Source organism: Coturnix japonica, chromosome 2, assembly GCF_054131305.1.
Source record: "Coturnix japonica strain WE chromosome 2, WE-NBRP24, whole genome shotgun sequence".
Taxonomy (NCBI): domain Eukaryota; kingdom Metazoa; phylum Chordata; class Aves; order Galliformes; family Phasianidae; genus Coturnix; species Coturnix japonica.
Window position 1 is genome coordinate 40,003,138 of NC_140664.1, and position 72,089 is coordinate 40,075,226.

Here is a 72,089-nt window from a genome sequence, read left to right on the forward strand (position 1 = left end):
TGCTGGATTTTATCATTGTTGCTGTTGTCTCTACTTTATAACAACACTGAATTTAAAATGAAAATAGATTTCATTACTTATTCATGGAATTTGATTCACTCTGATTATTACATTATCTCCGATGTTGACAGTTCTTGGTGAATAGTGTGGAAACCTAGAGGGCATTTTTTTGACCATGAAATGCCATAAATAATAAACTGGTGTTGTATTGTCTTCAGTTAGGGCTTTTTCATCCTCAAAACAAACAAGCAAAAAATCATTAAAGTAAAAAGAAAGAAATTAATCTTTCAGTATCTTTCAGTTTTACATCTACCATGTGAACTCCATGTCTTGCTATGCCACCCGCAGTGTACAAAAACTAAATCTTACCAGAAGCATTTGGATAAAAACTAAAAATTATAATTTGATATCAAGAGTTAACCTTCATTAAAACCTGTATATTTATTAATATTTTTTAATGGCACATATAATGGGAGCTTTTGTACTGAACTCAGGGAATTAATATACAATGTACAATGCAATAAGATATACAATGAAAATAATAGTAATGAAATGTCAGAAAAAAAACCAACAGGTTTGTATTGAACTTTATTATTAAAGAAAAAAGGTGGAGTTGGTTTCTGTCAGAATCCAGTAAAACTAAATTGGAAATCTGTATTTTTCTGATTGATACAAATAGGGAAATAACACGTGTAAGATCCTGAAAATAACTCTTGTACTCTGGTCGAGAAATAAATTGTTCAGCAAAACAGACATATATGTAAGTGAAAGAGCTGCATCAGTAATTGGTTTAAATGATGAACCCAGGGAATTTCAAATTGTATCTCATATCCGCTGGGTAGATTTGAACTATTAACTTATATCTGTTGCAGAAGAAAACTATTTACATAGTTGAAACAAAATCTGCTATTTCTATTTATTCATTCATTTATTTATTTATTTATTTATTTATTTATTTATTTATTTATTTATTTATTATTAATGGCATATAATTAACAAACAGTAAATTACACATTCAGGATCAGCATAGTACAGTAGACAAACCACAGTGGTAGTCAGTTAGTGAGCATTGATAAACACTTCTAAACATTTCTAAACTTCAACCAGTCCCAAGAGATAATGCTTACACTCACATGCTCATGCTAATCTTGTAACCAAACATATCTCAGCGTACATCCTACACAAACCTGGTTGAGCACAGTGTGTCCCCCAAGTTCTGGACCCAAGGAACTTAGTACCAGGCCTCTGACATCCTGCCCTTGTTGCTTATCCATCAGCTGAGTGCAGGTCTTCTGTTCAGTCTTGGCACAAGGTAATGAATTGACAATGGTGCCAAATATGTCTCTGCGTTCTGGCTTCTTCTGCTGATGTAGACTTGTCAACACAGGTACTTTTGACCAAAATCTTCTTTCTGTGTTTTGCTTATTTGATCCAGACATAAAATTTGTGTTTATATTTATGTCTTGAAAGTGTGAATTTTACCACAGTTTGGCTACAAAAGCACTCCTGCAATGTCCTTTTTTATTTTTTTTATTTTCAAGGAATTATATTTTAAAAATGATATAATACAAACCAACTAACTGCAATAATGGCTGTTATCAGTGATCATAAATATTATGCAATAACGTCAATAAGAAGTTAAAAAACACAGGTTCTTTATGTTTGATTTTACCAATTAAATATACTAAAACTGTTATGAATTGTCACAACTCCCAAATTTTTCATTTGGACTACATGCTCAGGCACATCTGATACACAAATAACTCCTGGAGGGAAAATTGTATATACTGCTGTACTTCTGTATGGAAACATGTTCATGTTGGCTTTACATGGGAAGCTTTTTAGTGAAGGGCACATATTAAAACATTTCACACTGTGGTTTGACCCTGTCTCCTCTCAGGGTGACTGGCTACACATGAAGTTGCATTTATTTACGTCCAGCTTCTGAAATGAGTCAAGGATTTAACATGCCTGGTAGCCTTCATCTAGCTGAAAGGTAAATTTTATGGACACCTGTAAAAAGACTCTACCTACAGCTGCTCAAAAATGTTTCAGCAGAACACTGTTCAACTTCAAATATAACGTTTTGTGGAAATTGAGTTGTTTTACAGGAACTTCTTAGCAAGAAACTGTCAAAATAAATCATCTTATCTTGTTGCATTTTGATAATGCCAAAACATTTCAGTTCAAAAGTATCACCCTCATACATTTCAACTGACACTTAGATTGTATGCTAATATTAATTTTAAAATTGTATATTTGTACTTTAATATATGTGTACTCATGTTCCTACTTTTGAATATAACTAGATCTGAACTGTTTATATTATAGCCTTTCAAAACTAAAAGTTGAGGTGTTGTCAAGTAGAACTCCTGTTCTGGTGACAAAAATAAAAGTGTTCTTTCCAATTTGGAGAGGCAGAATTTTCTTAGGATTGTAATTTAATATTTTTGACCAGTGGTATCAGAGAAACCTCAAAGCAAGATAAATCTAAAAAACTATGTCAAGGCAATTATATATACAAAATAGATCTAAAAGATGTAACAACTTGAGTCAGTTTGCCTCAGTTTAAAATAACCTTCCATACTTACCAGTCAATGGGGAAAAACTCAGTGTTTATCGTATCTTTGTAGATCCAGAAAATTGGTGAATCCATATCATGTTTGTTGATCTTTATCATCATCTTAGCTAATTAGGTTCATATGTTAATATGCATCAAATCGTTCTTTTTCTCGCTCAAGAGGCAGAATTAGAACATAAATGTTTTTCTGAACAAAATGTCTGCGGTCACTACCACAACATTGCAAGTTCACACACTTCAGTCATCCAGGGAAAGTCACATTTGCCTGACAGGGATCCGGAAAAATATAAAGGGTAACAAAATCTGTGTGACATATTCAGGCTTTGGTTCCACTCCATCTGCCAAAAAAAAGTGAAAATAAGTGCTGGCTCTATGTGATAAATATCTGCCAACAGGTTTCATAAACAATAGGTCAGTGAAAAGCCACCACATCTGAAGGAATTCACCCACTATCTGCTCAGAGCTGTTTGTACCCTGATATACCCTTTACTTCTTGATATATTCCACAGCAGTTAAGATTGGTTTTGTTTTTGTTTTTACTAAAGATTTTACAGCTAATTAAATGATTTGGGAACAGGTTGACTGAGTGCTTGGTTAGTTACTGGACAATTAGCGTCTCAAAATAGACTTCTGCACTCAAAGGCAGTGAAAGTGCTGAAGAAAATTCACACCGATCTGTGTGAAATTTTCTTCTCAGAAGTAGTTTGACAGCAAACACTACATCCTCCTGATAAGTTAAACTTTAAGCCTATATTTTTGGAGACTGTAACATAATACTTCCCCTCCATTTCCATTCCTTTGAAATTATTGACTAATTCCTCAGACACTGTGATAATATTCAGTCATTTGCAATTCTGAAGCACTACATTCTAATCAGAGATACGTATCACAATATTCATTTTAAAGCTTGGTCATTCATCTTTGCTTATAACACATATTAATCTCCAAATAGCCATGAGGTTAACTCATGGAACAGGTTAACCCCAGTAGCAACTCATGTTTAATTTCTGTAGCTACTAATAAAATCATTGTTATGAAATCTATTACATTAACAGATTCATTTGACATCGTTTCATTCATTATGATGAAAAAGCAAACAGCAGCACAGCAAAATTTTCATCAGCTAATGCCTGGCAGTGAATGTACTGGACAGCCATTGGTATCTTATTGTCTAATCACAGCAAAGGCCGAAGAGTGACATGCCTGTAAAGAGATTAAAGTAGATTGTAGTGCACTGCCTACATTCTCTGATCCAGTATGGTGATGATAACAACTTTGCAGGTCATCTCAGTTAACAACATACAAAAGAAGAAAACCAGCTTTGATTAAATAGGTAAAAAGGTATTGGCTTGTTCACACCCAAAAGAGATAAAGTGGACAGTATGTCTGGAAAAAATACTTGAAAGTAATCTAACATTGATGAGGAGCTATTGGCAGGATCAAAACTGATTATGCAATAAGAAGTGGTTGTACTTGATGTAATAAAGTAGGCAAAATTCTAAGTGTGCAGAAAGAGTTATTATTAGTCATGTAGCCCTTGAGTACAGAGTAATTTGATCACATAGTCCGCAACTCCAAAGCAAGAAGAATCTTTCTGCCCAATGAATGTCATCTCCTAAAGCTATGCATCTGCCAACTTCGGGGTACAGATTTTCAAACATGGATTGCATCATCATGAACTATTAGGCTCTCTCATAGAGGCTGCAGAGAAAAAAAACGGGATAACTGAGACTTTGCTGAAACCATCTCAGGCACTTGAGAACATTAGTTTGGAAACTGTCCAGACACACATGAAAGATCCATAGAAACTTCATTTCAACATGATAGATGATTTCTACAGAGTTACTGAAGTTTCTTAGGAAATCAGTTTGTCCCTTTCTTTCAGATATTCAGATATTACCTTAAGAATTTCTCTTTAGTTACTACCACAAGGTAACTGTGGCATGGTGACTAAGACAGAAAGGGCAAGCAGGAGCAAGGGTTAAGAGTACAGCTGAAAAAAAAACACTGCTAATGTGCACAGATTTAATCATTGAAGCTATGGACTCTTGGTTCAGCTTCCTATTGTGGAAATATCCAAATTGATCTGTCAATAAGGCATCATTATCTCAAGAAGGGGGTGCAGGTCCAGTCTTGAAATAAAGCACTGTGGTGTCACATGCTGATTATTCAAAAGATACCAATTTGTCTAAGTGGTTCTGCAATGTTTAATTACTGAAAAGTATTGTAGCATTTTCAGAAGAGAACAGGATACAAATCTGGCTTGCAGTTTGAATACTATTTAGAATTTGCTTCTTTTTCCTCTTGCACACTAATTGCAGCTGTGCCTTGATTATTGCTAGTTTGAGAACCTACTAAAAAAAATATTTTAAGAAATCTTATTTTGTTAAACAGGAGAAGGAGAAATTAAACACTGGCCCTCACCAATAAGATTTATGTTCAAAACTGACGTAACCTCCAAACAACCCAACTTATCCCGGGACCTTGACCGTCTGGGGGAGAGAGACATAGACATGGATGCCATTAAGTCTTCTCTCAATTTATTGCTGTGTCACACTCCTTATATATCATCCTAAATCCCGTGCAGACGCGTACACCCACTACACAAAACCCGATGCACACGAAAAGACCTATATACACACCTACCTAAACCCCCTGCCCACTAACTCTTAACCTACAGGCAGTAACTCAGCTATTCTAGAACACTCTATCTATTCACAACTACTGTATGCACTCATAAATCCTTACAAAGACAACTTAGTACCTCAACAAGAACTTTTAGGTAAAGGTCAATATTATTTTCATCACATGCTGTATTTCATTTTTTACTTTTTCATATTGTACATTTCTTGGAAACTAAAAAAAAAAAAACAAAAACAAAAAAAAACCAACAAAAAACAACAAAAAGAAAAAACCAAACAACCTATCACAAAACATTTAGATCAGGACTCTTAATATAATATATCTCAAAAATTAAAAATACTTTAAAAGACTTGAAAAGTCGGAGTTTTCTGATTTTTTTGTGGGTCATTTTAGTTGAATCCATTCGTTCATGACCTCGATTATTGAGCATAATTCCTTGTAAGACTTGTGATAGCCCACTAAGAGGCCTCAGGCTGAGCCAGCGGAGAGTCTGGTTGTGCATTGGGAAAACTGGGAAAAGAGCAGTCAGTTAGTGGAATGGACTGCCCAGAGAGTCAGTGACTCTGGAGGCGTTCAAGAAACCATAAGATGTTGTACTGAGGGGCATGGTTATTGACAACTATTGGTGATAGGTGGGCAGTTGGACTGGATGATCTTGGAGGTCTTTTCCAACTCTGGTGATTCTACAATTCATTCTAAAGGAACTGAGCAGAAAGTACTTTTTTAAGAAAACTAAACATTTGATGTATTGTAGCAGCAATGCTTGTCTATGACAAAAGTAGTAGATTAAGGAGTATTTTTTAGAAACAAGACATTGAAGGCAAATAAAGGGACAGAGAGTGAGACATAAATAGATTATTGGCTTTGACAGGCTGTCTCAAACCGGACATGTCACTCATGTAGCTAATGGGACCTTGTGAGACTGTCTGCAGCACTAATTCAGTCTTCTAAATGCTGTGGGACCTATCCTGATTCCACACTGGCATATGTGACTTCATGGATTTACTTCTCAAGCAAGTAATAATCAGAAAAAATGAATAAGACTCATCCATGTTGCACCTGCTTAAAATCAATTTCTGTCATATTAAATTACTTCCTTGTTTACTTTAGTAATTTAATAATCTAAAGAAACATGCAAGATTTAACTGTGCATTTATGTGTTCATCTCCAGTCTTCAAAAACTTGAAACTGGAAATCTGTGCAAACCTCAACACGCTTCCTCCAAATAATTGCTTGTACTGGATCTAAAGAGTCCACGTGTCACATAGAGTAATTTGCATGTATGGGTGTTGTTACTGACTTTGCTTATTCTCTACATACAAGTTGAAGTGCTGTCTAATGCCTGTAGCATAACACATTTCTTCATAAATGACCTAATTTCCTTTAAGTTTTTGTTTTAAATAGGGAAAATTAATTTACTTAAGCTTACTTGTCAACTAATAAAGATGATTTTCATGACATTGAAGGAAGACATTGTTTTCAACAATATGTACAATTTTATTTAATGAACAAAAATCAGAAATGGATTTGCTGGAGGTTCAGTCATATTTAATTTGCAGTGTACATTAAGACAACAAGCAACACTGTTAAAACTGTCTCAGGAACTTTCTTCCCTACTGAATAAAAAATATCAGACAACATCAAACATTCCTCTCTTTAATAAAAAACTGACAGTCTAGCAATGCCTCTGTACTGTTACTGATATAGGTCTGTACACCGGTAAAGAGGAATCTCAAATTTCATGGGTTAATAATTGAAATCTTTATATATCTCAGAGGTACATATAAACTAGGAATACTCCATCCCTACAGCGCACTAGAAAAGATCTTAATAAGAAAATAGTAGTACCGTCTCATGTAGAAAAGGACAGAGCAGGATGGGTTATCTTTTCTCCCAGTGATAGAACGCACACACAAAACACAAAAATACCATTGGCCAGCAGAATGATTGGACTAATTTTCAGAATTAGGAAAATTTTTAAGAAAGCTTGAGTTAGCAGAGAAAGATTCAACTGGAGGCACAGTTGAAAATAAATATATATATTTCAATCAAAGGATAGAGACGAGGAGAGGAGAGGAGAGGAGAGGAGAGGAGAGGAGAGGAGAGGAGAGGAGAGGAGAGGAGAGGAGAGGAGAGGAGAGGAGAGGAGAGGAGAGGAGAGGAGAGGAGAGGAGAGGAGAGGAGAGGAGAGGAGAGGAGAGGAGAGGGGAGGAGAGGGGAGGAGAGGGGAGGAGAGGGGAGGAGAGGGGAGGAGAGGGGAGGAGAGGGGAGGAGAGGGGAGGAGAGGGGAGGAGAGGGGAGGAGAGGGGAGGAGAGGGGAGGAGAGGGGAGGAGAGGGGAGGAGAGGGGAGGAGAGGGGAGGAGAGGAGAGGAGAGGAGAGGAGAGGAGAGGAGAGGAGAGGAGAGGAGAGGAGAGGAGAGGAGAGGAGAGGAGAGGAGAGGAGAGGAGAGGAGAGGAGAGGAGAGGAGAGGAGAGGAGAGGAGAGGAGAGGAGAGGAGAGGAGAGGAGAGGAGAGGAGAGGAGAGGAGAGGAGAGGAGAGGAGAGGAGAGGAGAGGAGAGGAGAGGAGAGGAGAAGAGAGGAGAGAGTGGTATAACTGTTATTAATGGCCATTCATGCTCATTGAAAGCAATATAATTTGTTATTCCTTTTGTGATTAGCAGCTAGCTAAGCAGTTAAACATCTACAGACAGGAATTCAAGATTTCAATTCATACTAAGCAAACATAAAAATAAGAGTTAATAACTAGCTTAATTACTATGTCTTCTTTGATATTCTTAAAGAAACTCTTAAACATACTATTCATATATAGAAGATAACATTGCAATATTAATTCTGGAACTTTAACTGAACTGGCAATCATACTTGCTAAATCTGTGTAGCAGTATTTTAAATTGAGTTTTAAACTGGCAAAGAATAATAATCATCAAGTAAACTACAATTAAACATCTCCAAGACAGGCTTGTCATTGTTCTTTGTTATGAAATGAAGGGAAAATTGTAAATATATTCTTAAAAGCCTAATCTTTTCCCCATCAGAAGACTCAGAAACAAAACATTTCCTCCCACTCACCCCCCTCCTTTTGCCTCTCACAAAAATGTCCTATTCATAATCCTTTTTATATCTCATGAAAGTTAAAAAAGATCCAAAAAAAAAAAAAAAAAAAAAAAAAAAAAGTTAATAGCTGAGAAGTTTGTTGGAAACAATTCAGGTTGTGTTTTTTTAAGTAGACAGTTATTATTTTCTAACTGAATAAGTTCATTTGCATCTTGTGGAAAAAATAAAAATAACAAACAAACAAACAAAAAACACAACACGAATTCCTATTCCCAGTGCCAGCAAGCTTTCACAGCGGTGCTCTTTTGGCCTGAGAGTTTCTCCCTCTTTTAAGACATATTTTTCATGCTTCCTGAACCATCCCTCCCTTTCCTCATTTTAACAGAATGAGCAAATTACAACACTGAGACAACACAATTTATCATACTGAGCATTGGGCGTATGTAACTGTTTCTAGGGTATGTTGTCAAATAAAGCACAATAAGGAGAGTCTTATCCAAAGAACATTTTTATGGTTATACATTCTTTTACCTTTTGTACCTACTCTATGTGATCAGCAAATGAACAGCATCTCAGAGGACTATTCAGTGCCCATAGTTTTTCTCTTTATTTCTTACCTGAAGACTGTTGGTAGTAGGACATGAACTATGAGCAAGGTGCAGGGATTTCTGCTTATATAGTACACTGTGCTAGTGATGTTGCTACTTTCCAGTAAGGCAAGAGCACTGAGGCTTCACAAAATTCTGTTCCTTTTTTTCTCCTCACACACTGTCTCATCAATGACAATTACACCTTTATTATTATTATTATTTATTTTTAAATCTATTCACAAAAGGGCAATATTCATAGATTTAGTCAATGCAGACAAAACATCAAAATGAACTGGTCTGAAGTACCTATTAAAGAACGAAGTCGCTTACTGAAAACAGCGAGATCCCCTAAGCAAATGTGAAAGATGACTCTTTCAAAAGATTAAGAGGCTAGGGACTTCTGCAGGATCACAAAGCCAATAAGATCGAAAAATCTTCTAACAGGGAGTTTTGTGCTAACACATAGAATGAAATTGCTGAAGTGTAAAATATAACCTCTGCACCAGTAACTGCTCTTCACATCTAGCATCCAGTGAGTTCACAGGCTTTATCCTGCTCACATTATTTGCCTCAATCATTTCATTTTTCCTTTGGGTTCACTTTGCCTATTATATGATTTTTCTTAAGCTTTTGTCTTTAAGTCTAGTGTCACTACATGAAGTCAGAGAGCAGCGATTTTCAAACTCAACAGTAATCCTTTCTCTCTTGAGGATTCAAAATTTCTACTAATGGAAGTAGAATAATTTCTGAGGGAATATTTTGAATAACTGTTTAAAAAGAGCAAAGAATGAGCTGATATTCATTATCTTCTAGATTTTTCATCTGAAAATAAAGTATACAAATCACTTAAGGAAGACAGAATGTGTGAAAATTGCTATATAGGAAGAAACTTAAACTCAGAAAATTATTTCTAAATATGACTGATTTTTTACAGAGAATAGGTCTGGGTACCTGTTGCAGAAGAGAAGAACTGTATACCCCAGCGAGCTTTGTATTCAGAGTGGAGATAAAGATGACCCCTGGCATGGTCACAAGACCAGGCTCTCCTCCCTGCTGCTCAACCAGACCGCACATCTCACCTCATCATTAGAGTAAAGCCTTTGGCTTTTGAACACTTTCTCTCATTATATTTGATTTATTAGCCCCATTTCTAATTATATTGTATTATATTGTATTATAGTGTGCATTTCGATATCTTATTTAATAAATTAGTTTGTTTCTCCACAGATTGTTGCCACTGTTTTGTTTTTGTTTGTTTGTTTGTTTGTTTTTTGTGGCCCATCTCTCTATCCTTTAAAATGTAAAATGTAAAAATGTAAATTTTTATGATTTGGGGGAGAAATATACATTTACTTGAATTAGTTAATTACTTGAACTGAGTTGATATAATAAGGTTTCCTCTGACTACTTCTTTAGTGAGAATGTACTGACACACACAGCATGATCCTCGAGAGAAATGTGTTTATTGTAAAATAGCTCACTTCATTTGCTATATAAAATAATTCACAATTACAAAAAAGAAAAAAACAAAAAAAACCCAAAAAAACCTTGAAATGCAGAGCTGTGTGAACATTGTGTATTTTAAATCTGTACCTTTAGTCATTTTAATAGTTTTTTTTTGTTTGTTTGTTTTGTTTTGTTTTTAAAATTATTTCTCTGTGGTAGTTTTAATTGTCTTTGAAATAGTCTATATTATTAAAAGATTATTCACCTGTTATAGTCCAGACTGTTCTGAAAACTTAGAGGTTTGATGGTGTTCTTTTTTCTATATATTACTTCTGATTACATGCACAAATTCTCGCTTTAAATAAAGAGCACCTTCAGTCATTAATTGAAAAAACAGGAATTCAGTGTGACGTGTCTCCCAGGTCCACAATCAAAAGTCATCAGCAGCAATGCTCCAATTTCCAGAAGGAAAAAATGCTCAGCTGTTGGTAAGTTACACTGAATAATCAATTGAATTACATGTGAAGCTAATGTTAATTCCAACTACAGTCATTATGAGTGGCACTATTACAAGGAACACTGAATAGATTGAAAATAGTAGAAATTTAAATTAAAGAAAAAATTGCTACATTTTGCTACATTTTTCTCTGCTTTCTGGACTTTTTTTTTTTTTTTTTTTTTTTTTAAAGATAAATTAGCTGTCAAGTAAAATAAATAAATAAATAAATAAATAAATAAATAAATGTAGCTTTATGGGTCATTTCATAATAGAAACCGGTTCTCTGCATCCGATACATACAGCAACTGAAGTTTCAGTGTATAAATCAGAGAATGAAAACAAGGACAACAGCAGCTGGGCTACTCTGATATATACGCTAAATTCAACCAACATAAAAAAAGTGCTGTATTTTCCTATGCTTTAAAACGTATTCTGACTTGTCACTGCTTCCTCTACCACTGCTGGAATTATGTCTTGGAATGAACTCAAGAAGTTTTAAAGTAGGACACCTCTCACCAAGCAGGTGATGATAATTACTCTTCACTAACACAGTGCTGACACTCTGTGGCTCTGTGATTTGGAGCATCATGGCACTTTTGCAGCAGACCAGAGTTCTACTTGTTATCGGCACTTTCCATTATAAGGGAAATACTGCATATGAAGACAGTAAGGAGAAGTAATCTAAACTATATTCACAGTGAAAGTCTATAAATATGTAAGTAGAATTACATGCAGGAGTTGTTCTGTAGCAGAGGCTGAACTTGGTAACCAAGGAGATAATATCCAGGCCTTTGCCTTATGCTTCCATGTTACAACTTAATCTTCAGTTTGTATCAGGTGATTTATATCATTTTATGCAATACATATGGTATTACTATGCATCAGAGTTAGAAACTTGACTGTCCTTGAAACACTGCACAATTTACTTAAGTAAGACATCAGCTTTGCAAGATATTGAAGGAACTGCTGGTTTGGAAAAGGTTTTGCAAACGCAGCCTGCCTATCTGTGTCAGCTTGGACTGCCTGCAGGAAAGGAGGATACTCTTTGGGCCAAGGAAAACAAGTGAGTTTAATAAAAATGAGTCTTTCCAAATGTATGCATCCTTAGAAACTTAATCTTAAGATGCACAATGGAGATAGAACTGGAAGCTGCTTATACAGGAATGGTGAAATTTGTTAGCCAGTGGTGTAAACCACGTACTCTGTGATTACAAGATAGATGACATTATTAATGCTCTAGCTTATAACTACATCAGTGAATATCATTTTCTGTTTTGAGCTAAGAGTCTGCCATAACTGAAATGAATATTGCTATTTGCAGCAATATCCATGAGAATTCTGTGTCTGCTGATGGCAACAGAGCTGTAGTCTTCACAAGGTATACCCTTAATTTGCATGACATTTCAGACCACAGATTCTACTTCCATAGCCTACACATAGCTGTATGAGTAAGTCTGCTGTCCAGAACCTAACTAGTGTTGAATAGAACACTATGAAATGCTTTCTAAGATCTACCCTGATCTACCATTGTAATTACTGTGCCAGGTTGCTGCTGATAATCCACATTGCTAAAACAATTACAGCAGCCTCTCCTGACAAGTTTGAGCCTGATGTTTCTTTCTCATTATACTGATCAGACAGATCCATTGCACTGTGTCATGATTTACAGCTCTTGGGTTTTAAGGGAAGACTTGCAAAAGATATTCAGTAATTGGACCCTTCTCACACATGGTGCTTAAGATAAGTCTCTGATTGTGCTTAAGGAGTTCAGCAAACAAAAGGCTTAACTATTTGAATATAATGTTTAGCTAAGTCATTGGTAGCACAGTTAATAGCAGAGAATGCAAACAGCAGATGTGCAAATCCACACGCTCCTGATTTCTTCCAAATGTACACCAAAGCATGGATCATTCCATGATCCAAAATGCAAATATCGTGTCTGTGGAAATTATTGTAATTTGACTCACTGCAGCGCTGACAAACATACTGCTTTGTTCATGTATTTAAAAGCATGACTGTAACAAGCTATCAGCAAGTACCAGCTTCCTTCATGCTCAAATAGAGCATCTGCCAGTCCTTGTCAGACACTCTAATGTGTATCACTAACCAACACTGGTTCTTTGCAATTTGTACCTCAGCTAGTTTGTATAAATGCAAGATTTTCATAATATTTCATCTGTTTACATCTCCACAGAATGTAAATAAAATATGTTTCTTGACCACTTTTAGCATTGTATCATATATTCACCAATACTTTTCAGATTAATTCAATTGAAAAAGTTGTTAGAAGTCAGATGCAGTTATGCTCTCCAAGCAGCTCTGCTTTTTTCACTCCAAGAACTTCAGAGATCTTGCCTTAAGGCATGCTATCTTTGCCAAATTTTTGCCTTTGAAAGACAAAAGGTTGTTGTGTTGTCACTCCTTTTTGTTTTATTCTAACTAATTGGCAGACACAGATACATATGATAGTGTTACAGGAATACACAAAGATGATATATCTCTTTTACTTCTGTAAAAGCATGCAAGTGAAACTTTACTGTAAGGTTTATCTTTCACTTGTATCATTCAGTGTGGAATTAGAGCACTGAGATTTTGATATGTAAACTATGGGCCATTGAGCCTCACCTCTATACCTGGGAAAGTCATGGAATATATCATACTGGAAGACAAATTAAGGTTTATGAGTGACAAGAAGTTGATCCAAGGCAGCATGGCTTCACAAAGGGCAAGTCATGTCTGACCATTATATTGGCCTTCTATGATGGAGTGACAGCATTCATGGACAAATGGAAGGCAACTAATGTAATCTTCCTGAATTTCTGCAGGGTTTTTGATATGGTCCCATTCTACATCCTTATTCCTATATTGGAAAGATATGAATTTGAAGGTTGGATTATTCAGTGGATAAGGAATTGGTAGGAAAGTCAAAGTCAGAGGGTAGTGGTCAATGGCTTTAAAGGCCAGTGATGAGTGGAGTCCCCCAGTGATCCGTCTTGTGTCTGAAACTCCTTAACATCTTTATCAGTCACACAGATGTTGGGATCGAGTACCCCCTCAGCAAGTTTCTTGATGACATCATGCTGAAAGGTGTGTTTGATGTAGCAGAAAGAAGAGATGCCCTCCAGAAGGACCTTGATAAACTTGAAATTTGGACCTCTGTGGACTTAATGAGGTTCAACAAAGCAAAGTGAAAGGTTTTGCACTTTAATCAAGGTAATCCCAGTAATGTATACAAACTGGGAGAAGAACTGAAGAGTAGCCGCAGTGTGCACTTGCAGCCTGGAAGGCCAATAGTATCCCAGGTTCTATCAGAGGAGGGCTGGCCAGGTGGGAAAGGGAGGTTATTTGCCTCTCTTCTGCCCTCATGAGGCCCCATGTGGAATGCTGTGTCCAAGTCTTGGGCCCTCAGCACGGGAAAGATGTGAAGCTTTTGGAGAGGGTCCAAAGGAGAGCCACAAAGATGATCAAAGGGCTGGAGCACTTCTGTGGAGTCAGACTGAATGAAAGAACTTGTTTAGACTGGAAAAGAGGCTGTGGGGAGACTTCATTGTGGACTTCCAGTATTTAAAGGCAGTTTATAAACATGAGGGAAGTCAACCTTTTACAAGGATAGGAACAGAGCAATGGTTTAAAACTAAAGTAGGGGAGATTTAGATTAGATGTCAGGGGGAAGTTTTGTACTGAGGGAGGTGATGTTCTGAAACAAGTTGCCCAGAGAGGCTGTGGATGCCCTGGGAAGTGTTCAAAGTCAGCTTGGATTGGGCCCTGGGCAATCTGATCTAATACCTGATCTAGCAGTTGGCAACCCTGCCTGTGGCAGGAGGTCGAAACTCAGTAATCCTCAAGGTCCCTCTGTGATTCGATGAGTCTATGATATGAAAATGTGAAGTTTGTGCTGCATGTCTTTAGATTTTGTAAAGAACAGTGTAAATTGTTTCTTTTTTTTCTTTGTTTGTTTGTTTGTTTTGGCTTGGCTTGGCTTGTTGGTTTTTTGTTGTAATATAATTCCTTCTATGCTACCATGCCGACTCCTCTTTTTTGCAATTATGCTTTATTTGTAGATTCAGTGGATGTTTCTACCATTATTTTGGATACCACTATGCTCTGATTTCAATGCATTTATACTGGATTTTTATTTTTTTTTTTTTCCACAAGCAGTGATGCTCTTCACATTTGGTGTAGACCACTGTTATTGAAACAGCTTGTCTCTTACTTTCCCTCCTTACTTTCCTTACTTTCAACACTTCTCTTTCCAGTTCACAAAGATCCCTTCTGAATTTTACTAAGCTCACTGTGAATTTTAAATGGTCATCATCTCAAATAAAACTTCTAGCTCTTCTGGATGGTGTAAGGACTATAAAATATTTTTCACTATCTTGGATCAATTCTAATGGGTTATTTTCCTCAGAAATGATCAAAGTGTTCTGCTCTGCATATGCGCTACTCTGATTTGCATTTTGTTGTGATTTTGTTTTAGATGACATTTCCTGCATCTGTAAGCACTGTGATTAAGTTTTTGTTGTGCACTTTTCTTGTTTTGCAGAGTACTAAAATGTCATAAAAGTTATTTTGAATTCCATCAGCCCTTCTAGTATGTCATTCTTCTGGAATTCCTCTTGTAATGTTGAGTACTGTATGCCGAAAACTCTTTTGAAGTGCCATCCAAGTGGGGAGAATGGTTACCTTTCTTCCTCCTGACTTATCTTCATACTTTGGGACTGATTGTCTTCTGCATTGTAACAGAGTTGTCAAGTTTTCATATTATTTTGCTTCAAGGATCTGTCCTATCTAGTACTTAACTACCTCACAAAGCCATAAACCTAACCTGATTAAATTGTTTTTCCATTTTCCTGGGAACAAACATCCAGGAACATTTAGTGCTAGAATTCTTTGTCCTACTTGACCTAGCTTTTTGTGGCTGTTCATGTACTGCACACAACACTGGCACTGAAGTTGCGTAAAGTGTGATTCTTCATTGTTACAGTAGGTACTCCTAACAACATATTGCCTTGTGAAATAATTATTTATTTTCATTTTCAGTACTTTTACTTTCATTCAGCAATGCATTGTTGTCTACTTTTTTCTTTAAAAAAATTTTTTTTTCTTTTTCTTTTTTTCTCTGAATTCTGTTTCAGAAATGCAATAATCTTCATTTTGAAAATTCTGGGTATTTCTTTAAGATCTTTTAAAGACAGCAACACACAACATATTGCAAATCCCTAAGTCAAACTGCATTGCAAAATGAAAAAATCTCTGCACTTGTTTTTATCACAGGATCTTCTAAGTGAACATCATACCTGTGATATTAACAAGTGATTTGATATGACAAAAATAAGACAAAAAAGAGAAAAAAGATATATGTACGTAGAAGATCAGACCTATGCAAAGCAAATGTATTCTAGGAAATTAGAACACATTGTTGCAGAGATAGGCAATTGTCCAGGTGATTCTCAAAATGAGCCAATGTCCATATGGAGAATGGGGTGAGAAGGGGATAAAAAGTATAAATAAAAGGAAAAAAATGGGAACAAAAGGAAAAAAAAAAAAAAAAGAAAAAAAAAAGTCAAGTTGGAAAATGAAGGAATACAATGGAATTAAAGAAAAAAGCTGTTCAACCAAAAGAAAAATAAAATAGAATCTGTATTATCTGATTTAATTTATAAGCTGAACTAGGCTATTTTAGAAGCTTAGATGTCACTGTAGCAATTTCCTACCATTATATTTCCAGTCTATTAAAACGTGTCCTTATTTTGCAATGCCTTATAAAAAAAAAGTGCTGCCTGCAGGGTTGTACTGTTTTTGGTGTTTTGTTACCAGATTTTACATACATGGTAAACTGTCTGAGAGTATTAAGTTTGGCACTGAGCTTAACTCACAGACTGTCCAGCTGATATTCCTATCACAAGGAATGGTGAATTTGATATAGTATATTTTTTCACTAAGCCAAATCAAAAGAAATTGGGCATTCTTAGTCCAATTCTGGGAGCCTTTATGCAGTAGAGGTTATAACTTTCATTATGACAAGTAATTATTTTTAAAGACCAGCAGAAAGTAACTTGTACGTCACAGTTTGGGAAACAAATTTGGAGTTACAGCTTGTCAGTGAAGTCTTAAAGCAATTCTTCCATTTTCACCATTACTTTTAGAAAAACAGAAATATTTTTTCAGGCAGATACAATGACAGATGACAGCACAACATGCTTAAGATTTTAGGCAGGGTTATCAAATTAAAATCTCAGTTTCACAACATTTGTTCTATCTTGCATTTATTTCTTCAGGCAGTTGAGGTCACTGAAGGGAAGTTTGCTTCTTTACCCAAACAAATTATAAGCTGTCCTCTGTCTTGAATGCCATGCTGGATCATGATCTTGGTGTATTCATAATTCCTCCAATTTTACCATTGTAATTTATTTTTAATCCAGCAGTGTCTGAAATAAAGACCAACACTTCATAAGTGAAAAAAAGTTCTAAGTGCTTAAGACTGGTATATTTATTGACTCCATTTGTTTTCTACCATCCTGCAAGAAATACCATTTTTGTTCAGAAGCCTGAAACAAGAAAAACAGTATTAAGAAATAAATACACTCCACCCTCACATTTCTCCATGGGCTTGAGAAGTTGCATTATAACCTCACTTTAATAACTGAATTTGAAAATATTGCTATTATATACCCTGTTTGCTTTTTCTCCTTAGGACACTGACACATGCAATTTCCCCTTCGTGATTATAGTCATTGTGTTGGGGTGAGAACGAGAGCACAAGCAAAAGATGCCCAGTAAAATATCATCCTTTCTCTATCATTGTCACTGTCAAGAAAATCTGTGATGAGTGGCTTGTCTTTGTCTTGCAGAATAAGTAACAACTTGACTCTCTTTAAGGGCATATTTTCACTTACTTTTCCTGGTTGTTACTTGAGAGAGATTTCCAGCTCTTCTCAGTGAGGAGGAACCAGAAGAAAGAGAAAACCACTAGAATTATTAATGTGGAACTGAAACTTATTGAGAAAACAAACACAAGGTATTGCAGCTTTATTGCACCAGAGTTGGGAAGAAAATGAAGCTCTGAGATGGATGATTTGTGGAAATGCCAGGTAGTAACATTCTCTACATTTATGACCTTATCTAAACATTACTCCTGGCAATCACTTCTGTGAGTGATTCAAACTACAACTCAGACTCATCAATTTTTAAATCAATGCATCAGTGGGAACAAATCAGCATCATTTTTGCAATCTGCATGCTCCTTACTAATTTATCCTGATTGTTGCAGAGGATTACAACTATTTTTTGTGTCAAGATTATAGCTGTAAATTGGCTTCTTTGAATACTGTCAAGTATGACGTCTTTTATTCTGAGGCCAATTGACTGTCTTAGTATGATACAGTATCATGTCCAACTACTCAGTCAGCAGACAGATCTTCATGACCTCAGCAAGGATAAAAATGTATTAAACAACATCTAGTCATTTCTGTTATTAATTTTTAATTTTCCAGGTCAACATAAAAATGCAGGTGTATATTCGCAGTGAGGGAAGTACTGACCAAACTATGATACGGCCTTGTACAGTGTTTTCTTGGACATTTCTGTTAAGCATGATCCACCCTACTGCTGTTTGTCATAAAGAATTTTAAGATGACAGATTTTTTTTTCTTTTTTTCTCGGGTATATTTTTACTAATTTTGTTGTTTTGTTTTCGTTCTAGTTTTCTGTGCCTCTGGCATCAATTTAGTGTTGAACAGTAAAATGATAAGCAAACAGAAGTGTAACACAAGAAAAATGAGAGAATGAAAATGTGGAAGAGCCTAGAGGGGAAAAATTGGAATGATAAGAGTGCAATTGAAAGAACAAAGGTCAATAAAAGATCATAAATAAAAACAGTGGAAACAGAAACATTGAGGTCTGTGAAGAGTATAATTTAGGAAGCAGTAAACAAATTTGGTTCACCTGTATTGATTTTTGCAGTATGGTGAGTTGCCTTTACTGGATTCTGGGGGAACAGCTTATATAGGAGAATATCACAAGGATGTCATCACAGACAAAAGTTCTCCTTGATTTAGACTTCAGTTGTCATGGCCTCATTGGCACTGTCATCTTTTTCTTATAATAAAGTAATTTGTCTACTTGCACTCAGTTTTAGTAGTTATTTGCTTGTGTACACGTCACACCCTTTGCTGATAAATTTCATTCATTTTCAATAAATTTTATATAATACACAACTTGAAAGAAAAAAAAAAGAATACTACTGAGTATGTTTTGGTTTAGAGTGAATACATTCAGACTCAAAAGACCGTTCAGCCTTGAGAAAAGAAAACTCTGAGGGGATCTTATTAATGTTTATAATTATTGTAAGTGTGGGAGTCAAAGGGACATTGCCAACCAATTCTCACAGGCCTGTGGGGACATGACAAGGGAAAATGGCCATAAATGAGCATAGGAGGTTCTGAACAAATATGTGAAGTATCTTCTTCATGGTGAGGGTGATGGAGCACTGGAACAGGCTGCCCAGGGAGCTTGTGGATTCTCCTTCTCTGGAGATATTCAAGACCTGCCTGGATGCCTGCTTGTGCAGCCTGCAGGAGGTTTGGATTCGATGAGTGCCTACAGTTCTGTGATTCTGTGATCAATATGCACTCCAGCCTGTCTCTTACAGCCTAGAATTTTGTATTCCAAAGTTTCTGAGTTCTATGGGTTCCAGTTTATGTAAATGATTAATTCTTACCTCGGAGTTCCATTTATCAGGATGACTCTCTTTGGAGATACAGTTGCAGAGGACTTTATGAGTCAGCAGGATCAGTGGGAAGAAAAAAAAAAAAAAAAAAGAATTGATGAATGAGGTACAAAGGTGGAGATGCAGCAGAATTCTGACCAGCTAATGAGGTGGATGGTATGCACAAGAATGAGCTTCCATTCACTTAGGATATTCAAATACAGTTATTAGTGATGGTAAACTGCCTGTTCCTTCTACAATGAGCAATTTATGCATCTAATTAAGAAGTATGAAAGTTCTTGGCCTATTAAGAGAAGAACATGTTATCTGAATCTGTTTTTCAGTAAAGATTATACTAAGAGAATAACATTTCAGCAGAATTTACTGCAAGGAAAAACAGGCTAAATGCACTGAATATTTCTTTTCCAGCAAGTGAGTGTTAGTGAGTTATGTCATTAAGCTTGAATGTTGATTGGTATTAGATACAACATTACAGACATAAAACTGTGAACTGAATGTATATTTTGTTTGGGCTACTTTCAAGTATACGGATAACATTCTATTATTTTGTAATTTATCAAAAGTTCTGTGCAACATCATTTACTCCATTAATTCAATATTTATCACAATAAGGTAATTATGAGCTTATTAAACATAATTTATTCATGGAAAGAGATTTACATGGAACTTTATTTCCTTTGATGGTGACCCTACTCAGATATTTATATTTATTATTATTCATATTCTTATCTGGAGGTAAATTGTGCTCTGCATTGTAATTTAATAGTGCATCTACAGTAATCAAATTGAGTGAACCTATGCTTCAGGCTGAGGAAGATTATTACAGGAAAAGCAATGAACCACTTCCTTGAGTAATCCCATTTTAAATACAACTCATTAATTTTTAAGAAAAATACCTTAAAATTGAGACATCACCATCATTTTCGTTTTTAAAGCATATTAAACAACTGTCAGGTTGCATATGAATACTACTAGTTACCAGTGTAAAAAAAAAAAAATATAAAGTGCTCAGCATGACTGTCAGTGGAACCACCAAAATTAAGTAAATTCAGAAGTTCAGAATTCATCCACCAGAATTACTCTATAAAATCACTTTGTTCATTCAAAAAAACCCTAAAACATATCCCAAGTTTAAATTAATACTCCAATTATATTTATTCTCTTACTCATGAAAATAAATACTCATGACTAAGATGATGTTATTGGAAAAATCAGTGTAACTTCTAAACAGAATATCATTAAGTCTTTGCATCTCATCTCTGTTAAGAAAAAAAAAAAAAGTATAATTTTAGTGAAGGAAAAAGAAATCTAAACAATTTTCCTTGAAAGACTGATTGCAACATCTTGATCTGTTCAGTCTCTATTCTCTATGTGAGGAATGAACTGTGAGAATTTGTGAGCAACATAGAGCTAGTTAATACAGTGCAGGAAGCCTGAGCAAGGTGTGAGAAGGGTTTTTTCAACTAATTGTGGAACTTATGAAGCACTTCTTCATCAGGTTCCCTCCAAGAAAAAGGAAAGCCTTTTTCTCGTCATGGTGTGTCTCCTGTGTACTTTCAATGTTTAGCCTAAAACCCTGAGATACAGTACAATGCAAATAGATATCTTGACAATAATAGATTATTTGAGGGCCCGGAAGAAATCATTTGCTTGCACTTTGCAGAGCCTGGTGATGTTTCTCTCCTGAAATCAATCTGTGTTCTGTAAATAAATTGTTAATAAACACGCCTGCTTATTGGCATCAGCCAGAGAAACAGATAAAATCCCCAGTCAATTACTCTGCTGTTCTAGGAATCAGGTATCTGGCTGATTTGCAGTCAGATACATAGGCTTTTTATCCTTTGGGGGTTTTCTGTGGGAATGCTTTCTGAACAGAATACATATCACCCTATCAGATGAAAAAGGGGGGAAAAAAAAGCACCTTAGCAATCTGCAAGTATCTAGCTCACAGTGTCAAAGGAAGAGACTCGAGGTGCCAAACTTTCATGCTTGCTATCCTGAGAGACACAGAATTTGCTACTACTAAACCAGGTCTGTTGAGAAAGGACAGCTCATGAAAGTGGCATGAGGGAAAAAAAAGTCTCTGATGGCTCTCCCCAGCCAGCTGAAGCAACGGGTTTGATTTCACCATTTCTGTTGATAGTGGTTTACACAATGCTTTGTAGATGAGGTAGCCAGCTGAATCTTTTCTACGCGAATATAGTAGATCAGTAAGAGGAAGTTCTTATTGTCCCTGAGATAGTTGCTGTTATGATGGTACAATTGTGTGATGAAATCACATTGCAAATGCTGGAGTATAGCTTGTTCAACGTCTTTACAGATTTCTGAGAAAGCAAAACTTTCTTCCTAAAGAGTTTTTCTGAAATCTAGAAGCTTCCATGGAAGTCATGTATAAATAAGTTTTATTTTGCTGCACTACTGAATGATTCATTATGAATCATTTATTAAACAAGGTTAGCCTCTTTTTCTGTCTGCAAAATGTCTACAGACATATCACAACATTCTTGCTTATATTTGTTATGCTAAATTATTTGACAGGTCTTTTTTTTTTTTTTTTTTTTTTTCCCCTGTGTGAATTTGTTTACTCTGTGGGTTGCAACGTAGATTCTGAAATTATAACTTTCCTATCATGTTGTGACTCGTTGTCTAAATCAGGAAACATTGTTCTCCCTGACTGTCACAGTGCGCATTCTATGTGGGACAAGTCTGGTAGGTACACTGCTTCATCTGAAGTTAAGGATGCAGCTCCATCCACATTCAATCAGTCCTCCTGAACAGAAGCAGAAATCTATTGTGGTGGTCAGATGTCCCATATTTTTGTTCAGTTAGTGAAATTCTTCTAATTGCACTTACTTATGCCAGTATCTGGTAGCCAATGAATAATAAGTTTCAGATGAACACTCTTGGGAGCAACAACAGTATGAGGGACTTCCAATTAGATATGAAGCTTCTTCTAAGTATGGTTCAAGCAGGTACAAAGGGATGATGATTCCTATCATCACTTAAATCAGTGGGAACATGTAGGATGTCCAATGTCTGCCAAGACCCTTGCTGTTCTAGCAATTTTTAATAATTTTTGATCTTGCTATTAGTTAAGAAATAACAAAATTTTAATTAACCTAAGTAACAGTATTCCTAAGAAAACAGAATTCTGGATTCGTCATTTTAAGCTTGTCTTGAATACAATATTTATACATAATAATACTGCATCATCTTCCTGGGTGTGTTTGGAGTACTTGGCTTAACTGAATTCAAATTTTCCTGTCCAATCTCTGTAGAACTGTTCTTGGAGACTGCTAAGATCTGTGTAAAATAGTTGGTGAAGCTTAAAGGCTGATCTCAGTCTTTCTTACCATTTTCATACTGAAATACCACTATTGAGCTGAGTGGACATAAATAAAATGACAATCTCATACATGTTTTTAGTGCAAATTTAAACTTTACTCACACATACAAAAGTAACATTCAAATGTACCCCAGAGGAGGAAGATTTTGGGGTAGGAGGATGGGAAGAAGAAAAAATTCTTTATCACTTAGAAATATATATTCATTGTCCAGTGAGAGATTAAGCTAAAATGTCCTTCACACACTGAGCATTCATGTATTAAAATTAACAAAAAGTTCACTTTAAGAACCACTATGAAACAGAGTGAAAACGATTTTGCTGAGATACTGAGTGGATTTAGCTTTGGACATTAAAGGAATGGGAGCAATTGGTTGATTTCTAGCCAAGGATTTAAAATATAAGAACACAATTAGATTGTGTTCATTTCCAGATCTAATTTGCACCTTCACTTCAGGAAAAGAAGAGCTGGCAGAAAAGCAGACTTAGGAGTGTTATCTGCAGCGTTAATAAGCATAGGTTGCCCCAAGGATAAAGGAAGGGAAATTAGAAATATAGCATACATTAAAGCTGGTACATTCTGCTGACTGAGAATTAGGTACTGACAGGCAACAACTCCATGAGAAACTGTCAGTGGCTCCACCAGGCTTTCCTAGCTGGTGTCACTGTAAGATAGGGGCATCAAGCAAGCCTAAGACAGGTTGAAGGAAAATCTGCAAAAGCTGTATAATTTATGGAATGTATTTATTGTGTCCATATGTACATGTCTTTGTTACCTGTGCTATCTGATTTGATAACTAATCTTTCTTTCAATGTAATATCTTTTAGCAATAAGGAAATAACTTGCAGCACATTACAGAGATCTGTGGGTTTTTAAATCTATGCTAGAAGACACAGAATTAAACTAAAGCATTTGCCTGTCCATAGGCACCCTGTATGGTAAACAGAAATACAAGGAATATAGTTTTTGTCTGTCCACCTAAAGCAGAGGTAAACAAATGCTTCAGTATGCTCCTCCAAACGATAATCAGTACACCACTACTGCTGAGTCTAAAATGAAGACAAACCAGTGTGGTGCTACTCCAGGAACTGACATGCCTAATTTATGAGGGCTGCATCGAAAGTAATGACTCCAGTTGTATTATGTCAGAGGTGGATGTTGGTGTTATGGCAGTAGAGGCTGAACCTTCCCACCATTGTTCCATTACATTTTGCTGCTGTAGGACAGATAGCAGTAGAGAAACAATCTGACAAAATGGCACTTGTCCTGGAAGTGCATATGAATTAAAGGGTGTCTCTGAATTCCTCCATGTGGAAAAAATGGCACCCCTTGACATTCATTGATGCTTGCTGAACATTTATGGAGATCAAAAAGTGGATGTGAGCACAGTGAGGCAGTGGGTGGTGCAGCAGTGGGCCTCCTTCACTGTAGCAGATTTTTACAAGCATGGCATGCTGGCATTTGTTCATTGCTAGAGAAAATGCATAGATATTGAAGATGTCTGTGTTGAAAAATAGTGCTTTGTAGCTGAAAATTTGCTCTATCAAATAGAGTTACTGTACTCTTTGTGCCTGTTATAGTTCTCCTGGAAATAAAGAGAAGGCATACCTACACATATGGCTTCTGGGGACTATTTTTAGGCTCTACTCCTTATTTTCTAATTTTCTCTCATTGCAATACAATTTTATTGTGTAGGTTTTATACTTCTCATTCCTCCATTACCTTGCCCTTTAGACACTATTTTGATTTGTGTTCTTGCTGACTGGATACACAGCATCAGACACTTCCTTGTCAGATAGTCAGTAGAGACTCTGGTTTTATTACTTGTAACAAATAAAAGTTATCTTCCCTTTTTAAAGCCTGTCTGTGACTTGGAGAGTCTACAAGTTCAACAGCATATTGTTGATAGAAGTCTGTAATGCCAATGAGCAGATGAGACAATTAGACTGTAACCATTTGTTTAAAGGATTTAGAGTCTCTTTAAAGCCTTTGTGAGCCATTATTAGTATTTTACGGCCTTGTCTCATGATGGAAGGACACACAAGATAAAAGATATCTTTTTCAGCTTTGGGTTGGGTTATTTTTTTCTTAGATGATCTAATAGAGAATTCCACAAAAATTGCATTTCTGGAATTTATAAATTACCTGAGCTGTACCTAAGTTGCTTCTGCTCTGAAAATATTCCATAAGGAAACCAGTCCATTCTTGCTTCTTTTGTTTTCTGAGTAGTAAACAATTCTGCAATCTAAAAGTCTGTGTTGCAATCTCTCCCTGAAGTACTGTTCAAATTGGCCTCATGTCAGCTATTCTGAGAAGTCACGTGTGATTAACTAGAAATCATTTTATTATCTTTATTTTGTGTCAATTAAAGGAAAAAAAAATAATGTTCTGGGAAAAGAATGGAGTTCAGTGGAGAAGGAAGGATGACGTGAGAGGGTTAATTAACATAACCAAAAAGAAATAGATGTTTCAAGGGAGGAAGATGAAGCTCATCATAGCTTTTTATCATAAACAGCTAAATCTTGACTGGAGCCCCCAGCATCCTGAAGAGTTGGGGGCCACTTGTCAAAGATGGCAGATATGCAGGTCAGCCACAAAGGTGTTTCAACCAGTGGTTAACTCTGCTTGCACAGTCATGTTTCTGTATCTATGGACAGAAAAAATGTTCAGCTGCTAATTCACACATCACAAAGAATTAGCTTTCACCTTCTGCCTCATAGAAGAATATTTCCAAATAAAGCAACAACACTCCATGGGACACATGGGATTCTTTGGTTTAGAAGTAGAAAAATTGTATATTTGAGGAGATGCTCACACTTAAAAAAGACAGCTTCATGAGTTACAGTATTATTTAATGTTATTTTTCCCTTTAATTTTTAATCATCACAAATTCCAGAGTTCAAAGCTTGTTCAAGCCTTTCAGCTTGAAATGTTAAGAGCTTTACAAAGCCAACATGTTTTGATCCTCAAAAAATGACATTTGAAAAAAGTGACTCGAAGGCTAATAGTACACTTAGATTTTTGCCTATATTCCTAGACCAAATAGCATAGCATCTTTTTTATTTTTTCTTTCCTTTTAGCATAGTGTCACAATACTAATGTTTTAATTTATTTATTTATTGCTAAAAAGAAAGGGAGATGAGAATTTTACAGTAAAATAAGCAATCACAGAAAGACTAAAACATTACATTGGGAAAAAGAAATCTATAATTGCCTATCATCTTACAAAGAAAATTGTTATTTGCTTCTACTTCTAATTAGTACAAGTAAAGCTAGTCAGCTATTTCATCTAGCTGTGTTAGAGCACTGTAGTGTAATATCTCAGTAATTAATGTAATGCAAATTAGGAGAGTCAATTAGGGTTCTGCAAATACTATGTTGAGTCCAAAAATCCTTATTTTAGAATATGTCAGAAAAGCTTACTTGCTTCCCATTAATCAAATGTTTGTTTCAAGGTGGATGTCACCATCAAAAGGAAGAAAATAGACAAAAAGTCATCATTTGCTAGTAGTTACAAAGTTAGCAAGAAAGGAGACAGGCAGTCAATCAAAATTAAAGGGGAAATGTTTCCTATGGAGATCATTTCTTCATTTAAAATAACTTTAAAGTTTAGAATGTTTTGATCAACAACCTGTTTTCAGGACAATAAGGAAGAATCAGTGGGAATGGTGAGCTATTCTCATCTGATAAATGGAGAAATTGACTGAATAAAGGAGTCTTTTCTCTAAATAAATGGAATATCTAAGCTGAAATAAAAGGATGATCTTAAGGGACTCCAACACATTTCATCCTAGTTGAGAGCAGTAACAAATTCCAGTGCACTGAAGAACATCATGGCAGTGATTTGGGTGCACGGCAAGTTCTCTATACTGGATTTCAGGAGAGCAGACTTTGGCCTCTTAAAGGATCTACTTAATAGAGTACTGTCGAATAAAGACCTAGAGGAAAGAGGTGTCCAAGAAAACTGGTTAATACTCAAAGTTTACTCCCCCCCCCCCCCCCCCCCCCACACACACACAAGAAAGAGAACAAATGGAAATACAGGCCAGTTAAACTCACCTCAGTACCTGGGAAAGTGATAAAACAGTTAACTCTGGAAACCATTTCCAGACATATGAAGGAGTAAAAAGTCATCATGAGTAGTCAGCATGGATTCACCAAGGGGAAGTCATTCCTGTCCAACCTGATAACCTTCTCTAATGAAATGACTAGCCAGATGAAATGGGGCAGTGGATACTGTTTTCTCAGTCTTCAGTAAGGCCATTGATATTGTTCTCCATAAAATATGCACAGAGAAGCAGTTGAAATATGGTCTGAATGAGCTGTATTCAGAGGGTATTCTATCAGTGGTGTATAGTTTAGTTGGATTCCAGCAACAAGCAGACTGCCCTTAGGGCCAATATTGGGTCTAGTCCTCTTTAAACACCTTCATTAACAGTCTAGACAAAAGAGTAGGTTGCACTCAGTAAATCTGCAGATGGCACAAAACTGTGGGGGGCTGTTGACTCACTAGTGGGCTGCACAGCCATCCACATTTGATCCTGACAGGTTGACAAAAAGTGCGGATAAAAATCTCGTTAATTCAACTGTTTATTTCACGGCTGAGTGAATTGGGCATGTGCAGCTTGGAGGAGTCTCAGAAGGAATCTTATCGAAGATGATCAGAGGGCTGGAGCACCTCCCCTATGAGGACAGGCTGAGGGAGTTGGGCTTGTTCAGCCTGGAGAAGAGAAGGCTGTGGGGTGACCTCATTGCAGCCTTTCAATACCTGAAGGGAACTTACTCCCAGGAGGGGAGTAACCTCTTCGAAAGGGCTGACAATAGCAGGACTAGGGGAAATGGATCCAAGTTGAAGGAGGGAAGATTTAGGTTGGATGTTAGGGGGAAGTTCTTTACTAGGAGAGTGGTTAGGCCCTGGAACAGGCTGCCCAGGGAGGTTGTGGATTCCCTGTCCTTGGAGGTGTTCAAGTCCAGGTTGGACGGGGCCCTGGGCAACCTGATCTAGTAAATGTTTATGTTTGGTGGCCCTGCTAGGCAGGGGCATTGGAACTATGTAATCCTTGAGGTTCCTTCCAACCCAGGTCATTCTGTGATTCTGTGTGATTATCAATGTCTATGAACACCTGTAGGGAGTGTGGGAAGAGTATGGAGTGAGGTTCTTTTTGATAGTGCCCAGGGCAAGGCCATGGCCAAAAACTGGAACACAGAAGGTTCCTTTTAAGAGTCAGGAAACCCTTCTTTGCTGTGTTGGTGATGGAGCACTGGAACAGGTTGCCCAGAGGTGATGTGGAGTCTTCTACTTTGAGATTTTAAAAAAGTATTTGGACATGGTCCTGAGTAAGCAACTCTAGGTGTTCCTGATTGATTGAGTTAATGGACCAGATGACTTCCAACCTTAACCATTCTGTGCTTCTATGATTTTCATTGTCACTATTATAAACAATCTTGAACAGCAAACCATGTAACTAAACCTTGAACTTGACTGACACTCCAGTAAGTCTGATTTCATCATGAGTGAAAGGCATCAATCTTTCAGCTGTGTCAAAAGATAGCAACAAGTTACTACTTTGCAGATCCAGTTGTAATGTATACAGTTGATCGTTAATTAAGTCTCTAAAATAAGTGTCTTAATTTCACTTATTATCTATTTCTGTTATTTCTAGAACAAATCCAAATTAGAGGAAAAAGAAATTAGAAGACTTAAGGGGTGCATTCTTAATGTGTACAATAACTTAATGAATACTTGAAGAAGATGAACAGTGATGAATGCTTATGAGAGCTTTAGTAGAAAAAAATAAAAATAAAAAATCCAAAACCAGTGTTGCTGGTATTGATAATTTACAATGATAAATTCTCTAACCCATCTTTCATGGATTGAAATGGCAAAGAAAGTATTTTCTTATATTTGCTTTCTGAAGAAACAGAATCAATGTTTGATGACAGGTGAACGCTATTTAGATGAGGTACTGAAAGAAAGAGTTAACTGAAATAAACCAGAGAAATCTGTCCCTGTGGAGATCATAGATATTTGATAAGAAAGATGAGAGATAGGATTATTTTTACAATGTATCCATCCATAACCAGATTTATACATGCATGGGGAAAAAGAATGGTGATGCAATATAAACTATTTCTCTGCTTAATAATTGTGAAGACAATAAAATAATTCCCCAGTGTTCACAGAGCATAATAATACTGAAGAGAAATTGAAATTACATGAAAATCAGATAAACTCTTACTTATTATAAGCAAAAAAATTAAAACTAAACATTAGTTTACTTGGGATATAACCTTTACTATTTATTGTTTGGAGCTCTTACATAACAGGAGATGATAGCAAGAGAGTTCATTTCCAGAAGACAGCATCTGCAACCTAAGGAAAAAACAGATCATGTCAAATGCTGCCAAAACATAACCATGATAGATTCTATCCTGAAAACCAAACAAATAAATAATAAAAACATTTCTAAGTGAAAGCTCTAAAAACTGAATTAGGATTTGTTTATAGTGAGGCTTTAAGTTAATCTGTGCATATGTACATATGTATGCTTGGCATTTAAAAACCAAATGGTCCAGTAATAGTGAAGTGGGATTAACTACCTGTCACAGTTTTCAACAGCTTGATATTTTTCTGAGAGTCAGAAGGATTCCGTGACATCAAACTCCAAAACATATCTCTTTATGTTTAATTTCCACATCATCATCAGATTACATCAGTGAATAGGAAAGATTTTGAATAAAAGACCTACAGTTTCCTTCTATTTTAGAAAAGATAACACAAAAAGGCCTCACAGATTTCCAATAGAAAAGCAATCCCTCACTATACACTCATGTGCAGAAGTTATTTTATCTACACTATTAAAATAGCAAGCTTTGATATTGGCCTAAGAAAAAATGTGTATTTAAAGTCATTGTTTACTTTCTTCATCAGTTTTACTTTATCAGTATATTGGAATTTCACCAAATAATATGCTACAGCCACAGTCTGAGATAGATCTTCTTGATCTACACCTTAATTGGATTCAAAATTCACAACTAGAGCAGGTCAAATGATGTCTCCAGAGGACACGGATGCCATTAAGTCTACTGCTTATTACATCTTAAGAGGTTGTAAGTGAGTTCATATTCAGTGTTAACTTCATTGCTCACATTTCTGCTTTTTATCAGTTCAAGAAAGCCAGGAAAAAAAAAAAGAAAAAAAAAAAAAAGAAAAAAAATTCTTAAGGTTTAATTCTAAAGTTCTTAATTCTAAAGTTAATTTAATTCTAAAGTTCTTAAATCAGAGCCAATTTACCTGCTTTGCCCATAAGAAAGACAGGCAATTTTTTTCATAACTTTTTCTTTTTTGCTTGGAAAGACAGCTTAGTGCTTGATAAGAATGCATTTCTTGACTGTAAGAAAATACAATTTGTGTTGAAAGGTAAAAGATTAACTCTACTACCTGTGACAATTGCACCTCGCCAAATCCCAGTCTGCAGAGGGAGCCCAAAGGGAGATAATTATGGTCATATCATTCTGGAGATGAAAGCTTTTCCTCCCTATAAGATATGATGTCTAAAGTCTGCCTTATTTTTAATATTAGTGTCCAATTCTTTTTTTTTTTTTCTTTTTTTCTTTTCCTTTCTTTTCTTTTCCTTTCTTTTCTTTTCTTTTCTTTTCTTTTCTTTTCTTTTCTTTTCTTTTCTTTTCTTTTCTTTTCTTTTCTTTTCTTTTTTTTTTTTTCCTGAAAATAAATGAAGAAAAGAGACGCAACTATTGACCCTCACAACATGTGACACAGCAGTTAAAATAGGGATAGCGATGGAGAATTGTCGCCTTCAAAACACACTTATCTAAAGTCGTAAAGGTCTTTTTGTCTCAGTCAATAATACCCTTGAGAATAGATTTTGTCACATTTTCATTATGACTTCAGACAGACCAAAGTAGTGAAACAAAAGAGTCCTTTGTAACTGTAGCATTATCTTCCTACACTGCAGGAAGTAGAAAGCAGAGATACAGATTTTAGTGGATTCTGTCAGAGACGTTACATAAATATTTCCTTAATAGCTATGTGTTATGCAATTTTTTGTAAATATTTGTTTGAATTTCAGTGTGACTTGGCACATATCTTTCAGAAGCAACAACTTGTTTTGGGAAAATATTTATGCGAACTTTGCAGACCAAGAGCCTGTTTTGCAGCTCCACTTCACACTTTTTTCATGGCCAGCCCTGTGAATAAGAAATATGGCGCTGCCTGCAACGAAACTTGCCTTCTATTTCTTCAAGTATTTCTGAAACAAATTATGTGCTGGAAATGTAAGTGATATAAAGGAAGGTAGAGTGTAAAAAAATAAATATGACAGAAAAATTGAAAACTCAATTTGTTTTACATGATATTAATCCTTACGCAACCTGGAATTAGTCTGCTTACATTAGAAACAGTAATAGACTGGAACTCTCCTTTGTCTACTATTTAGAAATTACCAAGGACAGTATAGGCCCTTCTCTGTCCTTTGAACTTTAGGTACTCAAAAATGAGTATTATGTATCAGTGTCAACACTCAAAACACTAGTGATTCATCTAAGTAGAGTTATACATAGAAAATTCAAAACACATGGAATCTACTTTCTTAGAACACTATTTTATGGCAGTTCCATGTATTTGGGTGTGAATGCAGGGAATTTTGGGGATAAATGAAGAGATTTAGGGCACCTACAAAACTGAAAGGATTTGAGGTAGCTTCAGTGTGTCAATTATCTGAGCTATTTCAGAGAAGTTTACTATTTCTGCCACGAAGAAACTAAGAACACAAGTAGTAAGAAATTGCCAAACACAGGGAATAAAAGTGCATTTCAGTTTGTACAGTTCATCAGCTAAATGGCTATGTACATAAGTTATTGGTGTGTTCAGAATAATAGAATCACAGCAATTTAGCTTCCTTCACCTTGCAAACTACCCAAGTACAGGTTCTGAATATCATAAATGTGTCTTTCACAGTTCTTCAATCTTGTGTCAATAAATTTAACTTATAATTCATACATGAAATGATCATTGAGAACATTCATTATTTATACTATATAATTTGTCCCCTAAATTACATGGCATTATTTATGTTCCCTGAATAGGTGATTTATAAATAGCTTTATACACAAAATGAAATGTATTTTTCTTTATCAGATTAACTGTTAAATTTCCCAGTTGTTCAATCTATCATCCAAATAATAAGAACAACCTGTGAATTGAACTGCTGATCCCCACATTTCCAATAAATTTGATGGGGCCTTTGTTGCTGATTTCCTGTTTAGAATTGTTGAAAATAAGCATCTGTGTGTTAGACTGCAGGTAGATTACTTAATGGGAGAAATTAAAAGCAAGATAGTATGAGGTATTACAAGTCCTATTTTTACAGAAAAAATAATCTTTTGCTAAGGAATGTGAAAACATTGTGGGAAGAAATACAAGGTAATTGGGGTCAGGCTTAAGATTTTCAGGGCTTTTTTTTTGTGTGTGTGTTCACGTGAACAGACATGTTTCCTCTTGGTTTATTTTTGGGATGGAAGAAGCTTCCTTTATAGGGAATGAAGCGCGTGAAGAAAAGGGAAATGAAGAGAGGGGCAAAAAATATTTGAGAAAGGGTTAAAAATCATATTGCAACAAAATCTCCAAATTACTCTCCAGTGTTGTCTAGCCTGGAAGCTACAAAAGGCAGCACATGGAACAGCAGGGTATAATCCAAAAGCCTCTGTCCTGGGGATAGCAATGTCCCTGAAACAATGAGAGGAGGTGGCACATCTGTAGCTTTTTCCCCCCAGATGCATTTTACAGAGGTATTTAGAGCAGTGGTGGAATCTGGGCCCTCCAGCTCAGCCACACAAAACAGCAGGGGCTGGATAAAATAAAAGAAATGGAAAGCAATGAACTTGGTTGGAGTTCCACATCTGTCTGGGACTTAAATACCATTGGAAGTGCTAGGATTTTTTTATTTTTTTATTTTTTACTTTTTAATCATAAAAGCAACAAAAACTCTCCTTTGGACAACAAAAAAGTGTTTTGTTTTGTTTTGTTTTGTTTTGTTTTTTTCTCTCTTAAAATAAGAGTTAACAAAACAACAGAGAAGGAAAAACAACCTGTCTGTGTGCAGGACTGTGTGTAGGGGTGTGGGTACAAGAAGTGGGAGCAGCATGAGCAGGCAGTAGGGCAGCAGGTTAGGAAGTGCAAGTAGCAACCTCCAAAGCAAGGGTTGTAGGCTCCACAGTGTCCAATAAAGGAGCAGAGCTTGTTGAGAGATGAAGCTAAGCCTTGAAGTGGAGGTCACAATTAGCTGCTAGATGTAGCAAACTAGGGAGCAGAGCTTAAATGTAGGGTCCAGGCCAAAGAATAAAGAACAAATCCCATATGAGCTTTTTGTCACAATTTTATTGCTTTATTCTTTTCACAAAGATCTGAACAAAGGTTATACAGATGTGCCAAAACTGAGCTGGCTATAGGAAGGCTGGGACATTGAGATTCCATCTGTGTGCTTAAGGCTCTCATCAGCACAAGCATCCAGCTTCTCCTGAGCCCTTGATGTGTATTTTATTATTTATTTTTAAAATCAGGGTCTGTAGTGAGTGCTAAAGTAGTTGGATTAAGTGTTGTAGCATACAGATGTCTTGGTGGTGCTTCTGTCAGTTCTTTCACAACAAGTGCTTCTTGTACTATAGCTTGCTCAGTGCTTTCTGCCCATTTTAACTGGAGAGCAATTAGGGTTTTTCAGAAGTAAGGTTAAAAGGAGAAGTTTCCTTACTGAGAGAGTCAGAGCTCTCCTATCAGTCATGGTCACAGAGAAACAATATTCTTCATTAATATGGAGAAGTAGGAGGAATGGGAAAAAGCATTAAATTCCTTGAACTTCTCATATTCCCCAAGACACTGGAGTGAACACAATTCTGCCCAAAATAGAGGAATCAGCTCTGCTTGTGCCTTCCTTTGCTCCCAAAACTACAGAGATTATCAAGCGATTAAACTGTTTTTTAAGAAGATTAAGCTTTTCCCTTACCAGTTAAATGTATGGTTTAGGGAAAGCACCAATGGGTAATTATATGCTTTTATGATAGCCAAATAGATTACATCAATCTTTATCTATGTCATTGATTCAATTTCAGAAAAGAATCACAAACTACTTTTAGCAAACCAATAGATGTGGATGAAAAAACAAAACAAAACAAAAGCAAGCACGTTTGTTGCAGTAAAGATATTCAAATTTTGATTCTTTTTATTTTTGTTTTTATTTTATGTCAGGAGCTATAAATTCCTTGGCTAGCCACTAAATACTTTGAATTAATAAGAAAAACTCCAATATCTAAGGAATACTAAATGGTCCATAGATTCTGTGATTCTGTGATAGAAATGCTGACTAAAATAACGCTTGGTTTCCAGAAAGCAGATTGTAAGAACCAGTCAAAAAATTAAAAATGAAGATTAGGAATAATCACTAACCCTGTGGTTAAGAGACTGTGGGAAAACTGCATATTTTTCTAGTTACCATCCACCCAAACGGCAGAAATTACAATAAAGGTCAGTGTAGCAGAACAATAATGCAAAGATTACAAAGTAATAGTTTTAAGTAACAATGAAAATAAATAAATAAATATCCAAAACAGCAAAACAGAGGCATATTAAAATCATGACTATAGGAAAAATAACAAAACAAAACAATAGAAGTTAAACCAAAGTGAAAATTTCAGACTAAATATTCAGGTTCTGCTTATTTTTTTGTTAGGGTATGATTTTTCATTTGATACTGTATGCAAATGTCATGCCAGGCTCACAGCATAGCCTCTGAAGAGCAAATCTAACTTCTTAAAATACAACAGTTAAGGATTGCAGCACTCATTCTTTACACCTTAATTATGTACAGAATCCAAAAGTTCAATGAGCAGCTCCAGTACATAAGCTTAATTTAGAATCCACTTGATACTGAGAAAGAGGAGTTGTTTTTTTGTTTTATTATTGTTGTTGTTGTTTATTGGTTGTCTTGCTTTCTCCTCCCACCCCCCACCCCTACAGGCTTTTAAATTTTGTTGTTGCTGTTTGTTTGTTTGACTTCCAGTACTCATTGTTATTTTGATCCACCATTTTTCTTGCTCTTGGTTTTCTATTTTTTCCTTCTTGCTGCTGCTGGAGGGAGTGAGCAAGTGGTTGTGTGGCTTAAGTGGCCAGGGCCAACCCACCACAAATGCATATACTTCAACATAATATTCCTGACCTAACTCACTGTATGGGAAGGGTTCAGCATACCAACGAGGGAGTTACAGCTTTTGACTTTCATATTTTCTTTCCCATGAAATTAAAAGTAGGGAAGGAGTTACAAGGAAGATCATGTTTGCATTACATGGTTGGTTCCACAAATAATGCATGTGCAAGAATTCATAGGTTCTGAAGCTTTGTTGTAAATATTTACAATACTTTACTAAAGTCTTCTGCAGTCTGGTGGCTGTTCAATTTTGTGTTTGAAAATTTGAATCATCCTCAGGAGTTGTCTATTTCCTTCAGTGAATATGTAGAAAAACCTAGGATGACTATACTGTATAGTAAGCTTGCATATCTCAGATGCCTACACATAGGCACAAGTAGATTGTTAGGAAGATCTGAACAGTCCAGACCTGGAGAGTTCCCTGTCATTATGAGATCCACATGGCACCCTTAGTGAGAAATCCTTAACTGAAGGCATATAGTAGCATTGGCTTTTCCTTTAATGAGCAGATGTGGAATCATTCCTGCCTTTGAAAACATGTTTGGTCTTTATTTAATAGCCTACTGACTGTAATATTCAGTTAGTATGAGACAAGTTGGAGCAATTTTTCCCCTTTTAGCCTCATAATGTAAACATTTTATTTGAGAAGTACCTTTCATAAAGCATAGTTGCAGTCCTGGCTAATAAGATCAGAATGGCAACCTTCCCACTACCTGGTAAACATACTTAGGTTTTGACTGTTTTGTTCTCTCTAGATACTTTACAGACAGTGACAGTTTTGGTAAAATGAGCAGGAATTTGTTTTGCTAACAACTCTTTCTATTGTCTGACCACTTATTAAGCTCCAAGCTGTGTCACTGTAATTTCCTAGACTACTCTTTGTTTCTGTTCACATTCCAAGTACAGAATCCCTTAGCGCTCTTTCCAGCTCCATAACGAAACCCCACTGGGATGAGACCTTCACTTAGTAAACAAGCACAGATATGGAATGCACTTCTAAGTGGTTCCTGGCAGCTTGAAGACCATAGGGTATACTGCAGAATACACTTACACTGTGATATGGACAACCTTTCAGGCTCAAGCACAAGCTGCATTTGTATTGTATAGGTACAGTAAAGACGGAATGTGCAGACTACAGATTCTGTTGGCTAACAAAACACACTTGACTTGAAATCTACTTTTAGCTTGTAAGAACTTTTATGAAGTGTCTTCAGCTGTTTTTTTTTTCTTTGCTATTGTTGTTTCTGTTTTAATCTGATTTTTCCTTTGCAGTAGCACAGATGATGTAATCAATAGCAGTTTCAATCTAGCTGCTTAATTTTATGGGCAGATAGAACCTAAAACATCAGAATAGTCTAAAAATAGCAGACTGATAAGTACTTCAGGTTAAACAACAATAGAATATTTAGGTAGGTACAGGATACTTTGAGCGTAGAAAGTCAAGGAATTTGTTTCCAGAAGACAAGTTGAATGAGTATCAATTCAGTAGACACTGATAGTTGATCTTTTCTACCATATAATTTTGAATTTTAGGTTATAAGCAATTTAACTGAAAAATATTTTCAACTACTTTAATAAAATTAAATTTTAACAGTTAAGATGGGAAGTGCTTGGGAAGACCTAACTGATGTCCAAAATTATGAAAGGGTAAACTGCAAAAGATAAAATAATCACCATATGAAAGATTCAGACATTAGAAACTACAATTAAAATGCGGAGATATGGCACACAGAGTTCAAGCAGAGAAGTTCGCCTAATGCAGCTACCACGTAAAGCCATCAAAGGAAATAGCTCCAATGAATTTAAGAGAACTCAGGGTGTCTGAGCAGGAAGGGAATCAAAGGATACAGTTACTAAGCAAGAAAATTGGCGTGAGATAAACTCAAAGGGAATAGAATAGCTTATTGGGTCAGGTGTCCTTTTCTCTCCCTGGTAGTGCCTTGTGTCCTTGTTGCCTAATCTTTCATAAAAGAAGGACTGAAAATAGTTAAAAGAAAATGCTCTACACAGACTATAATTAAAATGTACTGCAAATGTTTTAATCTGACTGACTTGTGTTTTGATTTGGTATTTTTACATTAATTAGAGAGACTTTAAAGACTGCGACAACTGTTTCATCAAAGACAAAGACTTAAAGAACAGTCCAAACACTAAGAGATATTATAATGAAAACAGTTAAAACAAGTGAATTGAGAAATTTTTGAAAAATTGAATCTGAAAAAGAAAAATACATAGGAGTGAAAAGTGAAGCACAGAAATTATGCTTCAGAGAATTTGACCTAAACTACATAAATCAGGGAGTAAAGTCGCTGTTGGAATTCACTCTACCTGTAGAAATACTAAGCACAGGTTGCAGTACTAGATGTTGTACTTCAGTATATGATTTTTAATTTGCATCCCAATGGAAACTAATTTGCATGTTATAATTACCTTTCTAGCTGTCATTTGGGAGATAAAAACAGAGCTATTAACTAAACCTCAGTGTATCAGAGTTTCTAAACTAAATATATTTGTTCTATGATATCGCCTAGCAATTTTCCCCAAAATGGATAAAAGTATAAATATGCCTAATTAAACAGAAAGAACTGAAAACATTTGCCATTTTAAAAATTAGTACTTGAAAAAATATTCTGTATGATCATTTTAATGATTTGCTTTGAGAATGAAAACTGCAGTTTTATTTAATAGCTTGATTACATATTTCTCTGCAATGTTGGGGCTGCTATAAATTTCACCACTTAGTACTTATCCTCAAAGTGTGTTAAAACACAATTTATTAAATCTTGGAATGCCTTCAGAAAAGGTAAGTTGGGGCCATTAGTGCTGAAAACAGTATTTCATATGTAACCGGATGGAAGTGGGAAACTGAAGCACTGAGGTTTGTCAGAGGTCACTTCTTAGGCTTAAGTTAACTGGGAGCTACAAATCTGCCTTTCAGAACCTACATGTTTTGAGAAGAATTTCTGCATTGTAAATAACACTACCTGTCTTTATTTAGCAGTTGTAGTTGATCAGAACTCAGGATAACTTCTGGAGTTGGAACTTCAGGATTCTTGAGGTCCCTTCCATCTCAAGTAATTCTATGATAACTTGCCTATTGGAATCAGATTACACAGCCATTCCGAGAGCCTTACATTTTATTTTATATAGAATTGTTCTGCTTATGAAGAAATAAAATTGTTTCTGACAGGCTCTGGACAATACCAGGCAAAGTACGCAAAGGTAGGCTACCAGTAGTCATATACAGAAAGAAGAGTCAAACTCACACAACTGGGGCAGGCGGTCTCTAACAGCAGTGCACTTGACATAAAGGTTTCACTGTTAATATTAGAAGGCTGTTCCTTAAAAACAAACAAACAAACAAACAAAAAAAAGCCAAAACAACCAATTCAGGTGAGCTGGAAGAAGAGAAAGAAGGTTTGACTGATAAATTATTAGCTTTCCATATCTTTGCTAAAACTAACATCTGCAGACTGTTTCGATTTTTGTTGTGTGATGTTCTCTAACAGAAAAATACTGTCTCTGAGAAAATGTAATCAACTCTGCAGACAGACACACTGTGATAAATCTTCCTTCTGTGATTTAAGATAGTAACATATGACCATGCAGGAGAGGAGGAGAAAAGTGTTCTTGAAGCACTCCAATCAGTCTTAATCACTTAAGCTGCCTACAGTGGTAGCTTCTACCGGTGTTCCAGAGTGAAACACGAAACATGCTTACAGACTCTTTTTTGCCAGCTTTGCTTTGAGGGTTCAACCTCCAGCAACTGCATAAAGCAGACGGTGGAGCAATAGTAATAACTTTAGTAGCTACAGTAATTTGCTTGAATGAGGATGAGTGAATCTGTAGCTCACAGTCAAACTGTATTTTGCTGTTAGAAGTATGGAATTCTATATGCAATAAATGATGAGTGGAGAGCATAAATATTTTAATGAATTTTGTGGTGGGAGAGATGCGATCACAGCATTTTGCTTATTTTCATTTTGGGTGTGAAACAGGTTTGAAACTGTGTCTATACACTTGCTCGAAGATTGTGATGTACTAATTCCCTGTGCTGCTGAAGTCTTCCAGTCCAAATGATCTGATATTTGGAAACACAATTTGTATCAGGACAACCTTTGAATTTAATGTAACTACATTTAGAATTGAAGTATCTTCCTTGATCTTATGTTAGTCGAAGAGAAATACTAAGTAAAATCCAATGACTCTTTGACAAAGTGAATGTAAATATAAAGTTTATCAGTGAATAGGTTCATCTTCACAGACTTATTTTTTATGAATAAAATCTTCAGCTAAAAAAAAAGAGATGCAAATACCTGAATATGTTATATACTCCTCTGCATTCCACATGGTGACTCTAATGTCTTTCCCACCATTAGTAAGTTTAATATCCAGAACTTTGTGTTTTTTTATCAGTGACATCCAATAGTTATCTTTTCCAGTCACTTTGCCAGTTTGCATTGTTAATGTATATGATAGCTCCAGAGAAAAGGTCAGTTTTCATTTCATTGTTCTTCTAAGTTCATATTATTTGCTACTGTTGATAACACTCTAATGGTATTTTGAATCCCTGTGGCTGTGATTTTCTTTGACAGCGCATTCAAAGCTCAGACAAGTTGATTCAATTAAACAAAGATCAGAAGCTATTGTTATAGGAAGGAAGAAGTTGAACAGTCTTTTTTTTTTTTTTTTTTTTTTTTTTTTTTTTTTTTTTTAATTAATTGTACATCTGAAGCACACAATGAACCAATCTGCAAGTAAGAATATTTTCACTTTAATATGATTGTTTTGCTGAGAAGAAAGTTCCATTTACTTCTTTGAGATTCAGTATGTCCAAGAAACTGCAATGTCTATTTAGTTTGGGCCTTTTGATGTTATTTTGTACCTAACAGTAAACACCTTTATCATTTGATTTACAAAGACTGGCTGTAGGAATTCAAAATCACTCATAGCCAGGTTCTAAGATTATACCAGAAACTACCTTTCACATTTTGGTACTACTAAAACAGAGTCCAGTTCTCAGCTCCCCAGTTCAAAAAAGACAGGGATATCCTAGAAGGAGTCTGGGGAAGAGCCATGAAGATGATAAAAGGCCTGGTGCATCTCCCAAATGAAGAAAGACTGAGTAACCTGGGTCTGTTCAACCTGGGGAAGAGTGAGAGGGGATCTGATAAATGTTTATAAATATCTAATGGGAGCTGGGACAAAAACCGATGAGGACAAGCTGTTCTTGGTGGTGTGTAGCAATAGGATTAGGAGGAATGACTTATATCCTGAACACAGGAAGTTCCATATTAATATGCAGAAGACCTTTATGGTAAAGGTGATGGAGCACTGGAACAAGTTATCAATAGAGATTGTGGAATCTTCTTCTATGGAGATATTCAATACACATCTGGACACCTACCTGTGTGATCCATTGTAGGGTACCTGCTCTATCAGCAGGTTGTACTCAGTGATCTCTTTAAGGTCCTTTCCAGCACCTGTGATTCTGTGCAATTCTGTAACAAAGGAAAGATGATCACAGAATAAGTAAAAATGTTTCCAAATATATTAAAAATATGATCTCTCTCTTCTCCTCACCATTACTCAAGACATGGAATATTCCATGTTTTGCTTGATAAGAGCATCTATGGAATAAATACCATTACAGTCAGTAGAATGATTTTTATTTTTGCAAAATATGAGAAGATGACAGAACACTTGTAGGCTCCAGGCTGTCCAATGCTGTTTATCTTGCTCCACAGCTGCTGCTCTGAACAGCTTCTTGTATTCCCACAATCCAATATCCATCACTGCTCTATATCTGCAAAAGGATAGCACGTTCTTAGATTGAAACAGTGGCACTGAGGACCCAAGATCTGTAACTTGAGACAGGCTGTCTTGGTCTAAAGAACTGGTCACATGTGAGCAGCTGCAGGTCCTAGAGCACAGCTTGTGCTTTAGTTTGGAAAAGAGAAGAGCTTGTGTATTTAAATATCTCCATGTGATGTGGGGGGAAAAAAAAAAAAAAAGAAAAAAAAAAGAAAAGCAAAACAAAACAAAAACTTGACTGTGGGATTCGTTCTGGTACACAAAATCATAGAATATCCCAAACTGAAAGGGACCCACAAGGATCATCAAGACACGATGGCTGAACACAACCAGCCCAAATTCAAACCCCATGTTTGAGAGCTTTGTCCAAATGCTTCTTGATCTCCAGCAGGTGTGATGCCCTGGAGAGTTTGCTCCAATAGCTGACTTTCCTTCCATTTTGGAAATCCAGCCATGCCATTATGACATAGAGATTTTTGTACACTGCAGCTCTTACCGTATTTTTGCAAGTGAGTTTTCAAAGGTAGACTGCAAAATATCTGCCTGTCATGAAAATGCTGACGAGTCTCTATATTGCCCAGTGCTATGAGGCAGGCTGACAGGCTTGTGGGATAACATGTCCTTCATTAGGATGGGATACAGAACTTCTGACTAGTGCACAGCAAAGGTTCGACTAATATAATGTTATAACTGTGAAAGCAGCCACAGCATCAGAGATTTCTTGATATACTCTTCCATTAGTAATAGATAACCTTCACTGCCTGCTGTTGATGTTTGTACTACAAATGTCTCTAATTGCTTTCTAGACTTCTGTAAGCTCTTGTTATTCACAATAGCCTCTAGCACTGAATTTCAGAGCTGGAGTGCTGGATGAAATAGTGACATTTTTTATTTAGTTTTATTTTAAACTTGTTCTCTAAGCACTCTTTTTGCTCTGTATCCTTCTTGAATTAGAGAGGTCAGACTTCCCTAAACACTTAATATGTATCCATGTTGTGAATGTATGTTTCCTAGTTTTTGTGTCACTTTTGTAGGGATTCTTCATATTCAGAATTCTTCTCTGACTGCAGCGACTTATTCAGCTGATGTTTTCGTTGAGCTCTTTATTATAAACCCTGAATTTCCTAACCACATGTTGGCAACTGTTTTGCATCGTGTCACTGTATATGTCACATCTGTATTATTTTTCTCCATAGAAGGTTTTTTTATTATTATTATTTATTAAAATTGAATTTCATACACAATTTAACACTCAGGTGTTCTGTTTTGTGTAATGAAATTCTTCATAATTAATCCCAGTTTTCAGAGTCCTGAGAGGTTAGTACAAATAACTTCAACTTTTGTCCATGCCAACTTTATCTCAGAAGCCAGACCCTGACCTGAGTTTTGCTCATGTACTTTATTTTGCATAAAGATGTTGCTAATGATATTTCAGTGAAGTGAACCCTGTGCTAATTATTTCCATTATTATTCTAAAAAATTTCTAAGAAAACATGTACTATCTCTAGTGTCCCTCAGTTGGGGTGGAACAGTGATTTTTTTTTTTTTTTTAATCACATTACTTCCAGTACCCTCAGTATTATACTGACAGAATTTTTATTTATTTATTTTTCTTCACACAACTTCAGGCATGGAAATTTTACAAGTTCAGCCACTTTTGTTGTATTTTTGTCATTATTTTTTCTAAAATAAAATCTATTGAATGAAAATTTAGAAGGAAAGGTTTGGAACAATAACTGCAAAAACCAGTGATTTTCCATTTGTTACAATGGTAGAGAAGGAACTTAAGGTATACAGAAATACTGCATTTTAGGATGTAAGTGGACATGTCTCTATTGAAAACAATGGAGAGATGTATCTGACACCATAAAACTGCCTTACTCGTTGATGGCATGTCAAATGTTGCCAAGAATATAATTTGCTCTGAATATACTTGAGAAAATATGGAAATTTTAACTGAAAATTTAAAGTTATTTTAAAGGATTTTTGGAAAATGTATACTTCCAGTTTGTTTTGAATTGTTTTCAACTCTGACAACATCATCAAAATACTAAAAAGTGGAAACAAACTGTCTCATCAATACAAGGGCTGCTCTGAAAGCAATGCGTCCTATTTTATTATGTTGGCCTATGATGTCAGAAGCAGATGTTGGTGTTATGGCAGTAGAGGTTGAACCTTGTACTCCATTTATTTTTGTGGCCATGCAACCAATGCATTGGATATTAGGACAGTGAGATAGTTGGTGGTGCATTCAGCAGAGGTAACAAGAGACATGAAAGATGAGCCACATTCCGGACAGCCATGTGGACATTTATGAGTGCAGCATGTGGGATCTTGTTCACTGCTGGTGAAAATGCACAGCTAGTGGAGATGATCATGTTGAAAAGCAGTGTTTTGCAACAGAGAATTTATTGATTAGTGTTACTATACACTTTAAATCTGTTGTAGTCTATATGGAAATAAATAGGAGGCATTATTTTGGAGAGATCTGAGGGTCTTTCCTGGTGGTAAATAGGTTCACATAACCGTAAAAGCAAAAAGGAGATGTGATTCTACAGATGCTGCTAACTAGCTACTAAGCAAGACCGCATTTGTTTGTCTATTTCCACTGGCTTCCATGATTAAATTTTATGTATTTATTTATTTCTGTTGTTTCTTACTGCTTGTCTGTGTTGCTCTGAAGCTGATGTACCTGTGTTCTCTTTACGCTCATGATGTACTAATTTACATTGTAGTTGACATACTCTTATTTCCATTGGGTGTCTGGTATTCTCTCCTGTTTTGCTGTTAATTTGCATTGTTTTTTGTTGTTTTATTATTTTCTGATATTTCTTTCTACCCGTAATTCATTGTCCTAGTAGAATTCTTCTGACAAGACAATTTTCTTGGATCTTTAAATAAATAAATTCCAGTATTTCTTTTGATGATGCTAAGCTTTATTATATGCCGGTTTTTCAGTTATCTCTGGTGGACAGTAAGGTTGTTCCTTTTAGCTTAATGTATGCACATTTTCAAATTTTTTTTTTATTATGTTATTTAGCTTTTTTGATATTTCCTCATAAGCGGTCTTTTCATTGCCTTAATCATATTATTACTCATATCCCAAGTTCTTCTTAGAGCTGGATGGAATTTTTCTTGTTGTAAAGCCTTCACATTCCCACCTTTCATATAAAGTGAGTAGATTGCATGAGACTTTTTTAAAATTTTCTCCACCACATTATATTGAATCAGGATACCCAGATTTCTGTAAATTTTGTTATCAATTCCTTCTGACTTTTGTTTTTTTTTGTTGTTTTTTTTTTACTTTATGTGTGATGTCATCTTTTTAAGGTTGAACTTCCTGCCCCTGATCCTTTTCAGTTTATCTCTTTAGCCTCTTCATCATTGCAACATCTGAACATTTTAATTAATGTGCTGTTTACTGCTTTGGCCAATTCAGTCATAACAGATGACGGTTAAGGTATTAGCTCTATTCTTGTCAAAGGGAAGATGTAATTCAGTATTAAAGAGAAAGACTTAAGCAGGGGAAAATGATTACTTAGAAGAAGTATATTTTAAATGAGAAATGTAAAGCTAGTGGCTTTCCAAGAGAGGCTATGATTTTTTTGTTGTTGTTGTTTTGCTTTGTTTTGTTTTGTTTTCAGATAAAGTGAAGAAAGCAAACAAAAAATACAAGACCATACAGGACCTATTGGCAGTATAAATCAGAGTTAGAGCAATGTCATGCACTATCACCTCCTTTATCTCATAGAAATGTGAGCCGAAATAATAAAAATACTGAGAAGTGCAAATGTGAAGTATTTATCAAAGTTTCTTGGAAGCCTTGTACTAAATTCAGTATGGTTATAAAAATGTGTAGCGTTACTTGCCAGCTTGGAGAAATCTGTTTATATCCATGTGGTGATACTATATTTAAGTGGTAATTCTTAGCAGCTAAATTTCAGAACTTGCCACAGCAATATCAAAATTTACTTCTGTTTTGAATTTTGCCTTCATTCTGAATAAGCTATTTTTCTATTATCATCCCAGAATCCAAAAAGATGATTTCCAGAATATTACAATTTGTTTTTAATCTTCTATCATCTGGACAAAACCATTCCTTCTGGTTTTGGAATTCTTATAAAAAATTCAGCCATCTTTTTTCTCCACAATACCTCTGTGAAAACTGAAATATAAATATTGTCCTCATCAATACGAAATGATTAGAAAATTGTCTCCACCAAACTTAGGTCAACACATGCTCAGGAAAACTGGACAGTGTTGCAGCATTCCTTCAGGTTTTGTGCTTTCACCACATGTAAAAATATGTACTATAGTAATACAGAGAGATAGATTCATATTAAACAATGTAGAATATTGCAGATGGATACATAAATACATCATAAGCAGAATAAAATCATTCCCATCTTGGTGACAATCTTTTTGTCACAATGGCCTTTGGGTAAGATATTCTATCACTGTTACTTCCTTTAGCTTCTGCTCTCACTTGATTTCTTCAGGAAAGTGGTAAGGTTGCTGAACAGCACTGGCCAGCAAGTAATGCATGACACTGGTGTATTCTCTGTACATAACAAAGGATTAGCCTCCAAATACTGTACCTGTGATACTGGTATCTTCTGGTTTAAAACTGGGTTAGACATGAAAAATACCGTTAAACTACATGATTCCACCAATGGCTTCTGTGTGGTTATTTCTTTGAAGTTCAGAGCTGTATCAGAGTTCATGAAACCACTAATTCCAATTTTAAATGTTTTTTTTTTTCCCCCTTGGGGAAGAAAAAAAAAGAAGAGGAAGGAAAAATAAATAAATAAAAGGAAAAGAAACACCAGAATAGAGTTTCCTTCTCATGCACTATAGCACTGAAACAAACACATTTTATAAAATGAAAGCCATTCTAAAGAATTCCCTTGAGGAGATAAGAGCCACACATGGCAGCTATTACTTGTACTCACAATTGCATCAATCTTTGATCTTTATTGTTATGGTATTATTTCTATTCTGGTACTATAAAAATGTTCCTTGTGGATTTTCCTTAAATAATAAATGTGCCTACACTAAAACTGCTCAGAAAAAGAGATGGTTGCAGATCAGTGCTGCAAATAAAAGCTAAGGAGCCCCTTTATTTAATTTCATTTCACAGAAATGACTGTGAGATTGCTATCTTGAGAGAGGGCCAAAAATAAAGTTTTCACAGTTTCCATTTTCAACAACAGTCTTTACTATGCAGAATAGATTTTATGGCATTTCCTTTTCTTCCTACTATTTTCATCCTGAGAATTCGGACTAAATTATAATTTTGATTTCCAAATATATCATGTAAAAAATCAGTGGCTTGAACTTTTTTGACATTTTCATTAAATTGTATTTTACAATTTGATACAATGGTAATCAATTTACCTAAATCTTAGTGGGCACTGTAAATGAAGTTGAATTTAGAATGGGAATGTAGAGAAGAAGCTTACATGACAAGAAAGCAGTGAAAATGTTAAGAACAGATTGTCAACAATAATGCAGAAGAAGAATTCTTGCTTACTGTTCACTGATGAGTATATTTTATGATTTTGTGATATTTGTTATTTTAAAGTGCTTGAAATGTTCCACAAGGCATAAATTACTTCTTAATTTGCATTAATTTAATTATGCTGGGGAAAATGTATATTATCTTGCCATTTATTTACTATTAGTATCCCGAATAATATAATATGGAGAAAAAAAGAAAAAGATTAGGAAACTTGTACCTTTGTGAACTCAGTCTCAGAGTTTTCCTTAAATGAAATGGCATGAAGAAAAAGAATGATAGTGAAGGCCCTAATATGCACCTCACTTCTGCTTCTCTTCCAGGAGTCAAGTTACTCCACTCCCTGTTTCTACTCTACCAGATAGCTTTGGAATGCACTAAAATGATGAGTTTAAGCATTCATTACACTGCTAGGCATATGTGTGGTGTGGATTGTTGTAGGAACCCACAATTCATATCTTATTTGTAGTCACTTGTGGAGCTGATTATTACACTGAAGTTACTAGCAGTATGAAGTCTGTATCATATTGATCGCAAACAGAAAATTCCTGTGCAATCCCCAGCAGTCTGGTGTGCCCTAAGAGCAGGTTTTTTCCCTTTCCTCTGTTCAGTGGAAATTCTTAGACAAAGAGATGAGAAAATGTTACATAAATTTCCCATTCCAGATTCAGCCATGATTGAATGATAATTAAATGACAAATAGCAGAACATTCACTTGTGCTTCCATGCTGCACTGGATGACTCTAGGTCAATAGTGTTACATATGCCTGTTAGTAAGTCGGAGGAAAAATAACCTTTTAGCAAGAAATATTCTATCTATCTCCATCTTTCTTTTCATGCTGTTCAAAAGGACACATTTGCCTTGAAAGATCCTTGAAATGGCATTTAATATATCCGTCTCTTTTTTAATAGAAGAGTTATAGAATAATTGGTCTCTGAAGTTTTCAGTATGTCTAGAACACTATGTAGCTATTCCGTTTATGAGTGAAGACTAACCACTGCTTGTATGCAGAGAGATGATTTGGGGCTGTCTAAGTCTCCAAATGATGTTCCAGCTCCATAAAACTAGTGCGAATCTCTGTGAGATTCTGTCTGCCTTAACAAGGAAGGGAAACAATTCCATACAAAGTCCAAAGGGCTCCCAAAATTTTGTCAGCCAAAGCTGCAGTATTTGACCCATGTTATTTTAAATAAAGGTAGCATTCATCTTTTTTAATTTAATTTTATTTTCTCTTCCCAACACTTCTACACATTCTTATTGCTTTAAATTTAATAGATCGGTCTTCTCAAAGTGGAGAATTTTATTAGTTTTAGCTCATAACAGCCTCTGTCTGAGCAGTTCCCTTTGATCTGTGTAGCTTGGACTCATTATCTAGTCATTAAAGTAAATAAACATGAATTCCTCCCATAATCATAGTGCAAAACTGCAGGATGTTGCCATAATATTAAGCATAACTGTACAGAATTATTGCTGTAATATTTTAGTAATGTGCTACAGAGCTGTCAAGGTCAGAACGAACCATCTAAGTGTGATACAGAAAGAGAACATCAGATCCAAAAAATACAGATGCAAACAGAACTTTTTTTTCCTTTCAAAAAAGAAAAACTGAGAAATCTTGTAGTGAAAGGCTGAAAAAAAAAATTGTGGGTGTTTTGTTTGTTTGTTTGTTTGTTTTAAATATATTTTTTAATTTTTATTAAGGGTTTGAAATTTCATTGACAACAAACTTGCAGAAGAAATAGTAAAACATACCATATTACTTTTTTTAATTTATTAGAATAGATTACACTTTAAATATGTTAAATACATTTTATGACTTAAGTTTCAAATAGTAGATACCTGTTTTCAGAGCAATTTTGTGCTTGTGCCTATTGTAACTCTGGACTGACCTGCATCAGTCCAAATAGTCTCCATAACAAATTGTATCTGCTAAAATTGAAGTTTCCTTAGTGAGGAGGAATATCCACCCCCTTAAAAAATACTGTCAATTTTTTTTTTTTTTCCATGTCCTTCCATGAACCTCTGGATAGTCGATATGTATATACATTTAAGGGTATAAACATACTGAAGTAGGTTGGTATAATTACTAGCAAAAATTAAAGGGTAATATTGACCTTGTTTCCAAACTCCCATTTAGAGCTATGAATGGCTCTTTTTATCAATGGTTTTGATCAATCCATTGTGTTTAGATTGAGAAACTGAACTGCTGATATGCAATTTTGCCTGTGTTTTAGGGCTGGATGTGCTGTCTTTTTGAGCTAGCCCCTTTACAGGCTGCACAGCAAATGTGATGCACTTAGATTTGCTTTCCATTTTCTACAGCCTATGACAGGAACAGAAATGGATAGTTATGATAGACAGACACAGAAGATAAGTCTCAGACATTTGTATGAAATTCTATGTGGGGAAGATGTTATCTGCCTGTAAGAGATACCTGAGCAGTCTGTCTCTTTCACACTTTGGCAACACTTCTGTATATCTTGTCATGCTAATAAAGTATCATTGAGTACAACTGACATCACATTCAAAGCTGCAAAACGAGAGTGGGAATAAAAATTTCACTGCTTACATGACTCTAAACCTAGCTGCTTGAAAATGCAGTATTTTGAAGCAGCGGGAAACAGAACTCGTTTCAGGAAAATAAGACAGGTGACATTCAGATTCAAAACAATTTACTGTTAGAATGATTATTCTGTGTCTGAGGACGAGCTTACAGTCATACTCTCTAGCTTCTTGTGATCTGTATCTGATGCATTTTCAGAAAAACACTGCAGAAACTAGAAAAAATGATGTTCTCATTCTATACATTGTGTTCTTGTCTAGATACATATGTATATACACACACAAGAAATACCTTGATGTAAAACAGTGTGCAAAAAAGCAGAAAGGGATTTTGAAAAAGGTTAGAAATGCAACATTTTATAACTCATTATGCAGAAATTTCCCTACAAGGAAATCAATTCCCAAGCAGACTGAAAAGTTAAGCTAAAAGTGTAAAAATAAGTTGAATTATCGGAAAGGAAAATGGTATGTGGTGTGATGGTAATGTCTTCTATTCTCTCTTATCCAGTAATATGAAGCTAGTTTAGAAAGACTTTTCTTCATTCTCCTTTTACTTCTCAAGATATTTTTTCTGAGCCTCAAGAGGCTTGAAAAAGTGTGATCTCCTTTGAAAAAAATATATCAAGTCACTTCTTCAGGGGGTTTTCTTTCTTTTCTGCTTTTTACCTCCATTCTAATACATTTTGCAAGATATGAATACAATAGCTTAATAAAAAAGCAAAGCCAGTAATCTATTTCTTTTCAAGTAGTACTACTCACACCTTGAAAACTGAGGAAAATCCTAATGATTCAATTGGCATTCACACTCATGAAGCAAGAAAAACCATGAAAATATTCACACTTACTTGTGGATAGCCATTAAAAATAATAACACTGTGTGTTAGCCAATTGATAGCAACATACTTTAAATGTGACCATCATATTCAACATGACGCTCAGATAAGTATGGATTATTTTTAAGAAAATGGATAACAGGACTGAGAGAATTACACAGTGCTTATCAGCACTTCTGAGAATGTGAAGAGATTTTTTGTTAAATTGTCCTAGCAAAAGTAACTGCCCTTGAGTCCGCTATTCTACTGCATATAGTTGTTGCAGAGCAAACTTTGCTATGCTAGGAATTTGGAATCTGGCCTTAAACTTAGACTTTAATACAGCCAAGTGGTTACTGCCTAAAAACAAAACAAAACAAAACAATAAAAACAAAAAAAACCATCAACCTCGAACACCCAACTGCACTAGCCAGAGAGCACTGTAGTGAATACTGTACCTTTTCTTTCCTCAAAAAGGAAGAAGTTGTTGTGGTGATTTACTGTGACATTTAAATTAGGTGTTTAATGGTCCAAAGTTAGTAGTGTGTGGTGGAAGATATCTTTTTAGAAGGAAGCTGCTTCAACTTGCTAACTTTATCACTTCCATTGTGTATTGGAAATTCCTGTTCCATCTTACCTTTGTTCTACTGTTCAGTGAAGGAGATTTAGAGATAAGAGTTTAGATTATTTAAAGTTTTAATTTATTTTTATCCAGTTTTCAGCCTGTAGTCTCCTAAGATCTAATGGCTACTATTTCACCCATACACTCATTGCCATATGCATATGTCTTCCTCAGTCTACTCCCTTAGCTCAACAATTTGTACCTGGCTGTTGTGCTTCCCAATGAACTAGCTTAAAGATCATTCGGATGCGGTGTTCGGGGACATGATTTAGCAGTGAGTTGTTAGAGTTAGAGTAGAATGGTTAGGTTTCAGTTGGACTTGATGATCTTTATGGTTGTTTCCAACCTGAGCAATTTCATGATTCTTTGAATGTACCCTTTTCAACATTCTTTTAGCATCATCTGTACAGCACCTAGCATAGTAATAGACACTGAATTCAGACTAGAGCCTTCAAGACTTTCAATGAAAAAATATTATAAAAATAACCAATTTAATAACAACATAGGTAGATCAACCTGAAATTCATTATCAATCATTTTGATTTCTGGGATAACTGCCATGAAGTAGCTAACAGTTTACATGTGGTGCAGTTTGAAGCATAACTATTAGCTCTTCATTGTGATTTAATTTACCAACACCTTGTCTTAGAATTTGAAAATCCTATTTCCATTAGACCAATAAAAATGTAATAAAGTAAAATAAAAATGCAAGAGTTAGTTATCATTCTCATGTGGAATCCAACGGATGAAAAAAGTAAGAAAATAGAATTACATAGTTTTCATCAAATTAAATAATGAAATTTTACTGAGCTTCCAGATTTGCTTAATGTATTATTTTCTGGTATAATAGCGCATATTAATATTGCATGAATATTACTTCTATAAAATTCTATATTAAAATATTTAGAAGAAACAGTCATTTAAGTAAACTTTTAATATGTATTGATGTTCCAAGAGATTGATAAATCATATAAAATTCCATATCACCATGACACAGGTTCTCACATATTTTCTTATATCATGAATATATATGTGCTTATAGTACCTAACATTCAGTTTCAATGCAAATTTTTTAATGTTTACTGCTTGAAATTTATTGCAAGCAAGATTCAACAAATGTGCTCCACAGTATATATATACATATACACATATACAGCATATTATAAAGTAAAAGTACTCTTGCTTTATTTTTTCTCAGTGGACTTTGATGAATGGAAATAATAAGCATACAAGAAGTATTACATGTCATATATTAAGGAATTGTTATATTACACACTTTCTGAAAGAACTCAGAAATTACAACAAATAAACCATCAACAAGATATACAAATTATACACATTCCATATTAGTTATATGTCCAATAGAAAACACTCTCATTTTGCCTCATTTAGTGAATGCTATCCTTGTCAAAAGACAGTGAAGCAAAAGAAAAAGCATCAAGGGGAAAAAATGTCTATACTAAACAACCTAAGCATCCTTACCTCTGCACATTTCTCTTGAGCATAGTTTTATAACAACTTGAACTCATATAAGTGGGCACTGCTGCTACCATACTTGAACCCTTGCCTTAAACTATGTCCTTTGCTTAATTGGTGATCATTAATGATCATTTGGTCTTGGACAAACTGAAGGCAAGGCAATTGAGCCATGAAATTCACTCTGTATTTTTTTCTTGTAAAAGTTAGAACAAATGAATTAGAGTCCTTTCTTGCTTTCTCTGCATAATCTGAAACCCAGAAATATCATCTTCCAGTGCACACCCTCCTTTTTCACCTTTTCAGTATTTATTAATTCAAGCATGTGGTCTGGTCTTCACAATCATGAGTGTGTCTGTGACTAAATAAAACAGTCTACAAGTACTTCCTGGTGTAAAATTAAGTCATATGATCAGCAGTACAGGTTTTTGTATAAATGCAAGATTTTGCATGATGTATTCAATGTAGAATTTCTTTGCTCATGCACAGGCAGCTAGTGCCACCAGGGATGTGTAAGACTTCCTTGTAAAACATCCTTTAAGATATCCAGAAAGATCTGGCAGATCCTTACCATCTCTTTGAAGTAGCTTTTAGGACAACATATGGACTCTAAAATATTTGTAGACATTAAAGTTTAGCAACCAAATATTATCATACATGCCTTGCTGAATATGGAGTATAACTGAGTAAGTTGACGGTGTTGGTAGGATTTGTGTGACCTGCTTTTTTTCAAAATGATGGCAATTGCAACCACAGCAATGATAAAACCATCGGCATGAAGACAAAAAGATCATTTTTGGCAAGTAACAGAAGCAGACAAATAGTGCAACGGTCCACAAGCAACAAAGACATTTTAGCAGCGATGTTGTACTGGATGCCCTCATTGCCTTTTACAGGGATCAGAGACCATCCAGCACAGGGGTAGCTAGTTTGAACATCCAAGATTTATCTGTGCTTCTGCACAGTGAAAATGGAAAACCTGTCAAATGAATTATGAGTATACCAGGTTAAACTGGAAATTCATTAAACCAAAGGAGGCAAGTATAAAAAAAAGATGTGCAGACATAAGCATTTTTGTCTCTGACTACTTAAATAGTCAAATCACTCAGAATCAAAATACAAGCTGCAACAGAATAGCAACAGAAATAAGATACATGTAGTCATGAAACTGAAGACTGCAAAGAAAGCAGAGATATTTAAGAAAAATCTGTGTCATTGCTTGGTTGGCTTTTTGTTTGTTTTCTTGCTTGCTTTTTCATCAGTCAAAAGAAACAACTGCACAGAATGAAACTACTATGAGCTGAACGAACAGAAGCAAACCTCACAGTGAAGTGAGAGTGTCTGCACAAGATGGAGAAATGGGAATTAGAGATTTATCCTTTGGAGAGTTTCCATGTTCTCCAGGCCATACTGATGGGAACAAAGGCTCTAAATTCAGGGCAAACTGAATTCTAACATCTATGCACCTACCAAGAAATGTGTCAGCAAGTGTTAGAAATGATTCTGAACAGAGGAAAACATGCTTGCAGATCAATGTAAAGCAAAAGCCAAGAAAAGCTGATGTGTTTGCACTGACCTACTATGCTCAGTTCTTACTGGAATGATCAGTTTCTATTTCTCTGAAAGTAAATTTTTAAAAGACAATACATTTTTGAAAACAATGAAAAAGTGCTAGGATGCCTATCTAATGGCATTTGCCTGTAGAAGTTTCTCACTTGTTCTGTATAATGTCTACAAGTCTTACAGTGATAACTACAGAACTGCATATTAGCCTCTGAAACTGCATTCAGTGTGGGCACATACTTAAGCAAATGAAATCCTGGCTGTAATATTCACCATAGTCAGAACTGAACTTCTTTTCATATCCCTCCTGAAACAAAGCAAAACTCCTTAAGTCATTTCTCCTTTCAATTGCAGGGAAAAAAAAGCATAAACAGGCAAACACCTATTTCCACAACCTTAATGCCATAATACTTTCTCAGAAGCTTTACTAGATGTCATCCAATGAAGTTTTCTTCATCTCTGAAAATGCAAACCACTTGCTGTGACTTACTTGTTACTTTCTTACAACCAATCTGCTGCCCTAATTTCCTTCCTTTCTAGTTAAACCAGCATCTCTAAATCCTTAGTATACCTTTTGAGCCAATATTTGTTTGCAAGGAATAAAGTCCAATATCCTTGTGGAAGCAAAGCCTGCAGCATTTTCCCCTTTACACAGCTTTCCTGTGTATCCCAAGGATCCTAGGTGATCCGCACAGAGCACACTATTTTGTTGTTGTTTTATCTCCTAGCTTTTCCTTTTGTAAAAGATTTTGATTTAACACTGTGCATTCAGCCTTGATAAGATCATACAGAAAAGCAGGCATCCAGGTAGCATTTATAAGAGTAATAGCAATAGTGCAGAACACAGAAGTTACATGAACTGAGAACAAGTTTATTTCCTTAGAAATATTACAGGGGAAAAGAAAAAAAGAAAAACAAACAACAACAACAACAAAAACCAACCAAACAAAAAAAAATATGTAAATGTAAATGCAAACATTTTGTTAAATGCAAGAAAAAGAAATGGGTAAGACATAGCACTTGGACGCAACTATGACAATAAATAACATTATTATATACACCCTATAAAGGGTGTAGTATGTCAACAACTGATGTCTATAAATATTACTATTCACTGGCTTTCCTGTAGGCTAAACTTAGCCTAGAGATTGAGGTAGCTACCTGGTTTGGGAGGATCTGTGGTCACAGTGCAAAGGAGCAACTGCTGGGTTCAGAGAATGCTAGATTTGACTGGTAATGTGTGCTGAAGCACTGTCACCATCCTACACACTACATTTTGTTATAGTTCTATGATCCTCTGAAACTGTTTATAGAACAAGAGATTTTCTAAGCTGAAAGGAGCATTTTCTTGAATTCTGACCTTTTCCTTTTTATCTTGGAAAATGCAATGTTTGATATCATAAATTTAATCCCTAGCCATATTTCGTGGTTTTGTGAAAATAAATTTCAATCTATTTTTTTCTAAGCAGCTTACTTCTGAAATTGTATGTCCAGCACCCATCCACATGTTCAGCCTATGAGCAAGTCTGTTCTTCATTTTGTTGCCACAAATCAGGCCTCATTCTTTTGAAACCTCTGCATTTATGCCCTGGTGTAAATGTTTAAATGTTCTTACAAAAACTCATGTTGCTGGAGACACAAATGCTTTCTGTGGTGGTTAACCACAGAGAAAACAGAAATTATGCAGATGTACATTATCTTGATTTTTCTAGGTAGTTTACAGAGTTGAAAGAAAAGTAACTGAAAAGAAGGGCACTTAATTCTTTATTACAACTGAAAGCACTTTGTCAGGGTAGATAGAAAGAGAAGACTGCAGGACAGCCCTAGCTGCACCAATATGCCATCACACTTCTGTAACCTAACAGCCACTGTGAGAAACAGCAGTCTTCAACAGGCCACAAGCTGCTAAGAGGAGCTTACAGAAGGAGCTCCCAGCATCTTGTTTTTGCCTGTCACACCAGTAGTGCTTGTCTGTATATCTTCATTAATAATTCTCCTCATTCTTCGGGAGGGGTAAATCTTGACCTACCATTCCCATAAATTTCAAGAGTAAAAATGAACATATTGACATTTGGCAGCTTTGAGTTACCATCCAGCTGTACAGCTTCTGGTGCAAATATACTCTTGAAGAAAATAGTGATGGTCCTACCAAAGAGATTACAGCAAAACTAAATGATTTGAAATTTGGATCCCACTGTGGTATTATTACATTCAGTTGTACATGGAGTGTGCTCAGAAAATGCTAGTTTAAGTGAATTTAAATAGAAAAGAAAATAATATTGTGATTTTTATTTTATTTTTTTAACAACTATTAATAATGGGAGTTTAAATTACCAAAACATTATTCCACTAAAAGATACTTGGTAGTTACACAGTTTATTTGTCATAATTCTCTAAGAAGACTGGAAATGGCGATGAAATTATCACCCTCTTTCAGAGCTGTGACATTGGAGCAAGGAAGAAATTTCAGTGTATGTGTCTGTCTGAAGTAAGCAAATAAGCTGCTGAATATTTAAACTGCAAAAATAACCTGAAAGCCAAAAAAGAGAACAAATGAGCAAGCAAATGTTCTAATCTCCACTGGAACACATCACCCATGTTACTTGTAGGGTCCCTTGGAAACAAAGAAGCAGATGAAGCGAGAGGAGCATTCGTGTTATCAGCAATAAAGAAAAATCAATAATAGATTCAGAGTGTCAGCAAAACAAAGAATCTTTCCCTTCCCAATAAATAAACAAATAAATAAGGCATTTGATAAAGGGGTATCCTGGGGTCTCGTTACAGAAAGAGTTTCTTTGTGATCTATCATCAAATGTTCAGTTACTGTCATATTCAATTTTAAAGTGCATAAAACTATTCTTACCTCTTTGAAGCAATAGCCTCAGAAGAAGGGGTCTTTATGTGCTTTGGAGAGAGAAAAGTTATGGGATGAATTTGGAAAATCACTGCCATTTGTGGAGTAAGCCTGAAACATGCTTCCCTTATAGACCCTGAGAAACTCTGAAATCCAGAAATAGTCTCAGTTAGGACACAAACTGTTCTTCCTCACACCACAGCAGCCACTCTTTTAAGAGTGGCAATATGAGTTTCAGAGCGTTATTAACTGGATTTTACAGCCTGCTACATTCACAGTGTTGTGAGCTGCAGGAAATCCTAGCCAGAGACAGGAGGCCCCCAAGCAACTCAAAGAAAACTCAGCAGCAGATACACCTGTTAGGAAATCACCCACTCTTGTGGAAAAGGAATTAGGGGAGATCAGTGAGGGGAGAACTACGTCAGAATGAAAGCTGAGTAACTGTTCACCTGAGTGTAGTATTCTAAAAGTGGAACATTGATTTAATAGGCTTTGATAGGCTTGCAGGCACTGGCAATTGGCAGATCCAGCTTTGCTTTAGATAATGGACAGCTATCACATTTGAACACTATACACAGTCATTTACTTCTATCTTCAATCCATACAAACCCAAAGAAAATAACAGGCAGATAGACTCTAGAAGGTAACATCCACCATACAGCTATCTTTCAGTGATGTCTGAAATCACCACACTATTCCATGCAGTTGGAACAAGCAGTGTCTATATGTGAAAAGTGATTAGGAAAATAATGACTGTCTCAACTGTTTCTTTTTTCTTTCATGTGGAAGACTCACAGATTTACAGCACATTTCCAATTAGCATCACCTTGTCAAGACAAACAGGCTCAGCTTTAAATCTGCATGTCCTGGAAGTAGTGTGTCCAAGAAATAGGGCTGTTTATTTCTGTAAGAAATATGATGGAGATAGGCAAGGTACAGTTAGGTCACAGTAACAATGAAACAAAAAGACAAGGACATTAGTAATTTGAAGGATCTACAGGGCTTTATAGAAAATATATCTATATATATACATGTAAAGAAAAAAACCTACCAAACAAATAAAGAAACATTATTATTCATTTACATTATAAAGAACCAAGTGAATAGCAAGGCTGAAATAGAAATAGTCTCAACTGGAGCTGAGACTCAAGATGGACTATCAGCAGGCCTGGAAATAAAGTTTTAAAACCACAGAGATTCACATAGAATGCCTTCGGAAGAGGTTTAAAAACAAAACAAAACAAAACAACAAACAAGAACAAACAAAAAACAAACAAACAACAAACAAACAAACAAAACCTGTTCTTATGTTACACATTGTAGAGTGGCATAGAAAACTGTGATACAAAGAAAACCAGGATACTAGTGTAAGAATAATAAAGTATCATGCTAACTTACCATTTTTTATTTCTTCCCACCCTGACTCAGTCCTGAAACAGAGTATCATCTTTAATTTGTTTTAGGCACAGTATTTTTGTTTATAAAGTCCTCAGTAATCCTGTCTTGAAATCTGTGATTAACTGTTGTACTTCTGTTTGCATTTTCACAGAACTTGGAAACTGTTGCTATGTGTGAGGATATGATTGCTTTCAGTGTTATGTGTTAACAGTGGTAAAAGATGATCCCTGGAGGTTTTGGGTATTTATTGGTAGAATCTGCAGTTTAATATTGCACATGGTATTTGAACTGAGGAAGAGATACAGTGGCATCTTTGAAAATTGTTAGGGAATTAATATCCCCTTTCCCCCTTCTGCTGAGAACCAGAAGAGCTATGTTTTTGCAACATCTTTTTTCCTTCAGCTGGGATCAGATTCAAACCATTCCAGCTGCACTATCAGACCACTGCTGGCTTGTACTCCGAGAATGAAACCTAAGCAAGAAGGTGAATCTCAATGGGTTAAAATGTTCTCTACTGTTAGCTGAGTGAAAATAGCACAGCTTGATGGCTGCATTTTTTTTCTCTCTGTGACTAGCTTTTTGTGTCAGAATTTGTCCCGCTGTTTGTGTGTTAGGAAACAGTTACCTGTGATACAGAAACACAAGCTTGGTGCTCATTTTCTAATTGAGCCTCTTTTATGTGGCCTATGAGTTGTTTTCAGCACCTTCTGGTAGGAAACTTTAATTACTATGTCAATCATAGGCAGAAATTCACACTATAAACTGGATTCAGATTAGAGATACAGCCATGTCAAGGGCATAATATTGTTTTCTAGCAATGAAATTCAAATTCTAATCACCACATGAGAAAAGAAAGAACAGCAAATTGATCCAACAAAACTATAGCAAGCAGAGCAGAAATGCTAACTCATGGCTTGAACCAGTGATTGAGCACCTGATGAGAAGGTAAGGCTGACCCAAGGGAGCTCAGGTGCATGCAATGCAGTGAGTGACCAAAAGGTCCGGAGCCAGGATTCACCCTTTTCCAGTCCTTATTTGAGGCTGAAAGTGGAGGCAAGAGTATCTTACAGGAGATCCCTTTGTATGTGAGGCCTTCTAAGGTAAGTAGATGATTTTTCTTTCATTTCTGTGTCTACAGTTGCTGTGCTTGGGCATATTCTTACTTGCTGTAGCCTGGGACTTTGTTACCTCACTATTGCTGCTCTTTCCATTGTGTTATAGCTTTACAATCATAAATGTTCCCTTGGATAAATCACCAAACCTCTGGGGGTAAGTAAGCCAATTTATCCCTTCCATTTGCACAGATTTTGTTATGAATTTCTACTTCAATTAAAAGATAGTTTCCAAAGCTCAGTTGTCACTGTATGTCCTTCTAAGTGTGCAAGTGTTATGAAAAGAAAATATAGTAACACTGAAGCAAACGTCCTTGCATCTGATGATAATTATTCTATGAGGATTTCACAGTGATTATTTTTTAGGTCCCAGAAACACTTGCAAAAGAGAGTTAAAAAATAACACGCACTCGAAGTTCACTTGTTTCAAAATGACTCCAGTAGAACTAATTGTAAGTAGTGTAAATCTCTTAAAATTACCCGAGCTGTAAGGATAGAGTTGATATTTTTTCTTTACATTTTTCCGTTACTTTATACTAGCTGCTGGTGTTAGAAGGTCACCTAATATCTCATGCTTCTTGCATGCTTTTTTTTGTTCTTCATCACCAAACAAGTGTTTGATAAAACTAATAACACTGCAAATAATGTACTACCAGTTCTTAAGAAGATAATTAAAATATTGCTGCTGTTACTTCTATAATTCAAGGAATAGATGCTTGAAGGTATAAATCAAATCACACTTTGACAACCAAATGTAAAATAGCAAAAATGTTATACGAACAGACAGTTTATATGCGTGCACTCAAAATGCCTAAGAGGCAAAAAACAAGACACGTTTATATTACATTTCTGAGGAAGTACATTGTGGGAGGAAAAATAAGCTCACAATAATGAGTGTGCAAAAAAGCACCACAAGGGAAAAAAAAAAAAAAAAAAACAAGGTGAGAAGATATATATCTTTTCATTTAGCTGATTACGATCACTCTTATACTTCCTTTTTGTCTTTTTTCTGTTCACCGTAAACATACTAGGTACATAAATCTGAAGCCATATGCTTCAAAGATAACACAGATAATATGAATGCATGGGAAATGCCATTCAGGTAACAGATTAGAATTGAAGTTTCCAGAAAAAAGTAATCCTAGTGGAACAGGTGAGATTGGGCTGCATAAAGGCTGACCAATTTAATTGTGGACTGGGACTGTCAAGCAAATAAGATTGTGAAAATAATAATTTCCTGGCCTAAGGCTCAAAATTGTAACTGGGAGAAAGACAGGGTGTGGAACTCAACAGGGCCTCAACTCATGTTTGTTGCTAGAGAAGGAGAACTTCTTTTTGCTCTCATCTGTACTGAGGCTGGGGATGCTCATCTGCAGAGAAGTGTCAGAGATCCGTTTCTGGTCAGTTATTTAAGAAACAGAAAGATCCATGTAGAGAGAAGCTGGAGAGAAGTTGTTAGAACTGCAGAGATTAGCCCATTTCCTCATGCAACTGGTTGGTTACTTAATAATGGAGTCCTTTACTATTACAAAGCCTTGTTAACTTGTTTATATGGCATATATATATATATATATATATATATATATATATAAAGGTAGAAATAGGTACTGAAATTCAGTAGGAAAGCTTGTCTAATGGCTAGTTATGAGTAATTTACTGTGCATTAGATCAGGTGGGAATTTGTATTTCTCATGGTATTTTGAATCCCATATGTATGAAATTCCAAATTTAACTACCTTGCAGAAACATTTAAGAGAATTATCATACATTTTTGAAGCATTTGTCATTGAATATGAGAGGAAAAAAGTGATGAATTGAGTATAATTTATTACTGTATTTGTCTTGCATATTTAGAAGTACACAGAGTACTGACAGTACTGATGTTATTCATATACATAAACACATACATTTAGGAATGAAACTTGGATCCAGTCTGAAAATGTTACCATAGTATGAGCACTTACTGAGACAAGTCACATATTCTGTTTTCCATAACATGCAGCCTTCATTCATGAACAGCAACTAGGATGTGGGGAAGAAATGGTAGTTGGATCAAGGTAAAAGCTCTGTATCCTCTACTGGATTTACCATTATACCACACTCACTTCATCTGTTGCCTGGTTTAGAAGTTATTGAATTGGAGGAATTAATAAAAAATGTTTCTGTGTGAAGTTTACTTGAATAAGACTGAGAAAGAAAGCATCTAACTGCTGTTGCAAGCAGAATTACCTTTCCTGTCTTCTCTCTTCAACTGTACTGCAGTTTTGTGCATTGTTTATATAGTAATGTAATTGGAAACAGAACATCAGCAGGTAGGCTAGTTTATGGAAGAACACTGGCATTACGTAACAAGTAAGCCATGGGTCAGTGTAGCCTTTAAAAATATTCTTTAAAGCAAAAAATAAGAAATAAACAAATGTTTTTGACAGTATGGCACATAAAACTAAGTGGTGAGTAAAAACTGCTTAAGACCATGTCTTACACTGATGCAAGCAGTTGTAAATCTGTCACATTGATTGTAGTTATGTCTATGCACTGCCTGCCATAGCAGGCAGTTTATTATTATTGCAGTTTATTATCAGCCTGTTATTACCACAGTAAGGTAGACTTAAGCCTGATGCAGAGCCTTATGTAGGAAACTTCTTCCCCAGAAGTGAACATTCCGCATTCAGGAGGAGAATGTGAATGGAACGATATTTGAGAAAGGATAAATGTTTAGACATAATTTTGTTATTGCAAACTGCCTTGCCACTATGAACAAAAACAGCAAACAAAACAATCGTAGTTCAATTACCAATACTGTTTTTTTAGGATACAACAAATTTTTAGGAATGTTGGTAGCTATTCATTTTCAGAGAGTGAAATATGATCATCCCCTTCTGGTGCATATCAAATTTCTAAGCTGCTGAGAAAACAAATACTGAGACAAGAAGAACTGTCCAAAACTATGATTCTATAGTCAGTTTTTGAAAATGCATAAAGAAAATCAGGAGAATGCCACCTATCCAGAGAAAGGTAAAAATAACTGTTTAAGCAGGTTAATAAATGTGAATTTTCAAAGCAGTCATTCTTTTTTTTTTTTATTTTATTATCAATACACTATTACAATATATACAATATTATACAATATCTGAATTCTATTTCTGACCAAATATTTGAGGAATGCAAATTAGGCAGGTGTCAGAATTCCAGAAATGACATTTTATCTCTTGATACTTGTTTTGTGAATGTCTTTAGCCATCAAATCCAATGCTGAATGTCTTATCTCTCCATCTTATGGCAAGTTGAAACAAGATGTAAGTTTGGAATGTGAATGTCCTCTAAAAAATAAAGTTCCTATTATCAACACTTCAGCTTACTGCTGGACTGATAATGATATTTTTCAGTTAAAATTTCAATTTATAGATCAATATCCTTCAGAACTGATTACTTCCTTATCTATACAAATTCAGGAGCAGAGATGAGGGAGAATTTTGATCACATATATAGAAAACTACGGTTTGAATCATGGCAATGACACTGAAGTAGCTTAATTTACAGAAAAAAAATATATATATATATATTCTTAAAATAACAAAATTCTAAATCTAAATACTTTGGGGAAAAAAAATTCCATCTTTAAAGTGTAAGGTACAATACACACACACAGCTACATGCATATTTATTCTATTGGAGTAAACAATGGACTAACTGTAGTAGTTTGCCACAAACTTCTATAAGACTACATCTTTCAATCACATATCAAAAATGCTTTCTTTATTGTGCTATTATTTCAGTATCTATTTTGTTCTCATTTTGCCCTAGCTTCTAGGCCTGAACTATTGTAAGCACCATGCAGTCATACAAAATCATTTATATTTTGTATTATTTTCTTCCATGGTGATAAACTGCTAAATTAGCTTCTATTCAATGAAACGTGCAAACTAAAATTTCACCTTAAACACATGTCAGGTACTGCAAATCTAGTGTTATGAATGATAAATTGTTTCCAGGGTGTTTTCCTACATCCATTCTCTGAGAATTTCTGAAGTAAATCTCTTGCAGTAGATTAATTCTCAACGCATCTGTGTTAGCATGAATTGGACACGCATTTAAAGTTCTGTTCTCTTTATGTAATTGGCTGATATTTTATAGCCTGAGAATAACTGTAAGTGGTTTGTGCTCTCACTGGTATATATTGTGCCCTCAAAAATTGTTGTGAAATGTATGGTTAATTGCAGAATAAATTTTCAAAGAGTAGGAGAGTGGGAACTAAAAGAATGTGGTGTCAATGGTAACTTTGATATGAGAGGGAGCTACGGACACTTTTTACGTGGATAGAATCTGTCACATAAAAATAAGAAAAACCAAGTATTCATTGCCATATTTCTTCAATCAACTAATTTCCAGAGACCTCATTCTTCTGTTTGTATTTTATTCATATCTAGATTCCCTTGGAGATAGATGTTTAAGATGACTTTTATAACACTTACCTAAAATGTACAAAGAAAGCATCAATGGCAAAAGGGAGTTAGGGATAAAGTTTCTGTTCTGTTACTACACTCGTGCTGGAGTGAGCTGCTAGATTCTGAAGCTCTTTGATATCAAAAATTTGAATCAAGGGTTGGCCTTTCACCTGAACATCTAAGGAGAATTTCTGAATTCTAACCACAATTCTACATTTCATCAAATGCTTTTCCCCATGGAGTACCTGAAATGTAGAAGATGCAAGAGTACTGCCTGCTTTGATTCTGACATTGCTGTTATCAAATGGAAGTGTTTCTCTTTGAGTGTTTTGTTTCCTATACTTTTAGAAATAAAATGTGAGGAGCATATTTTAAAAAATAAATAAATAAATAAATAAAAACCACTTTGAGAGAATTAGTGTTGTCAAATTCCAGCTAAGTTAGAGACCACAGTGTGATGCAACAGTTCTTCCTGTAGCCACAGATGACATTTGTATAAGCCTGGAATTTACCCTGTCTTATGCTTTTGAGAAATACCTTACAGGCTCTAAGAAACTTACTCTTCCTGTTTTTTCTCTTATTTTCAGTGTATATGTTGTTAAATGACATTCTTCTCTTTGTTACAGATTTTGCCAATCAGAGCAGGATTTGCCTTTTACATTATTTTGTTAGAGTACTTAGTCATAGGAACAGAAGTACAAGTATGATGTAAATCGTAATGATGATAATGATATCCTCACTAGAGGGTTCATAAAGCCATTGGTTGCCTAATGTAGTAGGGTCCTCCAAGTTAACATATAATTCAACTCTCTTATATTAGAGAATTCCAGAGTATGATGTCAAATAGTGTGCAATAAAAATTATTTTCTAAAAACATAGCTTTTGTCAGATAGTTTCTTTATCAATTCTTTAACTGTCACCACCAGAAATTTCCACTGTCAAGCAATAATTATCCCCAGAACAATACATGAGAATATTTGAGAATTAGGAAGCGTGAGGATTACACGGGGACTAAAGTGTATGTCTTTAAAAAATAATCCTTTCATAGAAGAACATTACAGAAGAACACTGCCAAAAATATGTGGAACTCTTTCTGCTTCTGCTGAAAGAGAAAAAGATAAACCAGACATGAAAGTCCTACTTTATGATCTATTATTAGCTATGAAATCCAGGCTAGTATTTTACATTACATCCATATCATTCATATCCAAGGTGCTTAAGATGTTTGTTTTTTATTTCCTACTGTACAGTTATGAGAAGCTTTTTTTTTTTTAATTCACATATTTGCTTTATCATTTTTAGATAAGTATTATGGTTGTTAATTTAAGAATCTGTGCTTTTGTTTTTAATATTGATACTGAATTATATATTCATTTTAGCCTAAGATAAATACAAATGTACATAGGCAAGGAAATCCCATACATACTCATTGTTCACCTATCTCAGCTGAAATAAGTTAATTACCATAGCAGATTGGCTAGCACTGTCATGGGACTGTTAAGAGAAAAACATGTGGTAGGACCAATTTGTCATTTCTTCACATAATCCCACTGGCACTTTTGAAAGGCAAAATAGCAAGTATTAGCCCCATGTTAACTGATGTCTGTGCCAGCGTTCTTATTTGAGGCAGGCTTCTCTATCACATTTTGCTTCTGAATAGTAGTAGTTTCACTGTCTTCAAGCTGTGAGATGGTTTCTTTTGTTTTCAGTTTTCTCATTTTGTTTCTTACAATGCCAGAGTTTTTTCAGTAAAATGTTTTGTTAATAAATGAAAATATAATTTTTAATACTAAATTCAAGTACTTTAAAACTAAGGATGGATTAATAGGTAGGACTTACTGTTGTTTTTTTTTGCTTCTTATTTTTTTACCACTTGTTTTTATGAGCTACTAAGATAGCAACCCAGATTTGAATTATTTTCTTAATTTCCACTCCTGTTTAATTTCTCAAAATATATTTTGAAACATCATTTGTTATGAAAGTCCCTATTTGTTATGTGCCTGAAAAAATGTCTGTACCTCAGTGTTTGTCTGCAGGAAAAGATCAGAATATTTTCTGGTATACAAAAAACAAGGAATAATTCTGTGTGTTTTATTCATACATTTGGTTGCACATTACCTTAATAATACATAAAGCATATTCAGTGAATGCACTGAAGTCTTGTCTTTCTCAACAGACTGTTCCTGACTAATTACTTACAGAAACATATACAGATTCTGACCTGAAGTCTAGCCTTTTAGTTCCATTCTATTTTATTCAGTTTGGGGATCTGAGTAGAATTTATAGTGAGATAACTTTGAAGTCACACTTAAAGATAATTTAATCTCAGTTACCTTACCAAAAGTGTGGAAAATATTAGGAAAATGAAAGCCTACTACTTTTTTTTTTTTTCATTTGCTTGTTTAAAGAAGTCTTAATGAGCCCTCTTTGCTATCCTTGTTCTCTAGAACATTCATCTAGTGGATGTTCTTTCCACTAGAACTTCACCTCACAGCCTTAAACTTGAAAGTTTAAAACTCAAAATAAAATCAGCAGGATTCTTTGTTCAGCTCAGGACTATGACATATGAAATAAGCAGTTTGACAAATACAAGTTATAAATGTGATTATTTTACATAATAGTAAGCAGTTAAACAGTTATACAGGAACCTTAGTTCTTTTTACTAAATAAGAAGCAATGAGCACAAGAGCTTTCAAACCACTTGTGATGAATACAAAGAAGGTTTTAAAGCCATTTGAACAGAAGTGTAAATAACTGAAACATTATTTCACTTACTGATATATCTTTATTAAAGTTCATTATGTTGTTAGACAGACTTATAGACAGTATTGATGTCAGTAATTACTACCCTCTTGTAGAAAGAAAAAAATATAGATAAGTACTTGAGAAGATGCTTCTGTTGGAATTCACTGCTGCTTCCTTGAAAACAAACAAAAAGGACAAGAGAGACAGGGGAAGAATGGGGGGAAAAAAATAGAATAAAAGCAGTCATAACATGCAGCTTCATCAGCTATACCAAGATTTGGCAAACTTATAACCTGTCTTGGACGGCAAAGCCAGACTGTTGAAACTCAAACAGAAAGCAGGAAGGATAGAGAGGTATGGAACAGTCAGTAGAACTGAATAAACAGGAACAGGAAAAAGAGAGAAGAGAGAAGCTTCAGAGATTGTAATTCCAGTCACAATGTCCAGGATAACCTTGAAGGTTTATCAAGGAAAGTAGAGAGACCAGAACATTTGATTCCATTTTGTTTTGTTTTGTTTCTAGATATCAGGGTGTTGGATGTTCTTGATAACTGACACAACTCTTGTGATGCCAAGGGGAACTGGCAAAGAATAGACTAGCCTGCAGCTAGCACAGTGCCACTACACATCCCTTCAATCTCCTCTTCCTCTTTAGAAACAGTAGCTAGCATAAACAATGCCTTTAACTATTAGCCTGTAGTTACAACCAATAATCAAAAATTCACTTTCTAACATCCAGTGACTTCATTTTTGTCTGAGAGCTGGTCAATTTCTCCTGATTTTTGTTTTACTGAGAACATTTTAGATAACTTAGGTCCCTGAATATGGGACTATATATAGTGAAAGAAGGCAATAAAACAGGAATGCAACATTGACTGTGACAATACAGACCTTAAGACAGGTACTTATCACAGGTGAGTTTTTTTTTGTGGTTTGTTTCTTTTTTGGCATGCTCCTAGATCCTCTGCATTCCTAGTGGGGGAAAAAAAAACAAAAAACCAAACCAAAACAAAACAAAAAACAACAACAACAACAACGAAAAACCTGTCAAAGTGTTTTTGAGGACAGATATTTCAGAGATTTCAGATAGATTTCTTCCTTCTGTTCAAACAAACATATTGTACTAGTGGATGAGCATTAAAAAAATTAAAGTCTTGGTTCAAGCACTAGCCTTTAAATTGTCTTCCATTTCACAAATGGACACTTAACATCATACTATTGCTCTTCAAAGATTAATACCAATGATAATCTAAGGAAGCTATGGTAAGTTTGTGCCTCTAGGATGCCTCCTCCAGTTATAAGTAAAACATTTTTTGTATATTTTCTGTACCACTGCTGTTAATAAAATCAGCAGTGTGGGGTCTAGTTGAAGGTTTGTAACTAGTGGTGTTCCTGAGGGAAGTACCAGTGTCCTTCAGCAAGCTGAAGAGAAAGAATGCAGCCTCAGCTGGTTTGCTAATGCTGGAAGAACTGGCTAGAAGGTGTTGTGGCATTAAACAAGATCTGGACAGGCTGGAGAGTTGGGCAGAGAAGAACCTTGTAATGATCAACAAAGGCAAGCGTAGAACTGTAAGTCTGGGGAGGAATAACCAAATCCATCAGGATGGGTTAGAGGTTGGCTGGCTGAAAAGGGGCTCTACAGAGAAGAACCAGCATAAGAGGTCGTGGTGCGTAAGAGATTGGCCGTGAGAAGTAATTTTTCTTAAATCTGCAGCTCACCTGACTGCAGTCTGGTGAGACAAACTGATTCTAGAAAAAACTCAGTTTTTAAATCAGAATACATTATATCTGTATTTCTTTTTGTGCAACTTGGCCTGGACTAGATGGTCTCCAGAGGTGTCCCTTCCACCTTCTGTAATTAAAACTGAAGTAATATCTACCTCCTGAAATGGCTCATGATCTGAATGAAAGCTCACTTTATAAACAGAAACAGGAAGCGCCAAAAAGGCATATGTTGTCCACTGGAGAACTGATGATTTGGTGGAAAACCACTGCTAAAAATGAGATAAAATGAATATATTCAAAGTAATCTAAGATGCAAATGTAATACATTTCTCCAGGAGCTCTCTACTTGATTTTCAACATGACAGTTCACTGAACTGTAGTGATAGGCAGAAAATGAACTGATCTATTTTAACTTCTAGCAAATCTCAATAACTGTAACTGGCAAAAAGATTATTCTTGGAAGTCAGAGGTGACATCTTCCTCTGCTTTAGTAAAGCAGAAATTATTCGGAAAGTAAAAGTAGATCTTATGACTGATACACAGAGGAAACAGAAGTAATAGAGAAAGTTTTAATCTTGAAGGAATGCTCAAGCAAATCACTTGAAATAACATAATTTTATCGGTCAATGCTGTAAAAACAAAAGGAAATACATTTTTTGGTGGTATTCCTATTAATCTTTCATTTTTAAATGGATTCTGATACCCTTACCTGTTTTTGATAGTTCTTATAGATCTGCTGGAAGCAGTAATTGAATGCAATACTAGTTAATGTGTGTAAAGACATTATAATGTAATCTCACAAAACATGCATCACAGTAAAAATGTATCACTTTAAGCAGCTACAGTATATTATTTAAATTATATTGGAAATGTTTTTTTAATTGAAACCATTAGAGCACATTATCAGTGTTGCTTAAAACTCTCCACTTGTAATGTCAGATTTCAGTTGTTTCATTTTACAGCAGCTTGTTACAGACTAGCAGATTGGATTCTCAAAATAACAAGTGACTAGATTTACAGTTAGAACAGACAAGAACATAAGTAGAGAAAACATACAGGAGTGAGGATAAACGACATGATTTTGAAGCTTTTGTCTACTTTACATTTGTCTCTGAGAACAACAACTTCACTGGATTTCTAGTTTCTGATTGTGTAGTCCAGGTAGCAACAGTGACTAAATGGTGCATTCTAGCAAAGACACCTGGCCTGAACAAATACTAGCAATATGTATCTTTGCAGGTAGGGCTAGTAATATTTTTGAACCTTCATCTTAACATCATTTCAAAATTCAATTAAAAATAAAAGAAAATAAAATTAAATTAAAAATAAAAAAAATAACAGCTTGAAAGAAAGACAACCTCCTATTACATATCAGTGTTTTTTTGTTGTTGTTGTTGTTGTTTGTTTGTTTGTTTTCATTTGTAATTATTCCGTCAAACAAGATTTTACAGTAGGTATATGAAATACTGTTTGCTCTACAGGGGTGGGGGTAACTTCTCCCACAGAGACAATTAAATGAGCCAGACAAGAATCTGGCTGTCATCTTTGCAATAGGACAACACATAAACTCTCACATTTAATTGGTGTGAATGTGACAAGAGAAAACTGAACATAAGGTCTCTAGACAGCCAATAAATCTAGCTTGTGTCTTTCTCCCTCGATCAAAGACAGCAACTGGCTATTTTTACACCTTGACTTCATGTGCAGCTTTTTTCTTAATTTGGAAGGAAAAAAAAAAAAAAAAAAAAAAAAGAAAGAAAGCATTAAACTGGACAAAAATGCCATAAGCCTGCTTGTCTTCTACTAAGTTCTAAGATATTTCCCAGATATCATTCTGGATGGAACAAAAGTTCTATGATTCTTGTTTGATTTTTCAGTTATCTCTGTTTTAAATTTTCATAACACTCTGTTTCTCTAGTATTAGGCCCTGTATGACTTTAAGATTATATACAGTCTCTAAAGGAGAAAAACATGCTCAGAGCAGAAGGGGAAATGAGGCATATACTCAAAGAATTGTCCAAGGTCAAAAAATTGTTATTGGTAGTGGATGAAATAAATACCATCTGCCAATGCTGCTGGTCAGAACACAAACAATGACTGTCTTTTTATCTGATAAAGCTATGATTATAATTTAAGGATGTATGGGGACAATAGAGATCCTGAAATCCTGTTTGTTTCCATGCCCTTTTTCTCTTGAATTTACTAAGCACCTCATACAAATTAAGTTCATGCTCAGCTGACCAGCTTAGTCAGCTCCTACGGGCTGGTGGTCTGTTCACTCTTACAATATTCCATGAGAGCATAATATTCCCTGAAAATACATTTGCCGGGAATTTGTAAGATATCTTCCATTTTCACATCAAGTTTTCTAAAAGGAAAACACTGAAAAACATACTCTAAGCAAGAAGAGAAAAATTTCTGTTCAGCTTTATGTTGGAAGCATCATAAGATACCCTGTACATAAATTCTGATATAAGAATGACCTCTGAATGCATTTAGATCTCCAAATAGCAGTATTTTAAGTATTTCAAAATAAATACATGTCAGTAATCTTTTCTTATAAATTTGTTAATACTGTACTAATCACTTATTTACTCAGCCTTCCCTTAAGGTATTCCAGACAATTCAGTGAGCTATAGAGTACATTTGAGTGAATGAGCATTGAAAACTGTCATTTTCAGAATATTCTTTCATTCTACATGAAACCTCAAGTCACGTGATAAATAGTAAAGTGTTAAAAAAGCATTGTGTGAAGTAATAGCTGCACTGTTTCACAATGTGCAAAAAGTTGAAGGCAGAACTTAAGTCAAACTACAAGCAGAGGAAAAAAAAAAAAAAAAGCCACTATATTTCAGAAAGATTTTACTAAACTTTATCACCAATGGATAAAGATTTCAAGCTAAGTACCAGTCATGTATTGCAATAAAGATACCATAATCCTTTTTATCTTTACAGCCTAATTAGCATTGAGGTCACTTAACACATTCTTCCTAAAACCATGATCATGCTGTTGCTAATCATTCAACTACCAGACATGAAAAAAACACGCATAAACAAACACTACACAAGTTCCTAACTAACCTATTTGACTGATTCTGTAGACTTACAGTCCTGCTTTGATTTCTCAGCTCTCGAATGACCATGTAATACCATATGGGAAAATTACTTCTTGCTAAAACTGTAGCCCTTTCAGTCTCCTTGGGATGATTGATGGTCCTCTGAAATAGGCATATTATCTTAACTTTGACAACCTTATCAGACATAAGACAGCAGCTTTCCTGCTAGGAGAGGGAGAACACTGAGAAGTAGCTTTGATACAGCTGTGATATACATGTCTATGTTCTATATAATGGAAGAGATAAATACAACCTTGGAAATAGCAAAAACAAGCAAAAAGAATTTTTACTCAGTCCTCTGAGATCAAGCGTGAGCATTCAGCAAGATAGCAGACAACACCAAGCTGAGCAGTGCAGTTGTTACAGCAGAGGGAGAAAGTGCCATCCAGAGGGTTTTGGATTGGCGTAAGAGGTAAGTCTTACCAACATCATGAGGTTCAGCAAGGCCAAGTGCAACAGTCCTGCACCTGGTTCACAGCAATCCTAAATACAGGTTGTACAGAACATGGCTCTGAGGAGGAGGATTTAGAGGTGTTAGTTGATTAAAGAACCAACATAAGACTTCAGAAAACAAGTTGGAAAAAAAAATAAACAAAAACAAACAAAAAAAACCCCAAACAAACAAACAAACAAAAGAAAAAAAACAAAACAAAAACAGGAGGTAGAAAGTAAAACTAGTAGCCTAATATGATTTATACACCTAATATTTTTCCCTGGTTAAGGTTTTTCTCTCTTTCTTCCCTCCCCACCCCCCTCCCAGCAGTTTGTGTATTATCAGAAAACAAAAGTATCTTTAAAAAATAATAATAAAATGTCTCCATGTTATAGTGATAAAGACATTTCTCACTTCAGTACATATGCATGGTAAGTAATAATACTACTAGAGTAAATGAATAAGATTATATTGCATTTGACTATTTTGGGGGTCCTTGTATGATGGAGAGACAGCCACCTGGAAGTATGCAAGGCCCTTGATATAGCTCCACACCACATCCTTGTTTCTAATTTGGGTAAATACTGATTTGAAGGCTGTACTATTTCATGGATAAAGAGTTGGTTAGACAGGGTTGTGGTCAGTGGATCTATATCCAGTTGGATAAAACATTTAGAACATCTATAATGTGATTTTTCAAGATATGACAAATTCATACTGGCTTTCTAGAAACTCCACTTCTTTGAAAAATTTAGCTAAGTCGTCTGCCTGTGTAGAACATACAACAGAT

At 35.3% G+C, this 72,089-nt stretch overlaps 1 long non-coding RNA gene and 1 pseudogene across 1 annotated transcript; one reads left to right on the top strand and one right to left on the bottom strand.

The window, feature by feature from the left end:
- Positions 1–13,651: 13,651 nt before the first annotated feature.
- On the top strand, positions 13,652–14,320 carry LOC146761783 (uncharacterized; annotated as a pseudogene).
- Positions 14,321–19,535: 5,215 nt separating this feature from the next.
- On the bottom strand, positions 19,536–57,883 carry LOC146761784 (uncharacterized). Its single transcript, XR_014943701.1, has 4 exons — positions 57,724–57,883; positions 40,511–40,604; positions 29,209–29,261; positions 19,536–19,588 (listed from the first exon to the last, which is right to left on the bottom strand). It is a non-coding gene; the product is annotated as an uncharacterized LOC146761784 (long non-coding RNA).
- Positions 57,884–72,089: the final 14,206 nt, after the last annotated feature.